The sequence below is a fragment of the Ixodes scapularis genome, unplaced genomic scaffold (assembly GCF_016920785.2).
Source record: "Ixodes scapularis isolate PalLabHiFi unplaced genomic scaffold, ASM1692078v2 PGA_scaffold3__209_contigs__length_174095766, whole genome shotgun sequence".
Classification (NCBI taxonomy): domain Eukaryota; kingdom Metazoa; phylum Arthropoda; class Arachnida; order Ixodida; family Ixodidae; genus Ixodes; species Ixodes scapularis.
Window position 1 is genome coordinate 79,535,859 of NW_024609868.1, and position 71,423 is coordinate 79,607,281.

The following is a 71,423-nucleotide window of genomic DNA, read 5'->3' on the forward strand; positions in this document are numbered from 1 at the left end:
GTGACGTCACGGGATCACGTGATGTGACGTTACTTGACAGCATGTCTTGACATCATGACGTCACGTGACAATGTGACACATGGCTAATCATAGTGCCAATAAGAAAGCGCCGCAAAAAACCAGGATTTATTATACATTGCAATTCTGTATGTGACGATTTGATCAATACGTAGAGGAATACACGTGCCAATTTTTTATTCCCCAAATAATAAATTTGTAATACTAACAAAAAAAAATACCGTGAACCGTTTTGAACCGGTTACCGTTATATTTTTTTCCGGTTCAGTTCCGGGTCAGTTACAAGATGGCGATGAAGATTTCGGTTCGGTTCAGTTCCGGTTCGACTAAAAATAACGGTTCTGTTCCGGTTTTCGGTTCGGTTCGGTTCCGGTTCGACACCCTGGTTAGGAGCAACGGTTGACATGGGAAGGGGGGGGGGGGGAGCGCATGGGTTAGCGCGGTTGGCTAGGAAATTATGTTCAGTACTATTACAGGTCCATCTTCTTTGGTCTTTACTGTAGGCTTACCTCTAACTTTGAAAGGAAGTTCCAAGAAAGAAGCCAAAACGCGGGGTTCTATTTGAATAAATACGGCAGTCAGGATACTTCCCGCTTCCCGTGCAGCAGTCAATCGAAAGGGCAGCGAACTTCGACTCAACACTGCTTCGAACATCGTTGAAGTGCAGTGCCCCTTTTAAAGGGGCGATATAGCGTTTTTTGTACTTTGAGCAAATACTTCTTAGAACGAATCCCTGACCGTTATTGACCTACGAAACACGCGTTCGTTTTTCACCACACGCAATAGAAGTCGCAGAAAATGTTAAAGAAAAACGAGCAGGGCTCACCCCCTCAACTCGCAGCAAAAACAAGTAGTCACGTGATCTGGAGCCGATTACATGCCGCCAACGTTGATCATAGCCACGCGCTGGGGTTGGCAAAGCACATGTCACGCGTTGAGTTCCAGACATTGTCATGGTTCGGCTATTGTCGTCATTGGACACGGGCCACTACCCAAATGCTTGTCGAGCTATTGATTACATCGTCTTAATTTGACCCCCAAAATCTCAAGTATCGAAATTTGTTTTTAATTTCGTGCATTAAGGCTGCAGAAAGTAATTTTCGAAGAACCGCTGAAGGCCTTCCTTCCCGGACCATGACGTTTAAAAAGGAGTTTTCGGGATCTCTTCAGCACCTATCAAAGCTATGCAGGCGCACTCTTGCTATTTCTAAGCCGGGCAAATGAAGACGTCACGACTGGTGCTGGTGCGGGGGATAAGACTTAACAATCTTGCAATTGCACGGGCGGCCCTCGAGCGACACGCGCTTGGCGGCCGAAAAGATCGTCTTATGATATAACGACTGGTCGGAGGTTTTTCGTGTTTTAGTTACATCTTCGGGGAAAACGAACGTGATATTCAGATTCACGAGATAAAACTACGCTAGAATCAACCTCTATTCATTTTTTTAAGGAGAGTTTCAGCTTCCCTTTAAAGCACAAATTTAGGTTTTCATAATATTTGTAGGTGGTTGTTTTTGCAGTTTAATATTTTAGAATCTTGAATTCGGTCTTCATAAAACGTATTCTTATCTTTCGACGTTTGGATATGCTGATTTTTTGCCGATTGTTTAGAGGAATTTACGGGCTAAATTAACTACTGGGTGTAAAAGTGGGGAGGAGAGAGAGGCTTTATCTCAATGGAAGCGTTGCTCTATACTATATTCTGCAACTATCTTTAACACCGATTGTAAATGGAGCCTACTATGACCTCAACATTATTTCTAAATAAAGGCCTGTGTGATTCTTTTGCATCTGTTCTTACTACCAAAAAAATATTAAGTAATAATCTTCGGAATCAAACAGGAATCCTCAATCATTTTCAGATATGATCTCAAGTTAGCGATGCAAACACAATTTCAAGTGACGTGCTAGCAGACGTTTGTGTCTCTGCTCCAAGACCGTCAGTAGCTGCTCGAAACCAATATTTTGCCGGCTACCAAACCTGCTACAAAAGGTCCAATGCCACTTCCATTACTGAATACGTAACTGGTGACCAATGGTTCACCGCCATTGCGCCGCGCGTCATTTATCTGCATTTTTTTCCCTCGTGACCCTGTGCACGCTGCGTTGAACTTACCGTATTCAGTTGAGGAAGTCACTGGGCTATATGTCGGGACATGAATCTCTTCGTCGTGACGACTGACGTACAAATAAAACACCAAAGGCCGCAAGCGATGTCTTTCGCCTCAAGCAAGCCTTCTTTTCTTTTCTTCCTTGGCGAGGATGACCGCAGTCGAATTGGCCCAGAACCTTCACGCAGAGGGCGCGTGCCCGAGCACGCGGCGCGCGTCGAAAAGGCGAGACCTCCCGGTGCCATTACCGGACGGCGCTCTCGAAAGTCCGACCACGAACGGTCGGGGTCGTGACGGAAACGCCGTTCGTCGGGAGGTCAGGGGAGCCTCGGCGCTCGTTGCGCCCGACCTCTGTGCTCCTCGAAGGCAGGCACGGCTGGCACGGACTTAGCCTAAACTCCTGCATAGTCAACGACACCGTGCTGAGGCGCGCGTGGTAGCTCTTACAAAGTCAAATTCGTTGCAGGGAAGTTTAGACTGCGGGAAGATAGACTGCCATTATATAGCCCTTGCGATACACCGTATCGTCTTGCGATAGACCGCAGCGGAAGCTACAAGCCGTCTCAACCAATCCACTGTTGCGCGCATTGCTCCGCCCAAACAGGAGGTCACGTGACAAACGCTGAGCTCTGCATTGGCACCCTTTGGTCGCAGCATCCGCTGATGCCCATTGTAACGTGTAACGGAGCATATAGATAAAGCTGCTCTTTCTGTCTTATCTCGATGTTTTCTAAAACAAATAGAAAGAAGTAACTTGTTTATTTTTTTTACAGCGGAGCTGTTAGGACTAGTTTCCCCAGGATCATGTCCCCCGCAATAAAATGTCGACACAAAACTCTGGTCTCTGCTGTCGCTCATAGATGGCGATAGCTGTCTAGAGTGTTGTTTGTCGGTTGTCCGCTTGCCGCCGTCGCTCATAGATGGCGCAACCTTTTTAGCCTTTCCACTCTGGCTTTCCGACTTGTGGCCGGCCATTACTTCATTCCCACCATAGTACAGCTTCGCTGGTCTTCGCTGTTCACCAAAGTGGAAAGGCTGAAAGGTTTTTTTGTTTTTATTTACGCACCGAAGTAACTTAGCGACCTTTACAGTTCTGTAAGCTCCAATGTAATTCGCAAATCAATCGATGCAAATATGCGATGCTTCGTGTACCTCTCACCTTGCTCATTTAATTTATTCCCTTTATTAACCCTTTGTAGATAAAGGACACCATGCATCCTGTAAACAAAGAAACCAATTAACTCGTTTTTGCGCGTATTGATTTTCGTTTCTTTTCTTATCAGTCATGTGAGTAAAAATTCAGAAATTAATTAAAATGAATCGTAACTTAAATCATAAAAGGCTTTTTTTCTTAGTTTAAGTCGTAGGGATTTTTTTTTTTTTAAGTAACGATTTTCAACACAAAAGGACGTGCAGCTTATTTCCTGATTTGTCTTGGAATGAGAAAATTGCAGCTTAGGGTACAAATATATGCGCAATAAAAGCGATTAATTATACGCTCTCAAAAGTACCCGCATGCACGCTTCCCCGTCTAGCACTTGAAGCACCAGTAACTGATCTTCCAACAAGTTAACCAGCCGAAAAGGGCTACAGTTATCGCGCCTCATGATCATGCTTTCTCGGTGGCAAGTATGAGTCCACCCACTTTGTAACTGAAACCTAATCACCAGTAAAACATGAAAATAAATACATTTTTATTGAATGAACTGAAACCTAATTACCAACGAAGCATGATAGTGATAGACATTCGTGTTTAATAAACCGATAACAGAAGATTAAGGATAATCGCTTTGAGTTCATTGCGTTGCATTATTCATTCGAGGACTTCCGAGAAAATGGAGCGTTTAAAGGGACACTGACACCCCCAAAAATGTATTCTTAATTTTTGCCAGGCGATTCAGTATGGCCGTCAGAAGACTACCCAATCCATATTTTGCTACAGAGTCACATCTATTTTTTATAAAGCTAAAAATGCTCAACTGTTCAGAACTGAAACTTGAGCACGGAGTAATGGCGCGAAATGTCAACTAGAGAGGAGGAAGAGAAATAGAGAGGAGTAGAGAGTTGCTGGTAGTCACGGTGGCTACACCCAACCGCCTTTCTTTTCTCTCCTCTTTGGCCGTCTGAAGCAGACGGCAGTTTTAACATTGTAATGGTCAAGCACAAGAGGGGGAACTTCCCGTTCGCAGTAATGCAGCCTGTCAACTGTAGATCACAAAGTTTGCTGCCAAATCCCCGCTGCAAAGGTAGTCCCCAGGCTCGAAGTCGGGCAGCACCACCCGTTGGCCGTAATCGCACCTAGTAAAAAAGTTGTGGGCATTCATATTTAACACCTAGTACGCACTTCGTGCTTGACATTTGCTCCTGTTTCAAGTTCTCTTTAGCCAGCAGAACGGGCGACGACGCGGCGACGTCTTCGTGCAAATCGGCTTGGTGGTCGGGCGTGTCGTATGGAATGAATAGTGATTGCTTTGATCGGTCAAAAAAAAAAAATATATCTTTCGAAGGAAGACAGATTCGCCGGTTATGCGAATCTGAAGTCGAGGTCCCACGCCCGTCGTCCGCCGCCATCGCTTTGTCCGCTTTGTCCAGCCATCCTGCCCGCGACTCCCGCGCTGCTCTCGCGCAATCCCGCAATACGACGCCGTGATGAGAATTACGCAGGGCATGTGCTTCCGGTACTCTGCAACTTATGTTTTCTTTCTTCTTTTTGATCAACGTATTTGCAGTGATTTAGAAGTCCCAAAAATAAGTTTCATCGTTTTTTTTTTATATTTTTAATGTTGAGTGTGTGCCTTCGATGACCCAAGACTTTGATTATATATGGTGGTTGTGTTTGAACGGGACTTGACTATGGAGAAGAGAGTGAGTGCGACTCAAACCGGCCAGTTCTCGATCGGGAAATTTCGGAATATATAAAAAAAAAAAAAAAAAAAAAACTAATTTTAAGCCGCAAGTTGTGTTTTGGGGGCTCTCATATGTCATGTACAAATAAAACCCTGAATCGGCGAGCATAAATATCCTGTCAGTGTTAACTCAAGAAAAGCGAAACGCCCGACGGGTCGTACGATACATCGCTAAAACGACCGGATCTCACCACGATGAATTCCGATAAATTCTGCCGTCTTTCCCACGTGTCGTACGATGAAGCAGACGTTTCGTCGTTTGTGTGAGTCTCGCGCCTAGAAAACGCAAAATTAAATCGCTCGTACGCTGCTCATCATGAAAAAAACTTTTTTTTTTTTTCTTACGCGATTTGAAGTGTGTTTAGAGGGTACACAGAAAGCAAGCAGAACGACACCGCCGACGCACGCAACACAGCCAAGAAAGTGGGACGATCATATTTACCCCCGCTGGCAGCTGCAACAACGCCACACTGCTCCACCGTTAATCCCAAGAACTCCATCCGTCTCCATTTGTCAACCTCGCGCCCCTGACGATTCGCACCCGCTGATGGAATGTCCATCAAAGCGCCCTTGAAAACAACTGCGGCGAAAAGCGACGCGCCGTTTGAAGCAGCTCGGTCACGCATTACGTCCACGAGCCGACGAGGACAGCCGCCTGTTCTTGCTTATAAGAAAAAAGCGAGAGACTCTCCTATTTGCATTCCTCGAGTTTCTCACTGAATGTGTACACGACGGCCTTGCTCGCTCGTTGTCTTTGAACAACGTTGCTTTCATTTGTTTTCATCTCACGTTGCTTCTAATGGTTAAATGATTCAGTGTTTGCAAACACGCTCGTCCGCGCGTAAGTATAACGGGTAGCGAAGTGTTGGCGCAATGCCACGTACCGCCTCGCCTTTTGGATCGCGCCCCGGGTAAGCGAGGTCTCTCTCTCGTGCTGTTAGAGCTTCTCATAATGGCGGTTCGGAAAAAGAGAAACGTACCCTCGAATTACATAGGTATACGATAACCGGGTCTGATATTGACGGATCGACCAAAGCTCGACGAGAGCGCGCGCTTTGATTACGGCGTACAATTAAATCGGCTCGCGTAAATTGGAGTGGGTAACTTTGTAAGGCGTCCGGTGTGTCAATTATGCGAACGCTTACATTTTCTTCCCTCGAATTTACCGCTACTCGAATCGCGCTCGAAATTAAATGAGCCGGCATTATTTCAGATTGATACAAATGATAGCATTGCCAAGGCTGGGGTGCGCGAGCGCGTGAGAGGCAATGGTCACGTGCTGCTCCACTCGTGCGCTTGCTTTGGGAGTTTCCCTTTTCAGACTCAGTTTATTCTGAGCTAGTTCGCACTCGTTACTTTAAAGCTTGCCTTTGCAGCCTCGTTTTCGCGATATTGTGGGTGTAGTCTCGTTTGCGTACTCCTTAGACATTCCTGTGCCGTGTAAATTCCATTTAACGCAGGCATAAGCGTGGATTTAATGTTCCCCAAATAATGTCTTGTCTTCATTATTTTACCCTCGGTTTATTCTCCACGTATCCGTCAATAATTTGTGGTGTATGAGGAAAACGCTGGTGCTAAGTTCTGCCAGTCCAATTCTCTAGATAGCTTCACAGTTTGGACGTCCGACAACGTCCACCCGATTGAAGGCGCAGACTGAAGACATTACCATAACCCTGCTTTTTTTTTTTTTAATCAGTGCGATAACTTTTATTGCAGCAAAATAATTTATTGGCTAGTTGGTTAAACATCACGAAAATAAAAAGCGCGATTTCGCTGCTCCTATTTTTGTAACTTTTATTGCGTTCGGAGCATTATTCACAAATGACGGATGTCTCTAAAATTCTATAGTGAGCAATAGTCCTCACGGCTCGTTCGGGTTCCAGGCGGACCGGGCGGGATCTACGTTAGTCAAAAACTAATTTTCGCAAACAGATAATTAGCGACGCATAACGTAACTAAAAAGTCACACGTACATGCAAAGTAATTTTTCGGACTTAATTTACGAATTTGGGGCCGCAAGTCAAATGTGAAGATATCAGATTTTGGTTGAGAACAAATGACGTGTGTAAGTCCGACTACTTATATGCAGACCACGCGGGTAGGATAGCGCACAAATGGAAAGTAAAGCAGGTTTTATCCAGACAAGGCGTTCCGGGCTTGGCTAACGAGAGGCTGAAAGTCATTCCCGGTATCCCCCATGGGTCACTCTTTGAGTTCAAATGTTTCCGCATCTCTTCTTTCCCACAGACCCTTCAAGTAATGCGGGAAAGCAGAGGCGCGAGCTTAGTTCATAAGATTCTTTATTCAAACGGAACGGGCATGTCATAAAAGCGTTCGTACATCGGGGCATGGCTACATTTATCCTGCAACTTCGGCGATGACACTTCTCGGAGCGCTTCGAGCAAACGGGCCCAGGGCCCGTTTGCTCGAAGCGCTAACCGCGGCTAAAGTTAGCCGCAGTACCTAGTAGAGGGATTTTTTAAAATCACGTGACTGATTTGGTAGGGATGCGGGGAAACATGGCGGTGCCCCAGTGAGTGAGCGCCGCTCGCTTTGGAAATAATATGTCGTTGTAGCTGCAATATCGGGCGCGTTAGTCAGCAACGAATGGTGCAGGAGGCTTTTGCTTTGCTTTACCTCACTTAAACCGCAAAGCATGGGCAATGACATCGCCGCATTTTTTAGGTAGTCTTTCGATTCTGGGCATTCCTAAGCCTAAATGAACGCGATAATTGTCGGCATGTCAACGTCTTTGGAAAGCAGATTGTTGATAGCACACAAAAGCAGACAGCGTCCCAACAGACCTTTTTTTCTAAATTATCCAAGCACCGAGGTGCATGCTACGACTGTAGTTGCACGCGTCGCACGTGCTGGCGTCTGCAGTAGTAACCGTTCTAAAGCAAAACAAAATATAACAAATTTTGCCTTGCACGCGCGTTCGTTAAGGCCTTATTATGATTTTTTACTTCGAATCTCTTATAAGAGGAAGGCCAGCGCGCGTGGACCGTAGAATTACACTTCCAGCGTTCTCCTCGCGATGCTTGGATAACTTAGAAGAAAGTCTGTTGGGACGCTGTCTGCTTTGTGTGCTCTCAATACCCGGCCGATTGAGTCAAGGCAATCCGCTTTCCAAAGACGTTGCTATGCCGACAATTATCGCGTTCATTTAGGCTTAGGAATGCCCAGAATCGAAACACTATCTAAAAAATGCGCCGATGTCATTGCCCATGCTTTGCGGTTTAATTGAGGTAAGGCAAAGCGAAAGCCTCCTGCACCATTCGTTGCTGACTACCGCGCTCGATATTGCAGCTACAGCGACATATTATTTCCAAAGCGAGCGGCGCTCACTCGCTGGGGCGCCGCCATGTTTCCCCGCATCCCTACCGAGCCAGTCACGTGATTACAAAATCCCTCTCCTAGGTACTGCGGCTAACTTTAGCCGCGGTTAGTGTTTCGAGCAAACGGGCCCTGGTGCAAGCATTAGCTGCCAGTATCTCATAATGTATATGGCGAGCGACTGATACAATTCTGCGGCACTAAAATCTGGAATAATTTATCATCGTCAGTCACACTCTCAAACAATTTTAATGCCTCATTAAACAAACACATTTTTTTTTTTTTTTTTAAGAACGCGCCTATTTTTATCTTGGGTCTAAAACCCACACAATATAGATTATCTTTGTTAGCTTGACTACCTTGTTTGAACAATTATCATTACATTAGTTACGTTGTTTGTTTGTTATAACAGATTATAGCATCTAAACTGGTCATTACTCGGTTTCCTTTTTAAGGTCTTTCTAACAGTGACTGTTTTCATGAATTATTAAAAATGGGCCCAAACTAGTCAATGGCTATGGGCCCAGATGTTTTTTTCAATAATCTATTGGGCAGGAGATCGAACTGTAGGGGGTGCTTTATCGAGCTTGTTGCCCACACAGCGCTGTGTTTACTAACACAGCAAAACAAAGAAATTGAGCTTCGCCTAGCACGGTCTGGGCACGAGCGCTTCGCTTTGACCAGTGCTTTGGACGCACGAGGAGCGGCCTTCGAATCGTCATCATCGATTTCTCTGATCAAAAACAAACAATAAAATTAGGTTTATTGTACACACAGCTGCAGCATGCCGCTAGTGGCGTGACTGTTAGATCTCCTCCCCAATAGATGGTTTCTTCAATAATCTGTACTGCTACTAATGAAACATAAACCCAATCTGCATCTGAATCTGAAGACATTCACCGCATGCAGCTTTCCCCTTGGCACGCGAAACGAAAGCGTTACCCATTTAAAGCTTATTTCTACGATATTTTTTTATTATTAATGCGTTAGCATTGGTACCTACATGATAGCGAAAAGCTGACGGTATGCGTCTTTGGACAAAACAGTGGAGAGGGAGGCGCGCCGCGTAGATGGGAGGAGAGTAGTGAAGGACAAAGGCGAGAGGGAGTCCTAGGGTGCCTTCATGTGCGCTTTGCTTAGGGTGGTGGCATCTCGCCACTTTGTCTCACACGTTTAATTTTATTTTTTGTTCAGAAGCGCGTGAAAGAGCGTGGCCCTGCACGCGTTTGCGGCGTTCACTGTATTATGGCGACATTTTGTTTTCGTTGATTTCTTTGTATTTTCCCCGTGAGCGCGTGCTGTCGGCATCGGGTACTACAAAGGGTGGCATCACCCTAAACAAAAGGACATTGAGGCACCCTAGGGAGTCCACGTCAAGGGGTGGAAGCTAATGCGCGCGCGGGAAACCGGTGAACAGCGAAAGCAGCGTCAGGGAACGGATGCCGCTGCTAAGAGTGCAAGGCGGGCGAACGAGACAGACAATCGGTAGCAGCGCCTAGCTCGGCTGGCCAAATGCGGCGCAAGAAGCGGCAAGCCGACGCGGGTCTGCGTGCGACGGACTGAGGCGAAGGGGGCTCGCCGAGCCCGCTTCGCCGGAAACAAATTAAGAGAGCATTCATTGGCACATCCGTTAGCATGACCCTTGGGAAACGCCACATACGTCACCCTTTATGAAACGCTAACACTGACCCCGTAACGAAGCCAGAGGGAGTCCGCAAAAATAGAGAAAGCAAAAGAGAAAGCCAAAACAGAAAAGTGATAAGGTCAGCGTTAGCGTTTCCCAAAAGGGGACGAGTGTGGCGTTCCCCGAGGGTCGTGCTCACGCATTCCCTATTGTATCGCTCTTGCAAGATTTTCAAAATGATAACGTAAAGCTCTATGGAGATACGTTGTTTAACTTGGGAAGAAAACTTATAAAGCAACGAAACCTTGAAGACTCGCTGCCGACACCGGAAGTCTGACGCAACAGATGTCCAAACTAAACTCGAAGGTGGTGGTAGGAAGCAGAGAAATACCTCATCAAAAGTAACGTAATCGAATTATGCGGACTTCGCACCCAAGAAACAATCTGCGTCTTCGTTATCTGAGCGTATGCGGGTGGGTCATCGGTACCGCTCGTGGCAAGGGGCTCCCTTTTGTCTCGAGACGGAAGCTTGCACGGTGAAAAGAAGTCACCGGGATGCAAAAACTTTCGGCGAACGCGTCGTTTAAAACCATTCACTTTCTGCCTCACAGCCTGTTCAAAGTATCCGTGTTACGCAGGGCAGGAACTGGGGGGGGGCTTTGTCTGTTATCGACCCAAAACCTTTCGGCGGGCGCCTTCTTCGAACCATCGCTTCACGGACCGACGGTTTTCCATTTCACTCGCCTCAGTGAACCTTAGCGAAGTCCGCTCCTTTCACGACCAAAAGAGGAGAGCTCCTGTTGTACAACAAGTCGAGACAGTCTGAAGCTGTGTAGCTTCCTGCAGGCAGCAACAGCATTGAAAAGGCGACGACACGAAGCTAGCCTTTCGTTGCTATTTTCTTTTTTTGCACTTTCTCCTCGCTTTTCGAGAGAGGAAACCAGACCGGAACATCTCTTCTTAGGAGAAACGTACGCGCAAGAAAGAGCAACAACGGAAGCGGTCGGCCTCCATTGTCACCCCTTGTAGGAACTCGCCAAGAAACAACGGCAACAAAAAAGCGTCGAGAGGAGAGACGAGTACAACGACCTCCCAAGTAGCACGCGTCTGGAAACACCCGACGCATCTGGTCAAGTGGTCACGCGCCAATGGGCAAACGAAGCGACTCGTCCGGCCCGCCCGGTGTCGAGCCAAGGCTAGGCGCAGCCACTCGAGACACCTGAACCCGTTGCTTCCAGCGCCATTGCTTTCGACTTCTGCTGATGACTGCTCGCGCTAAACGGCGGCCGCGGCAGGTTACTCTTCAGACAAGTAAACTTTCTTCTTTTCTTTTTCTAGAACATCCTCGTACGGGGTCGCTTTCGTCGATACCAGCTCCGATCGGGTCCATATCACAAGAGCGAATGACATTTTAGCGAACGGCGACGTTTGAGCGAATGGTCGTTTTAGCGAAAAACGGGGGCGCGCGTTAACCCATCCGTCGCGCTGCGCTTTACGCCGCTTCGCGGCGACAGTCTGCGGCAACTCATTACAAAAATATGAACTCACTTGGCCCACCCGAAAACGCCGCTTCGCGGCGTCCGACTATTCGCTAAAGTGTCATTCGATGAAACGTGGGCGTTCGCTAAAACGTCATTCGATCAAGTGAGTGCCTCCCGCTCCGATCAGAGACGCACTGCGGGTCCTTCGGCTCTCCCTCTCTTCGTATGTTTCTTTCCATCTTTACCTTTATTTTAAGTTTTCTGGGAGTGCTTCTGGTCACAGATCCTCTTCGCCCGGCGGCGGGAAATGCAGAGGACACGCTTTACTTCCTCGAAACCGCTGAACCGTTGCGCCGGGTTTGACCGAAGCAGACTGTTTTAAATCTTCCAACTCTCTTTATTTTATGTTTTGAACTCGTTCGGGACGGATACACGTAAAGCGCGCCAGGTCGGTTGCATCACGCATGCATACAGGAAAAGGGGGCATCTGTTTTCTGAACTGTAGTAGAAGCGATTGGAGAGAAGCAATCTCGTAAATTAAAGAAGAAACAACAACAACAAGAGGGTGTGTAGCAGGGTAAAACATAATCATTATCAAAGGACTAAAATCAGATTTAGTTTATATAAAGCATATTTATTTTATTTAACCCAGATTTATTTGATTCAAATCCCTGTGGCCATAAAATAGTGACTTTTAATCACTAGATGAACTTTTAAACATCACAGATTTATTTGTCAATCTGTCCCATCGATCAAAATTATTCGGAAGAAATAATTACTGTAAATTTAAAGTAGAGTAGAAATAACTTTTTATTGAACAAACCTCGCCATGGTAGTAAAGAAAACTAAAAACTGCTTGATATGTTTGTGGGTTAGTCAAAAAGCTTTATATCCTTTTTAAATTTCGTTCTGATTTTCATGCACCCGCACATTACTTTTCTAGTGTTATTTTCCTTCTTTCGCGTTCTTATTTGCTTGCAATAGGACGTTACGCAACTTACGAGTGAAGTGACTGGTACACAGAAATCTCGACGCTACGATTTGATATAACCCGATATAAATATTTCTCGCTCCACGACTCCTCGATCTAAATACAAAACGAATGCACATATAGGACATCAAACGATAAACAAATGGTAAACAAAAACAAAAAAAAACCGAGATTATTTTTGCTGAAACTTCTTAAATATATATATCCCGATATAAATCCCAATCGTAAATCATCTAGATGTTTATTCCCCACCATGGCAGCGTAGCTAGCACTGCCTACAATAATTACAGTTCATGCGTTGCTATTTCGACGTCGTCACAGTGATAACGGACGGGGGCACGCACTGGACTCGAGAGCTGCCTCAACTTCCGGCTAGGCCTCGTGTCCTGTCGACGCGTCGAAGGTCACTCCACGTTGTGCTCGCCAGCCCCGCTGCGAGCGGGTGTCGCCCGAGGGTGATGACGTCGCTGCAGTCGGCTTTCCGCGATCAGCCAAACCACGCGAGTAAAAGAGCATTACCAGACTTCCAACTTCGACTGCGTTGGTTTGAAGACGGGATGGTTCCTAGCTTCCACCGTGCTTCTTAAACACATCGTCGAACTTATCGTCACCACTGATGATAACTAGCCGGGATCACAGCTCGTGACGTCACGGCGAGGCAAATCGTGGATCGTGGCGGATCAAAACCGTGAAAAGGAGCAGCCGAGGTGCCACACCTGCAGAGGCTCTGCGTCGTCTCTTTTCGCCGGTTCCGGTTCCGTTTGTCTAGCCTTCTCTTCCGGTTCTTGGCTGGTTCTCGCAGCGGCTCTCGAGAGACGTGTTACGTGTGCGCACGCCACACACGCGAGGATGCGAGCGTTTCCGCGATCTTGAACAACGGCGGATGTCGTGAGCGTGCGGCCGGCGTGACGTGTTTATTTCCGGAGACGTAAGGTGCGTGCGGTAGGGCGCGCCGAATTGACGAGCTGAGGGACGCGGGTGTTATTCGTGGAACGGTTACGCGTATGTTTTACCGGGCCTTGATAGGTATTTCAATGAATTCGCCTCCATTAGTTGTGATAGATAGAGTAGAGGAAAAAAAAATAGATTGCTTCTAAATGAGGTGTAATTTGTCAGAGGCTGGAAACGCGACAGGCTTCTAATGTAATACAACAATAAGCTAATCCCTTCAATCTCAATAATGTGTTCTGCATGACGTTATGTAAAAAAAAAAAACTTAAAATTTTTTTTTGACAATCGAAATTGACGCTTTAAAGAACTTCTGGACAGCGTGCCTCTGAGCCAAGAGGTGCGAAAGTACATTACCACAAAAAAGAGACGTTTAATTTCTACGTAACACATATAAAAATGAGCTAAATCCTTAAATCATTACAGAAGTAAAATATATTGGTATACACAAAAAAAAATCTATATACCTATACATGTACTGTTGCGGACAATATGAGCTGAAACAGCCCTCCACGCTTTTACGGCTTACCCGTCCGTTTTTAAAGACTCTTTGGTGCCATGAGGTGTTGGAACTCGCGGAGCTTAGGTCTCAATGTTCTAAACCTTCTATACATTAAGAAATAGCCGAACTTGTGGGAACTGTTGGTGTACCAAGGGTCCAGATTGAGTGTTTCAGCTTATATTGTGAAGGGGCGTATACCTCATGATATTCTTAATTAAGGCAAGTTTATTTGAAATGTTCGACATGCGGTTATTTTTTTTATATATATATAAAACAGTCGAACGTTACTTTTCAGGGCACGATCGTATGATAAACCTTTTCCCAAAAGAATTCGTCCGAGGAGCGTGTTTTCTTTTTCTTATAATGTTATACAGCCAAATAATGAAGAAAAAGAAAAAAAAGATTCTACATAGTTTAAAAGGTACTTTGCATACATTCTGTGATAAGAAGTTTCAATGGACAAGTCAGTCTTGGAAGACGACGTGCGCAGCTTGCTTCTCCGTACCACGCGGATTATCCCGGGGAGAGATGCGTATCTTTTTGCAATAGATGGATTAGAGTTCCGGCACGGAAAACACGCAGCCGTTGCTTTTCCCGTGCATTTAGCCATTCTATAAGCGAGGTCGCTCACATACGGAACGGCAGAGTTCGTGTGTATGACCCCCTCGACCTGCGTACTATTTCCGCTAAGTGAAGCGTGAAATCGCCGGAGGGGCAGATTAGAGAGAAGGGCCGCATATGTTTCTTTGTTTTCTAAATACGCATGAGCTCATACGCATGCATTGAATAAAAAAAAAAAAAAGGCCACGATTTTGAAACGCAAATGTCTCCATCTGTGCCCGTTTATATTAAATGTATGTATGGGCATCGTATCGGCGTGTGTTCGTGTAGCCATTACTGCCTGATGCTAGCAGTGGTATATACTGCACTGACTTAATTATATATCTACAGCAGACGCAACATCACGCGCCCATTGGGCAAATGTGCTATCCAGAAATGTATAGACGAACGATTTTGTCAGTGCAGTTCGAGTGCGGGTTTTTAACGTGCATCTTGATGTAGACACGACCGCACCTCAGGTACACTGCTAATCCAGGTCAAAATGACCAGGGGTTCGGCCTAGGATCCCTGGGTTCTGCAGCGCGGGCTTTCGCTCCACAGAGCCACCATCCAGGAGTCTGTTTTTTTTTTTTTTTTTTTTTTGTCTGTGTGTGTGTGTGTGTTTTCTTTTTTTTGGGGGGTGGGGGGGTGGGGGGAGGGAGGGGGAGGGGGCGGGGGTGTACTATGTTGTGTACTTCGGGTAAGAAATTCCGAGGGAATGTTGGACTCAACTCGGGACTCTAATTTGGACACCTGGCAAAAACGTCGACAAGGACTGCAGTGACTGCCCGGTGCCAAAGTCAAGCGCGGCACCGGCCAATCACGGCCACCAAATCCTTCGCCGACTTTTTTCATCAAGTTTCCAGATTAGGAGTCTGGTGGTGTGTTAGATGTGTGTAAGAGGAAAGGACGAAAAGGAAAAAAGGGGGGGGGGGGGGGTGTAAGCTACTGATTGAAACTAAAGCCGGGGTCACACTCTTATACATCATATACAAAAGACAATTTGCCGGACATCAGTCACCGCAATATTCGTGGTTCGAATGCCGCGTGCCAAGTTTCCTCCTTGAACTCGTTGCCTTGCGGCGTTCGAAGCAGGGATCTCGCAGTGCCTTGCGTTGGAATCTGTTTGTAGATTTTCTGAACATACATGCAACACAATCATCTATCCCGGTGCATTCGCACTATACTACATGATTATTTGGTATTGTTTGGATACACCGAAGTAGCTGAAATACTGAGGAAAAAACAGCTATAGTCATTTTCTAGCTACTTCCAAACACGGGTCGTATCTTTATGCTGTGTGCTTGCGTGCGTGTGTGTATGTGTGTGTGTGCGCGTTTGTGTCTGTACATGCGTGTGTTTTTTTTTTTCTTTTTCTTTTTTTAATGATCAATGAATTTTGTTTCTCGGGAGAACCGTTAACAGTCTCCATATTTAGCATTGTTTCAGCGCTCCCACAAGACGTTTGAACAACGAGCCCCCCAAAAATAATAATAATAACGCTTAGCGAAGAAGACGGGTTACGCGCGGACCCGCACAAAGATGGGGGGGAGCGTGTGCGTGTATGCACTCGGTGATGCACTTCTTTTTTCTGGGGCAAACTTCCTGGAGTGGGCTCATTTCTCTTCGTCTATTTCGAGACGCTGTTTCTTGACCATTTCATGAGATGCGTAGTTCTCAGGCATGAACGTGTGTGTGTGTGTGTACGAGGGGTGCACGTCCGAACGGAGCTCGAGAACCGTACCACTTTCTGGGACGACTCACTCGTTGCCCCAAACTGCCATCATTGAAATGATGCAGATAGCCGAGCGCTCTCATGCATCTAGAGCGCGTTTCAAGTCTCTCCGAGCTCGCCTCTCTTCCAACTTCTTGAAGCGGCTTCGCTTCCTCTTTGCAAATAGTTTGTGTTTACCCTAGAAACCCAGAGGGGAAAAAATTAAAATAAACGAGTGCAGTTTCGTATATATTTAGACAACGCAAGAGCAGCGAATTATTTAGAGCTCGGTAAAGACGCCAGCGAATACATCTAAGCCCAATCTACCAGAATATTTTGGGAAAACATCTCAGAGCCGCCGTTTGGGAAACCGTAAAAAAGATAATCCTTTGGGTGAAATTGTTCCACTACAACAAAGGGTAGCTTCTCTCTTTTACTTTTAATCTGTAGGCCGAACCGCTTTCTGCTTTTGCGTAATGTTATCTCTCGTGTATCTTAACACGACTTTGACACCTTTTGGTAAACTTTTGTCAGGTAAATTCTATTTCGGTATGCTTTCGCGGGTGGTGTCATGTAGGCAAAGCAAATGTTGTCCCTACGCTGACACAAAGCAGGTCGGAAAGTGAACCCAAGACGCCTCGATAAAGTATACGGCTTAATTAATTGAAACTTCTACAGATTCGCACCAGTTTAAATGCGAACTCAAGACCTACTTGAACACACCGCTATAAAAAAGCCTTACGTCCGCAAGAAAATGAGACAATCACGTTGTAGAGCTATATATTTATTTCTCACCTCTACAGCATTTCTTCATACTACATAAAAGCTGCGATTGCGCTCAAAGACTCGGCATACGTGAATGCGTCTAGAACCACAGCCAGAGCATCGCGCTCGTAACGCGGAAGTTTCTAGAGTGGTCGCCGATAAAGCACGCCCGAGGTGTCGAATGGCTGCACGAGGCCACTTTTCCACTCCCGCAATCTTCGTAGGAATGCCGACCAGTGTCCTTGCGGCCCCGGCGCAATTCCGTCGAAATTGATCGCCCGTCGAGTTGCCTAATTTCTTTGTCGTTGCCGTCTCACGACGTCTCCTATAGACACTTTATATTCTCCCGTTCGTCATACTCGAAAGAGTCATTCTTTCCCAAAGGTTTCGCCTCCAAGCAAATTTCCTTCAGCAACGCTTAGCGCTTTCCCGTTTAATTGAAACTTGAAGGCGCCAAAGTCAGTTCCACGGTATGCCGAACCTCGTCTCCTTTCTACGAACTTTCTCAAAAACAAAACAATAAAAAGAAAAAGAAATCGACTTTGAACGACACGACGTCGATTGTTGACACAACGGTGACGGAACTTCGTGGCGCAGATTGAGCCGGCAATTTAGAACAGTTTGAGTGGCCGCGCCAGGATCAAAGACAACAGCGTTCTCCTCCAGTGGAACGGGTCAAGGTCTGACTCCTCGATGCGCGGCGTGCAGTCTCGCTAGCGCCGCCAACGTGTAGAGATAGTGTGCCTAGATCTGGGAGTGCTTCCAACTTTTCGATAGAGCTCGCGGTCATAAGGTTATGTACGCGTTGGCAACACCCGATGCGAGGAGCAAGGGTTTATCGTCCTCAAGCGTCTCCCACCTCTGCTTAGCTTCTCCCCGCTATCCTCCTCGCCACGTGGCGACGCGTGGATGCGCGCTTGTAACCACCAATTTGCGAAGGAAGGGTCCGCCATTTTATTGCAAACGCATCATTTGAATTGCTTTCTCTCTCTCAAATCTAGGCTCTCTATGCAGAGGCGAGCGCGGCGCGGGTACACCTCCCGAGCACGGCATTCTCGGGGTGAAGCGTTTCGGTTAGAGCCATGGCCGCGCCGACGACAGGGTGTCTTCATTCGGTTGCGAAATGCTACACGAGGAAATGGGCGGATGGGAAAATTACCGCTTGTTCGGTTCGCGTTTGTGAATCACGCTGGTGGTTTGGGTTCCCTTCGCTGCTCGTCGTGCCTTCTCTCTGTGAGATGTGGATTCTCGATCGTGTTTCTCTTTGTTCAAAGACGGGTTGCAGTATAAAGAGTTTTGGTTTTTGGCGTGCGCGTGCGTGCGAGACACGCTTCGAATGAGAGCCAGCCGATCTTCTTTGACGTTCGGGTTTGTAATAGTGAAGAGCCGCTTTACCGTTTATTTTTTTGTTGCCGTATTCTTTTTTTTTACGTGATCAGCACAGCATTTGTTAGTTTGACCCATGAACTGTGAAGGCAAGTATAGCAAATGTGTATGTTGTGCATAGCTGTTCACCTTTGATATGGACACACCATTCCATGAGGGGCTCCTTCAACTTTCATCCGCGCAGCGCCTGCGTTGCTTGCTTTCTGAAGCCAGCAAAATTGTATGGGCTGAGCAAAAAGATTATATTATTCAGGGGTGGGCAAGATACTTCGAAATTGTATCTTCGATACCGATACTCGATACCCTCGAAAATTGTATTTGAGATACCGGTACAAGATACAGATGCAAAACTAATCTCCGATACAGATACTGAATACTGTATTTTAGATACCTCGATACATCGCTAAAACCTCATCCGAAGTACTTTAAAATGGGTGTATCTTATAGCTTTAGATTAATTAACAAAGGTATTAGTTGAATTCTTGTGTTTGTTATATTGCGTCTTTTTTTCAAACGTTTACACAAACGTACGAACCTCCGTAAAAATATTGGAGCCAAGAGAGCAGCGAGGTATAAAGTACACGCTATTTCAAATCCACAGAATCTACCAAACCAAAACGTTCTATCTATAATTGAGTTTTAGTCTCCGCAAGTTTTTTTCAGAAACACGGACTATGTGGTGTTAACGAGTTATAGTAGATCGTGTTTTCAGGGAAAGATATTTGTATTGGGAGCTCGCGCTGCCACATCGAAGCATGCTCTGAAGCGCGCGCATGGAGTGGTATCGATCTAATGAAAACGATATACTGAAACTCCCTACTGTCGCTGTCGGGGGCTGAAGCTCGAAAAACAAATACAGGCATTGAAAGAATCAGGAGAGCGTGTTGGTTAAACATTCATGAGGAGGATTCAGAACGCAAGTAAGAAGAAGGGACACACAGAAATATGAGACAGACATGGCAGTCGGTGTCTGTCTCGTTTTCATATTAGTGCCTTGAGTTTACTTGCGTTCTGAATCCTCAAGAAATGACAGACACTTTTAGATAGACGTACAAGTAGGCAGCAATTTAGCACCATGTTTTGCTTCTTTTCGTTCTGGTCGCTTTATTGTAATATTGTCGCGCAAGAGCTTGCTGCCGTTTTTGCCGCCCTGGCGGTTGAAAAGCCCTTCGGTCACGATGGCACCCGTGGGACCGCAGCCTTAAGCAGAAGCATTTGCTCAAAACGCCGGTCTGAAAGTCCGCCACGATGCGGGCGTAAGATTAGCGACGCGAAGGAGAACAGCCGTTCTACAGGAGCCGAGGAGCACGTTGAGGTGTTGTATCTAATGAAGGCGCTTCTCAGAGAAGGGTAGGAGCGGAGCATATCAAATTCAACTCGAGGATCTTGCAGGTAGCCCAGGAACTCAAGTTTGACTTGATCTTCCTGACAACTGGGGCTCGTGCCGCAGTGGGCTTCAAAAGAAAAGAATGCATCAGCCGATACGTCAGAGGCTGCAGAGGTTGATGGCGCGCACGCCAAAGGACGCGTGGTATGCTTGGTTGCATTTACAAAGTCAATTACAGCTTTTTCTGTGAGTTGCTGGCCATGCTCGCGGACATCTTGAGGTTCTCGTGACAACCACCATAACTTAAAGTAAGGGTGAAGAACAGCAGCAACAGTCGCTTCATTTGCACTTGGTTTCATTCGCAGAAGCTCGTCAAATCTGCGAATGAACCCAGATGTAACCGCATCCAAAAGTGGTCTGCAGTAGACGAAGTCCATACCAGCCTTCTCCTGAAGCTTTGATTTTACGGTAAAATGCGTTGGCAGCAGCTCCCCGAAGAAGCAATCGGACTGCGCTTGGAGTCGCGTCAGAGCGGAGGCGATGGGCTGCAGGATCTCACAGTACTCGGCAATAAATGCTAAGTCTCTTTCTTGAAATGTCTGCAGATTTAGTCCATCGCAGACATCTCGCAGTTTATCCTTCGAGCGAAGGAGGTCTTTCATGCTGTCATACAATGAATTCCAGCGTGTTACGCATGGCGTCTTCAGAGAATGCCCTAGGATGTCCACAATAACTTCAGACGACTTGGGTCTTCGAACGCAGTTCCATAGAGCCGAACACTTTGACATGACCGATGTGTTAGCACGTTCAAAGGACGGTGTCGACAAGACTGCCTTCGCATCTGAAGTTGCCACAAGACTCAGCGTGTGACATGCGCATCGAAGGTGACGAGGCAAGTTGATTTCAGCATCGTCCAGGTTGTCGGGTTCGACCATAATTTCAAAGGACAAATCGGCGGCGACATCATCTGCCAGTTAAAAAAGGAACACATTTAGCCGAAATACTTAAAACAGCACTCAAGATTACATGTTTGGAAACATTTTACGGTGAATAACACATATTCATAGAAACTAAAAGAAAAACAGTTGTGCAATAATCAAAAACACTCTCGTTTTCATTAGCTCCAGTGGCTTCATCTTCAATTATTTGTATTGCGTATCAAAAGAAGAATTATATATATCAAAAAAATTAACCAAGTCAGCTGCACCAGACAAGAGGAAAATTAGAATCGGTGCATAACATGACGGATATTTTTCACACTTCTTGCATTTGTAATCGCACGTTACCCACTTGGGTTTAGGTTATTGAGACAGACGTAAATCAGTCCTTAAAAAATCTGAAAAATTGTTTGATAATAAGTACAGCATTACCCTTACCCTGGTCAGTAATCTCAGAACAAAAGTCGAACTCCCTGAAGGCTTTGGCGAAGTTGCTGGCGTTGTCCGTGACCGTGGCTACGACCTTCTCCCGCGAGATGTCGAAGGACTGCCTAATGTCTTCCAGCATTTCAGCTATCCTGTCGTACGTGTGGCTTCCAGGAAACCTCCTGCAGGCCAGTGCGAGCAACCTCCGAGAAAGGGTGTCAGCATCGATCTAAATATATATACAGATATTATCATTCAGTAGTTACTTAATCATGATTTTCCACAATTTCTACTTTTTAATACAGAATATGTTATAGGAATGGCCTCAGGCACTTCCGGCGACGCCTTCTAGGTAACGAAGGTGCGGAACACGAAAATTGAAATATAAAAGACACCGGCAGCGCTCCAATACGAACCAGCGTCCCTCAGATTATGAATCCGATGTCTTAAACACTGAACTACTAGGGACTTTTTTACGAATCTCTGACCCTCATACTGTGAATCCGATATCCTAACCACTGTACTACCGCTCTATGAGGAAACCATATGCTTCGATTCACCTTATACGTGGGCGAAGCATAAAATCTACGTGACCTACGCGTTCCACTCCCGCTCGAGCGCTACTTTTGGCAGGGCTTTCTTCCGGAGACGCTGTTTCCAGCAAGCTGATGGAAACTCCCCAAAATAATGCGTACACATTCTGTGTTACCACTGCCTTTGCCACGGTAGTGAAGGAAAGGGACACATTTTGTTTTATTCAAAACACAAAGCGCTTACCCAATGAACCGTGACACCCATGAAGCTACGATGGTGAGTGGACCAGATGTCAGCTGTGGTTGCAACATAGCTTTGACCAGACAACTTCTCTCGCGCGTCATCCAGAAACTTTTCCCATTCCTCATCAATTCGCCGACCGAGGGAGCGTCGCGACATCACACTAGTCCCTGGGTGCAAGCCTAAAATAGAAAAAGAGACAATGTACAATTATAATGCAGTCTGATTTCGCATAGAATTGAAAGCTCACCTGTTACAAGCTGTATGAAGCCTGGCTCTTCGAATGTCGATAATGAATGCAACCCATCCACAACGAACTTGACGATCAGATTGTCTACTTTAGGCTGAGTCAGTTGACTCCCGGGAGGGCAAAACAGTTTCGTTTGGCGCATTTTGTCAGCAGGGGCGTCAGCCTTTCTCTTGACTGCTTGTTTTCTCCACCCTTCTTTGTACTCATCGAACCTTCTTAGCTCTTGTGGATGCACGCGCTGAAACAAAATAAGTATCGATTAATTATATAGCCGCCACACAAGTAATATCACACAAAGCGTACTTCCGTAAGCTATGCAAATGCACCGTTTTGATACATAAGACAGCACTGAAAAATTAGATACATATAGATACACTCTCTTCGACTCAATGCATTTCTTGGCACGTTACAAGCAAACAAAAAATCTAATTTATGTTGATTCTGCACCTACCTTTAAGTGAAGCTTGAAATTCGAGGTTGACGAGTAGGCGCCACAGATGGTCGCTTTACAAAACGAACAGGCAGCCTTTGCTCTGTCGTGCCTAGATGAAATCACGGTAAAATACTTCCCGTCCAAGATGGCACAGCGAGGAGTATTGTCGTTGTCTGCCATTGCTAGCCCGTCGACACGGCGGAACAAATAACTTACAACTCCAAGACTGGGACTGCGAAGTGCGCACCATACAGTCGGAAATATCAAGTGAAGTTCCGCGGAAGAGAAAACCAGGGACAGAGCTCAGCCTGGCCGCCTAGCGTTTTGCAGACGGCGCCCTCCTGCCTGGCTCCTGTAGTGCTCTGGGCGGCCGTGCAACCCGGGTTTGCTATAGACACACAAAAAAAAGGACAATGCCCGTGCACAGATTGCGAAACCGCTCGACTTTCTTTCGATCATGTTTCTTTGTTTGTTGTTCTAGCCGCGGACACAAGATTTGTTTACTTGATGTTGTCTTTTCGGAGGCCTTCTATGCTCTAGCTTCCCCTGAACAACAGTGAAAGAAAACGCAGCCTCGATTTAGAAGCGCACTTTTGCAAGTATCGGGTATTTTTACAATACACGATACTTTCAAAAAGTATCTTCGATACCGATACTTCGATACATGTTTTTCTGGCAAGCGATACCAGATACAAGATACTCAACTGTATCGAAAGATAGTATCGAAGATGCATGTATCTTCGATACTGCCCAGCTCTGATATTATTGCTATTGAAGAGAAAATTCATTCAATAATTATCATTTTTATTTACCTTGGGAATCAGCAGGAAACCAAATAATTCGATGCCAATTTTTTTCTGTTTCCTTTCAAATAGCACATGTTTGCATTCGGACGTAAGCATACATATAAAAGTTTTACATGGCAATACAGCCCATATAATTTATTACGTTCAAGCTAAAAGAAGGAAGCTGGCTGGTTAAGGTTCATTGTGGTGACCTAAGACAAAGGAGACCTAAACTAATAGGACGGTCAAGATATCCCCAAAGGTTTATACACAAATATACGGATGCAATAAAATATATATCAAGTTAAAAATAAAGAACCAGTAAAGGCACATACAGCACCGAACAGTCGAAGGCTTTCCTGTTGTATGCAGGTGTCAAATTTATAAATTTCTCATAAGGCTTTTGGATCAATGTGGTATCAACAGAAGCTAGAGAGTCGAATGTTTTTTTGTGTCCCAATAAAGGCCACAAACATCTTTGCTTGTGGCCTGTTTGTCACGTTCAAACGTGAGGACGAATATGTTTACGAGCTCTGCTTGTTGTTGTTGTTGTTTCAGCAGTAGTTTTGTGAGGTTCGTGCAGCGCAACTGCTATTAAGCGGGCAGTTTGGGCGAGGCAGCCATGCCCAGTTCAAGGGCGCAGCGCACTCAGCAACACCCGAAGCGGATCATTTTTCAGCTCACGGCTCTCCCCCTATACCTCGGCCACCCACGCACTTCCGAGACCTCGGTCGGCCATCTGGACAAACACCGAGAGACACACAGAACGCGCCGCTCAGCTTTGAACGGGGCATTCCAACAATAATTCCCCGACTTCAAGACAGAAATTCAATCAACACCCAAGAAAAAAAAAAAAAAAAAAAAAAAGGTTAACCAACATTTAAGAAGACTCAACATTACGGTGCCTTTTTGGGCATCGCGTAAGAGAAGAGAGACCTAGAGCTGCCACACGCAATAAGACAAGGAAGAAGCTTCTTTTTTGTTCTGCTCGCAGCACGGCCCACGGTGCCAGCATCGTCCGCGGCAGTGCTCGAGGTCGACAATACTCCGCCCACCTGGAAGAAGCGGAGAAGAATACAGGACTCCGAAGAGAGAGCAGCGAGCGAGCAAGTTCACCGACGCGATTGCAAGAAGGCGAGGGTCTTCCTGGAGCCACGGAAACGACAGCCCGACGCTGCTTGGAGTAGGCAGATACACGAGCTAGGTGTTCCTGGAAGAACCCACGCAACCCGCACGCGTGGCGACAGGGTGTTGTTCCCTTTGGTGCCACGGTTCTCTCCGATCACTTCGCGTGCGGGTTTTAAACGAGTGGAGGCGATGACGACGTTCCTTGTGGTAGGCGAGTGCTGATAATCGGCATCGACCTTCTGGCAGCAGCTGTTTCACTATTCGTTCGTTAGAGCACTCGAGAGATTATTTCGAGCTGAGAGCTTCTTTTTGTCATTCCTGTGAGGGAGAGATGAAAAGGTTGTTTACGTCGGGGTCGATCTGTTCAGGTCTTGCGCAACTTTCCGAGCTAATTAGTGCATGCGAAGATCTTACGCAATAAACTAAAAATAATAAAAATGCTGACTTCTTTCTTGCGTGTGGCACGCGAAGGTAGATGCAGATGATCACGTCATGATGTATGTTTTCATGGGTAATTAAAAGTATAATTTATAAAAAATAAAAAATGGGTCAAACTATTATTTGATTCGATATTTCACAACGCGCATGCACAGTCTTTTTTTTTTTCAGCTGTTTCAAGCCTTTGTCTATAAATAAAACACGGGGCTACAAAATCTTATAATAAAACCCATCTGACTATCGTGACAGACCTCGATTAGGGGCGGAACAAAAAGAGAAAGCGATATTTTAATTGGCTGACAGACCCGATCTAAAGCATTGTTCTCCTGTGCAGGCCGGATAATGAATCGTTCGGTTAATCGAGTTAAATTAGAAGGCTGGGCATACCGTTGTTCCCAACCAACTGTCAGTATGTTTTGCTCTGTTCGTTCCAAGCAAGCCGACCTTGGATTTACGTATACTCCTTACAAAGACACAGCACATGACCCATATAATTTTCACTCGTTCTAGAAAGAAATATAAATCTAGACGGTTTCATGTTGTCAAAAAATTACGTGATACTTACGTGGGCACAGTTTTCTTTCTTTAATAAAAAGAAATAGGAAAAGTAATACCTAATTTGCACTCTGGTAACATGCCATCCAACCATTACAATTTCATTAAGTCCTGCTAGTTTATACCATGCTTGAAAAAAAGAAAAAAAAGCCAAACACTACAAAACGTTAAGAAAATTCGTGTAATAATAATATTCAAAACGAAAAACGTAAAAAAAAAGAGAAAATAATACACGAAGCGTATACATTGCTTATAAGTGGTCAAACCGATCAGACTGTCTCCAAACACAAATTTATTTGTATCTCGGTAAAAACCAACGTTACTAAAACACTCAGTTGGGAAACTCGCCGTCAAAACCTGGGCCGCTGGCGTCCGCCGAGACCAAGCTAAATGCGACAACAGCGCCACTCTTTATCGTTTGTCTGTACTGTGGTCACCTTGAGCTTTTGAAAGCCTGTTTTTTCGTAAAAACAAACGGAAAGACTCTTTTTGTATGAAATTTATTGGAGATTAGTACAAAAAGAGAGGCGCGTTATGTTTTTAAAATCTTTAGTTTGCAGGTTTTTGCGGCACAATTAATATTGTTTTTATACAACCATGCCTCAGCGGTCCTTTCAGGTAGCGCGTCCCGACCTAGGTGCATTTTAACTCCGGTAGTTCGACGCGGCACGTCCGCCGGGGAGACGGGGGTGGCACCCCTGTACCCTCTTCCGCTGTATCTGTTCTTAAAGCCAAAATTGAAGTAATGTACAGTTCCTCGAGTGGCCGCTGCGGGAGAAATGGTGGCGTTGTGTTCGTCATTAGCTCGGTGCTCGGAGACAGATTGGGGCCACTTTTTCAGAGCTGTTTCTATGGGAGTTTCCCAACTGAGTGCTTAAGTAACGTTATTAAAAACTGACGAAGATGGCAGATGGCTGATAAAAAGATACAAAAGTTAAGGTTGGGTTGGGGCCGTCTTCTTTTAACGTAGCACGTCTCAGACTGTAAAAATTACGTTTGTTTTTGCTAGAAATACTAATTTTTTTTATTCGGACAAATTTCAGGACTTTTAATTTTTTTTTTTCTGCAGCCTACTAGGAAACTAACCGTATCAAATACTTTGCTTCTTTGAAAAGCGCCTGACACTGAGGAACCTAAAAACAAATTCGTCAGAGCTTAAGAGTGCATACGTGTAGGAATGCGAAAGCAATCCTACACGCAGCGCATTCCTACAAGCAGCGCGCCACGTCTTCCTTTTTCACACAGCACTAGGCGGGGACATCACGCTCCCCCACTGCGCAGGCGCGGCGAACATTGCCGGCCTCCCGACAGCTTCCGTGACGAAGCATTGCGTTGCTGTGCTTTTCCTTGTGTTTTATTTCTGAGGCGCGTTCGCTTTGACCTTGAGCGACCCATGAGGCTTCCGTGACGATGCCTCTGCCCTGCTCCGCTTTTCTTTGTGTTTTATTTCTGAGGCGCGTTCGCTTTGACCTTGAGCGACCCATGAGGCTTCCGTGACGATGCCTCTGCCCTGCTCCGCTTTTCCTTGTGTTTTATTTCTGAGGCGCGTTCGCTTTGACCTTGAGCGACCCATGAGGCTTCCGTGACGATGCCTCTGCCCTGCTCCGCTTTTCTTTGTGTTTTATTTCTGAGGCGCGTTCGCTTTGACCTTGAGCGACCCATGAGGCTTCCGTGACGATGCCTCTGCCCTGCTCCGCTTTTCCTTGTGTTTTATTTCTGAGGCGCGTTCGCTTTGACCTTGAGCGACCCATGAGGCTTCCGTGACGATGCCTCTGCCCTGCTCCGCTTTTCTTTGTGTTTTATTTCTGAGGCGCGTTCGCTTTGACCTTGAGCGACCCATGAGGCTTCCGTGACGATGCCTCTGCCCTGCTCCGCTTTTCTTTGTGTTTTATTTCTGAGGCGCGTGCTCGATGATGTAATGGTGTGACCATCTCTCGGACACAACGCCGCCACTTTTTTTGCGTACTGGGACAAGTAAGGTAAAAAAGAACCTAAGATGTACGCGCTATGCCGTCGCCAGCTCGCTTGTCACTGATATTATTTCAGTACACTTCTTACGAAGTACAACGAACGTCCCAAATACCCGGTTGCAAGGCGTTGTGTGTGTGTGTGCGTGTGTGTGTGTAAAGGGGGGGGGGGAGGGGGGCGGGTGTGTCTTAGTGCCCGAGTGTGTCTCGGGGACAAGTTTTGTTGGCAATGCAGCTAAAAGTACCGGCACGCGTGCCCTCTCTCATTTTGAGTGCAGATTAAAGCTGTTTTTCGCGTCCTTAAACATGGTCCCTCGATTTCCGTCTGATGACGTCGTATAGAAATGGCATGCGGTGGTCGCCTGTCACGATCCTGGTGGTGAGACAGCTGCGGAGGCGGACGTGTCGGAAGCTTGTTCTGCTGCAGGTCACTTCGCAGTCAGACACTCGACGGCCAATCGTAGAGCATGGATCTGTCTTCTGGGACCATTATTAAAAAAATAATAACATAAATAAAAGCGATGCTATTTGCTTGATTTTGTTCAAGATAAGCAGTCTCAGATTTATTTTTAAGAGGCGCCACGGACGTTCCTTCCACCGCCATGACTTCTCTGGGGCTCGAGTCATTTTCCTTCCGGCGCCCCATACAGCGGTTAAAAATGTCTCGTAGAATTGCCAATGAGGACCGTGGCATTAAGCGTTCCATACATTTCCTTCTCCGCTATTTCACTCGCTGGGCGATTTTATAATTTAAATAAATGTGCCAATTTAAGTACGTAACGAGCGTGTTGGTAACAGTAATTAAACATGAGGAAGATACATAGAAATATTTCCATGTCCCCCCCCCCCCCCGCCCCTCTTCCTCATGTTTAATTAGTGTCATTTTACTTTCACAATATATATATATATTAAATATTCCGTTTTACAGCTGTGGAACAACGTCAACAGGTCAATACGCATGCACGCATGCATACATGAACGACTATCAATCATTCTTTGTCTTAATGTGAGGTTTTGAATTGTTATTTTCTAGTGTGTTTTTTATATTTTGTTCATTATTGTTGTGAGGCGTTTTAACCCTACTTCTACAGTGACCACAAATAAGGTCGCAGTATGTAATAATAATAATAATGGTAATAATTAATTATAATAATCCAAAGCCAACACGAGATCGGACCTCGCGATGACAGCGACGCTTACGTGCGCTTGCAGTTTTCGCCAGCGGAAACAGCCCAACGCCAGGAATGCCAGGATGTTTAGACAGCCAACCTTTCGGATCGCGACATCCGGGCACCTTTCAATGCGTGGGTGATTAATAAGCACACCAGTCGAAGACGCATTTCGCGCAACGCAGTGGTACTGCACTGGCTATAGATTGCTCTTCTACCGCAGAGACACTATAGAAGCCAACTTGGGCTGACCAACTTCCGGCTGTCTAAACATACACACAATTACACCTACAATTACAGTTATTGGCATTTTCGCTGGCACTGCGCGGACGAGTGCCTCGGTGCGTATGGCCTTGCCGGCTTGATTCGGCGGCAGCGCTATGCGTCCGAGCTGAGATCAAACCTTCGGCGGCGGACCTTTGACACGCGCCCGTTCCCAGCGCCTCGCATCATGCACGCTTCCGTTTATCCCGCCTGTCCGGACGCGTCCGTCCGCCAATCGCGGCGCGGCGCATTTGACGGCCTAATCCGTCCATTGTTCTCCCTCAACGGTTCCTGGTCCGTCGGCGGCGTTGGTCGACCTCTCGAACGCTACACGCTTCGAACCGATCCTTTATACGAGGAATTGTTGCCGGTATACGCTCCGTTCAACCCTAAGCTGGCAGTGCGGTGAGAGCCACACGCACTCGCCGCGGATCAATCGACCACCTCGCTTTCATCAACTGACCCTGCTCTCTGCGTGACCACGTGGCGAAAGATAGACATACGACTGGTCCAACGTACACGTAGATTCCATCGCACTGTCATCGTAGCGATGAATGGAGTATAGAGTCGCTGGCATTTCGGCTTTTACTTTCTATCTTCGCGGGCCGCGTTTTGCAATGGGTGCCGCCTCTTTTTGCTTTCTCTTGCTGCGCAATCTGCGTTATCTAACTGAAAGAGGTCCCGGAGGAAAACGCTTGGTTCATCCGGGTTAACACGTATCGATAGCGAGCAAAACACGAGAAACCGATTTGAAGCAACGAGGTTGATATCGATAATGCGCGTGATGATGTTGGTGACAGTGTGTAACTTCATTTCGGTGATTACGGGATGAATAAAAAATTCGTCTCTTAATCTGGGAGTATTTATTTCAGACCAGAAAGTGAACGGCGATGAATGAAATACAAAATGTACAGTTTCGAGATTGAGTGAGGCATTGAACTATTAACTTAGTTAACAAGCACACGATGTCTTCAGTCTTAGATAATAAGAAATACGACTGCATGATAAATGCATAATTATGCGAGAAAGAATGTTAAAAACACGAAAGGTTCGAAGCACGACAAATTGTTGATTTGGAACAGATTTCAGGAACGGCACCGAAAAACGTTGCATTAATCTCAGAAATTATATGAACTACGCTGTTTTTTTTTTTTTTTTTATAAAAACATTTTTGAATGTCTGTCCGGATGTTTCCAGTACAGAATTGTTACGCCGAAATATCTTAACTCAGTAAGCTTATTTGTAACCTTACTGAACGGTCGTACTTAACGTTTTCTAGGGCCCTGGATACAAAGATTCCCCGTTTCGAAATTTGAAGTTTTAGAACTCACGTTTCTTCAGTCAGTGTACCGGCCCCACGGCAAGGCGCGAATACTAATGGGAACAGGAACAGGCACCAATGGTACTAAACATGAGCGGCTTAATCACAAGCCTATTCGCCTCGAGATCGAACCGTGTCGCCACCGTGCGGCCGAAATTGGAAACGCGCGAAAGCGGGGATACCGCCGTGCGTCGTCTGCTACGGGTGCACGCTCAGAAGCATGGATCTCGACGACGCAAGCCCGTTTCCGGCTGAGCTTGACATTCCTTATTAAATGTTTTCTGTTTTTCTTGCCGTTTCTTCTTACTAAAGGTTGTGTTCTATCGTTTCCCATGCGTAGAAATTCAGCAAAGCGATTATTATTAAGTCGGAAGCTTCCATAATCTTAGTGTGTTGGTTTATATACAATCGCTGGTCCCACGTATTTTTGTTATCTCGCACAAACCGTGGTTTTCATAAAGCATTGAATGTTGAATGGGTCTCTGGTTTGATTAGAAAATTAACCCGACTGATCGCTATACTTTAATAGACTAATCAATCAATAAATAAATCCGTATGTTGATTTTTCGCCGGTCATATTGCGTGAAAGACGTTAAAACTACACATTTTTTACTGGTTTTACTATGTCATAAATGGCATATTGCATTCCCATTCTAAACTTCACGTTGTGAGTCCTACGTAAACATGAACACGGGAAGCCTTTTAAATGAAGTATTTTTTAAAGTTATTATTTAAACAGCATAATCACCCTCGGTGAAATGACAAGCACGCTGAAGTGGTTTACCGTGCAAGCCAGTGTCACAAAAAAAATATAAAGATGTCAAAAATAATAAAGCAGGCATTTTTTACTCCTTGTTGACTTTCTCCAGCACAATACTCCAATTAACCGGCAAAACAATATTGCAATTAAAGCATCACTTGAATAATCTGAAAGTTAATCGATGAACTGCCCAGTCCCGATATACGTTAGGTGAGGGCGGAGGGTGATCGAAAAGTCTCGTGAAGGTCGCTAGCCCTCATCAGTAAAAGAGTATCACTGCGGCCGATTCTCTCTGTGTCTGGGTGCGCGTCGTTTGTTGGGGTTGCAGAGTCTACTGTGTCTGAATACAAGATTATTTAGCCAGAAAATTATAGTATTAGCCTCTTGACATCAGCGGCCCTCACCAAGAAAATTGAAGCGGGTGAACCCACATTACCGAGAAGAGCATTTAATAACAGGAACATTGCTGCGTTGCTCGGTTACACTGGTTTATTACAGTCACGGCAGATATATTAGAACAGTTTGTTTCACTTGTTTCCGTTATCCTGCCAACCGTGCAATTTGCTGATCTTAACTAGAAGAGACACTCTCTCCTCGTCGCAACGCAGTAGATTTGTTCCGACTCCAAAAAACTTACCCACACTATGGCACAGTAAGAGGGCAGAGGAATTCAATAGCGTAGTAATTTCCAATACAGCGCTAACTTATCTTCATTACAAATATTTATATTACTGAAAAAGCTAGAAGTTTAAATAAAAGCATAGAAGCTGCTATTTCACAGCCCGCAGTACCAGTATTATGTTATCTGGGTTGGAATTTATGTTTTTTTCTTTTAATTCCCGCGTTGATAATAGAAACAAGTGTTTAACATAAATATTCCAGCTCAGCCGGAAACTGTCATCAGTCGTGGTGATCCATGCTTTCTAACGTCTGCATAGAGCAGACGGCGCTCCCACAGAAGCGATTATATAAATTAAGGCCGCACGCTGGCAACACCATTCGATCTTCACTGAAGCACCAAACAGTACCGCATCCTCTACCGCTATAATAGATTTCTCACCGATAGTATGTGACAAACTCGCGAACGTGGAGAGCCTATGGGGCGGCCGTTCTCCTATCCCCGCTTTGATGATGATGATGGCGCGACCGTAGCGTCACCTCTAGGTCGATCTCGAGGCCAATATATCAGGGGTGGCCAAGCTGCGGCTCGCAACTCACCCTCCTAGCCCCCCCCCCCCCCCCCAACTTTCCCGCCTCCTCTTAAAAAGAGAAATGGAACGCGTTTTAAATCGAAACACAGGTTGCGGTTTGGTAGTCTTGTGCTACTTCTACCTTACATACAGTTAGACTGCTCTTGACTCGGACAGATGGAAAGAAGTTTAAGTTTCGTTTATTGCTCTAAAAAAATGTTTGCCCCCCCCCCCCCCCCCCCCCCGGCCCCCCGCGGCTCTTGGAAGTTTCGTGGTTTTGTTTGCGGCTCTTAGGCCGCGTCAGCCTGACCACCCCTACTATATGTCCTGCAGGGAGCGAGTAATAAATAGCTGTAAGGTGTAACCGGTAAAGCGCTGTTTTACCTCTAAATCTTGCCTTCTCAAACACAATCGCACGGCCGAGCGTAAAATATACCCTACGGGAAAAAAAGACACGTCTGACTATGACGCCGAGTAAAGCAACGGCTAATGTTTACACAATGCACCATAGCATAATCGGCAAAAACCTCAACTTTTTTTAGAGCGCAGCTCTTAGGCGCCCGTTTCCGGCTCAAGCGGCGTCGGCGTCGGTGTAACTGCGCGGTGCATTATAGGTAAATTTCCCCGCTAAATTTAGGGAAAAATTTTCCCCACCAAATTTAGCGGAAAATATTTTCCCGCTAAACTTGGCGGAAAAAATTCCCCGCTAAATTTAGCCGAAAAATTTCCCCGCTAAATTTAGCGGGAAAAACTTTCCCACTAAATTTAGTGGAAAAAAATTTCCACGCTAAATTTAGCGGAAGAAATTCTCCGCCAAAAATAGCGGAAAAAATTCCCCGCTATATTTAGCGGGGAAATTTCCCCGCTAAATTCAGCGGAGAGATCTCCCCGCTAAATTTAGCGGAGAAATTTTCCCGCTAAGTTTAGCGGAAAGTTTTCCCCTACATGGGAGGAGAGGAGGAGGGGCACAGCCACCTGTCCGTACATTCCCTCCTCCTCCTCAAGAGCTGCGCTCTAATTCGGCATTACAGAGGATTGTAAACGTCTTTCATTTTTTCTTTTTTTAGTTTGGTAACGGAGGTGTAATTTTGCTCTTTTGTAGATGCGTACCAGCTTGACCAATTAGCCATTCCTTCTTGCCGTTTCTGTCTGATTCCACAGCGGTGGTGTTGTATCTCTTCATTGTTTAGATGACTACCGACTCTAACCCCTCTCTCATTTCTGTCTAATCCGACAGCGGAGTGAGGCGGCGGGGACGCCGGCAGTCCCCCAATGGGTGTGTCCGGTGTCGAGGACCACCGCAATGGCGGCGGCCTAGGCAACGGCAGTGGCGGCGGCAGCGGAGGCGGCAGCGGAGGTGGCAACGGGGGCGGCAGCGGGGGCAACGGAAGCCACGGCGGCTACAGCGGCCGGGGTGGCCACTGCAGCAACGGCCTGGCCAACGGCCACGGCCCGCCGCCCGGGTACTCGTACCTGAAGCGGATCTGCAGGGACCGCGGCCTGCTCTTCGAGGACCCCGAATTCCCGCCCTCGCACCGCGCCTTGTCCTCCAAGAACAAGTACGCGAGTGCGCAGATCACCTGGATGAGGCCCTTCGTAAGTATACCCTTCCCTTTCGTCTTCGGTGGAGAAAGGAACGTGGCTTTACAGCGAAGCTGTTTATGGATAGGGTTCGGTGGATTTTTCATGTGCACCAACAAAAACTCGCACCGCCCTCTCTTTGTCGTCGTTCCAAGCGCTTGCGTGCCTAGTTTCCTTCCGCTTTCCTGGGATGGCGGATCCCGTCACGCGTGTCTACTTTCCGTCGGGTGGCGGTCCCTTCGCGCGTGTCTAGTTTCCTCCGGCTCCTCGGGGCGGAGATAGTTCGTGCCTTTGTTCAAAATTCTGGGTCACGTCTGTGTCGTGTGATAAACAGCTTCGGTGGTCATTCACTTTCAAAAAGTGGAATGGCTCATGCTTTTTTTTTTAGCTTTCGAATTTCGAAGTAGCATCGGCTACATCAAATTAGGGCTGAGAAGCCACGTACCCCTTTTCACCTTCAAAGCTTGGGGAAAAAGCACTTTACTCTGCAGTGCACTGTCAAATATTCCACGCGCCTACTTTCCCACAAAGCAGTTGAGAAAGTCAATTGCTGCTGAAGATATGTCTCGACCGAAGAAGGCCGTCTGCGTTTTGACAGTGACCATAGTGTTTCCCGTGTTTACGTTGTTTTCAGTTTCACAACGCGGAGTATTTTTTGCAGGTAAGAATATTTGCAGCCTTACAGATTTGCCGAGCTCTCTCCGTAAAACGCAGCGATTGACTCTTTCGATTTTTCCCCCTCTGTCACTCACTTGTGTAATGTCTCCGCGTTTAAGGGCAAACGAAAGAGATACAAGAAAATGATGCATACATTACATTTACATTTTATTCTATCCACCTTTTTGCAGGAAATCTGCGCGAGACCCAAGTTCATCTCGGAGGGATCCTCGCGTTTCGACGTCGAGCAAGGAGAACTCGGTACCGTACAACATTTTTTTTTTTTTTTTTTTGCCAGAGATACATTTAATGGTCTTGAGTAGCAGACTTCAAGAAATACCTCGGCCATATTTGTTTTCTGTATTTCTCACTTCCCCTGGCTCCCGTGCAAACAATACGGAATATTTCTTTTTCTCCGTTTGATTGTTTTACGCGTTTACGACGTTTTCAACGCGCACAAGGCAATACACTTATTACACACGAAATTTCGACGATATTTCTTGTATTGATTACCGAATGTACGGAGCTTAGCGAAAATGTCCGAGCCAGCCTTGTGCATAGATGCGCTAATAACATTCGTAAGCCTCGCGCTTATACTCGTTTTCACCTCGAGTGAAAAGGAAGTTTTGCGCAGTGTTCATACGCTGCGCGAAGTAGTTCCTACAGGATTCGGTTGTCGGAAGGAGAAGTGATGCTCTTTGCGTCTGAAACGCGTACGTCTTGATAAGATAAAATATGTGTTAAATTTAAGATGTCCCTACATATATCTTAATTCTTAATATAAAGGCAGAAATTAGTAATGCTCCGCTGGGAGCCGGACTTTTTTTACTACCGCTCTTGAGGTGAAAACGAGTATAGAAAAAATGTCTATGAACCTTTCGGCTTCGAAACACTCCAAAAAGCAGCAAAAAAAATGAGATAATTAGAGTTATTTAATAGGTTAGGGACCGGAGTAAAGACACTTGAGCCATCTTGGTACTTCCGATGATGATTGCCAGTTCTCGTAAGCTTTAGCTGAAATCGCAGGAAACAGTTTTCGATCCTTCAGAAATGTTAGAACTGGCCTCGACGGAGCAGTACGATATTGCCTCGGCTCCCTGACACCACGTATATGCGGAGCGCAGGTTCGTCTGCATCTTGCACAGGGGTTACGATGATGTCAGAACGCAGAGCTCTTATTGGTTGATTAAAAAAAAAAAATAGTGGGTAGACCTCAAGGCATCTAGCATTGAGGTCCAAACACTATCAATTACGCAGGAGCTGCGGTCTGCAAAAAGCAGACGTCATGCTCTCCGCATAAAGCTGAAGTAGTCGTTTTTTCGAATCGTAGCGATCGCTCCCGCTCTGCACTAATTAAGCATTAAAATTGCGACGCCCACAAGAAAATTAGGGACTGGAATGACGGTACTCTACCCGCTCATTCACACTGGAAGTGGATACGCGTTCGCAAAGCGGTTGCGAACGCGGTTGTATAAAGATCCAGTGCAATTGCACGTGCACTCGATGACATCAAGTGCGCGTGCGGTTGTACTGGATCTTTATACAACCGCGTTCGCAACCGCTTTGCGAACGCGGATCCGCTTCCAGTGTGAATGAGCGGTAAGTGTAGATTATTATGGCTCTATATAATAAACACTATAATTTTAAGGCGTTTCCTTTCGACGATAATGATGGCGTCAACATGGAAACAGTGTGCAAATTTCCAATTACGAGATTGTGTTCAGTTGAGGAGCAAGTTAGCTTTGAGGAGAAGGAGCTATGCGTCAAACAAAACGAATGAAGGCCGGGATTATTTGTTCCGTGCAATTCCTCTTGACCGGGAGATGAGGTCAAAGTTGCGGAACGCGTTCGTGAGAACGATGCAAGAGTTGAGTGACGCAACAGGTTCGCGTGTACGGATTGTTGTATCGGCGAAGGAGGCGTGGACACCATGGTTGTTCGGGTGAGGAGGTTCGCGAGGTCGCACCGCCGCACCGTGTGGACGCCGTACGAGGTACACGTACTCAACTCATCGGTGAAAGGAAATCAAATTTAGAGATTCAATGCACCGAGAGAATAACGACGTCCGACAGGCGATCGGTCACTGTGTGTCATTGACGCCTCCGCGGTACGTCGAGGAGATGACAAGATCGCTGTTATTCCCGAGATGGGTGGGCAACTTGTCTCCTTGCCAGTGGCTGATAAATGCTTATTTATGATTTTTTTACGATTTCCCGCTTGAAGTAGAAAGAAAAGTAACACACATGTGACCTTCGATTTAATTTAAAAAATAAATAACCTGACATAGAAATTTTATGATCTCCGCAGAGATATTTTTATTGCGGAGCATGATTTGAGCTTGCAGTTACAGGAGTACGAGTAGTCAAGATCGAGACGATCATGAGTCAATGTAATAAGGAAGTCACATGTTCTTGTCACTTCCGCATATGATTCTTCCACCTGACGTCACTTCCGGTTAGCATCGAAATCGAAACCAACATTGTCGTCTGCCGTCAGTGCATTGGGGCCATGTTGGAGGCACTCAGCGTCTTATTATACGGCAGCTATAGTGCCGCAGAGCCCTGGTGTCCGCCTAGCTCGCGGTTTACTTAATTGCTAAAGCAAATGGTGGCGAGCAGTTGATGAAACACAGGTCAGAATAAGCGTGACTTGTGTTTAACATCCTCGGACTCCACTTCAATGCGCACGTGGAGTGCCGTAGCTCAGCACTTGAATGCCTCGCAAGAGTGCCGTCGGACGGCGAAAAATGCGTCGCCTGCTAATCATTTGCGGTGACGGACAAGAAAATGAGCGCCGTTACCTATACGTGAAATTATCGGGGGTTATTGTGCAGAATTTATTATCACTGCAGCCGGTCTTTGACATTTTTTACTGGCTACACATATATAGACTGGAGCTGCCGCACAACTAATTTCGTTTGCTTTACTTGTCCTACAGTCCAGGGGTCTCAAACTCATTTCAGTGTGGGGGCCAGGTAGCCCCCCACAAAATGTCGAGGACCGACATAGGGCGGGGGACTACATATATATTAGAAAAAAAAATAAGAGAGATGATATTCCACGTTGCAAAGCAGCCGAGTCTTTCAGAGACACCCAGGGACTTCCTAAAGAAGGGATCTTGTGCCATTTGGTATTTGTAAAATACCGTTTCGCCAGTGCTGTCTTCGACCTATTCGTACAACTACTTCGGGTTTGTACCTAGTGTCATTACATTATTTAAAATATTATCATCCAGCCAACGCGCTGGAATTTTTTAATGCAATTAGAAACCAAGCACAGTATCATTACTATGTTGCTTAAAACGCCCCTGACATGCCAAAACTTTTTTTTTCATGCTAAGCGTTGAAATGGCATGTCAGAACATTACAAAAAAAATGTTTCACTTAGAGGTGCGTAGTTTTTTTTTTATAAAAAATAGAAATAGGAGGCCCAATTCAAAGTTCCCGCCAGTGCACTGTGCCGTAACAGTATACCGCAAGCTGTCGGGGCGGTCAGAAGGGAGGCACCGACATACGTCACTAAAAGTGGGTTCGCAGGAAGTCACGTGAGTTTCACTCCTCGTGCTCTCCGCGACCGTGCCTACGACTTTTTTATTTTCTGCTCTTTGTACGAGCGATCGGAAAAAACGAAGTTTCAGTTTCACTGAAACTTCGTTTCAGCTTCGGTCCAGACGCAGCCGATGCTACGAGCGCGAGCATGTGCCCCAGAACAGTGCTTGCACTGCACGAGCGCGCGTGCTTGGCAGGGATGCTGAAAGCCCGGAGCTCGCGCTTGTAGCTTTGACTGCGTCTGGAGCGAAGCTGAAACGAAGTATAGCTCTTTATCGCTGGACCGTTGGTTAGTTTGCGTGGTGTAAAAGTTGAGGACGAAGAGTCAGTGGGTCGACGTGATGGAGGTCAATGATGAAAGCGTTGCAAGTACAACCCAGTGTACGAGTGCGTGCCGTCACTCCGATGATACAGAGCTATAGGCCTTTCCAATGTTTACAAAATCAGTCCAGCGTGCGATCTTCACAGCCCAGCACGTGCGTCTTCGTCGCTTCGGAAAGCGAGCAAAGCACGCGCCATACGCACGAACACTCAAAATGGCTCCGGCCACACGCTCTTTTTTTTGGAAATGTCTATACTGGGCACAAAAAAAAGCTATCAAGCTTTGAAAAAAAAATTTTAGAACGCTCGCAGAAATTAGGATTGCTTGCGTACGACTCGTCCAATTGCATTGATGAAGCTTCGGACACCGAGGTCGTCGAATCATCGTATACTCTCCCGGCTGAGGATGCCTACCGTCTCTCGGAAATGCATGCAGTGTCATCTCTTCTTCAGTTGCTGAAATACCGGGACAGTCTCTCACACAGCACCTTCTAGGCATTGTATACTTGATCACGTCAATTCACTGACTCCTCTTCTTCTACCTTTACAGCAACATTAAGCGATGAAAAGCAAATAAAAGAAACCTTGTCTGTTTGGATATCGCTCGTGGAGGTGCGGAGAATAACAAAAATATTTTAAAAATATTACACGCGCTCGCGGTAAGCACGAGGAGGGATACAACTCACGTGACTTCCGGCGATGCCTCCCTTCTGACCGCCCCGACACCTTGCGGCACATTGTTACGTCTTTTGCTTTTGTTTCATGATTTATTGTTTTCTTTTCACTAGTCGTTGCTCTTACGCAGTAGCTGCGTCCACAATTTTTCATCAGTTGTTTTCCCGCTTCCTTGCGAATGCATCTGCGGCGACGCTGGAGAGTCGTTCTTCTGACTCGCTCGAAGGGACGGCAGTGCGTAGTGCATCAAGAAGAGCTGGTGAATCTGGGATTCCCCTCTCTCTTTTGTTGTCTCTGCTTCTAAAGCTCCAAGTTGACAATCGGTTCTGTGCCTTCCCGTGTTGGCAGCTCCCAGGTTTACATACGGTCAATACGCGATCCTAGAAGGTTGAACCATCAAACTTTATTGTGTTCGCCGAGTGAAGGACATTCCCAGCTCTAGAGTTGATGACGTGTTCAGCGATAAACGTTGCTATACCTGTCATACTGCTTAGATGTTTTTCGGGTCGCCCATCTGCCTTTGTCGCAATAGGCGCATGCTCGGTTTAGAATTAAAACGAGACTGTTTAAACGGTGTTGTACACGTGTACTCCTCAAAAGTAAGGAAATACCGTTACTAGTTGTTTGGCCCTAAAAGTAACGAAGTACGTTACTCGTTCCCTTTTTAAAAAGGTAACTAAATGCGTTACTCGCTACCAAAAAAAATAACTAGGTAGAAGTAACCAGTTAATAGTAACGCGTTTCGTACATGTCGGACTCGCAGCCACGGGAGACTCACGGGCCACGCCCAAGAGAGCCGCGGGACGCGTGTTTGAGACCCCTGTGACCTCAATCACAAAACGGTTTCTCACCTGACACGAAGTGCAGTCCACAAACCCCCTTAAGACGGCGTCACACTCCTTATACATCATACGAAAAACAGTCTGCAAACACGATTCACCGCACTATCAGCTGGTTCGAATGCCGCGTGCCAAGTTTTCTCCCTCATCTCATTGCCATGCGGCCTTCGAAGCACGGATCTCGCGGTGTCTCGCGTTCCAATCTGTATGCAGACTGTCTTTTGTAGGACGTATAAGCAGTGGGACTCCAGCTTTAGTTGGTGCGAAGATTTTCTGTTGGGATTGTTCCGGCGTATTATTCGGAGCCATTCATGACACCGGCAAACCGATTGCTTGAGCGTCGCCTTGTCCTGATTCTTAAGAATGGCCGAAATAATAATAATAATAATAAAAAAAAAAAATTCGTAGTTTTTTTTTTTTTTTTTTTTTTTTTTTTTTCTTGCCGCTTTTTACGGCTGGAACAATTATTCGCGGCCAACTAACCATTTTAAACCTCGGGTGCGCGGACAAACTACAGCGCGAACGCAACCCCAAAGTACACGAAACATTGGATAACAGCGACGAACACCTCCACCATGGATCCCGGTGGTTTCCGGCGTGATTTCCGAACCAGTAATAACGTTGCATTATGGTCTCGTGCAAAACCCTATTAAACTTTTATCATAATCACAGCCCAATAGTAGAAGAAACAAAAAAGAAAACAAGTCATTTTTTAGTTGTTGTTTTTTAGATTAAAGAGAGGAAAAAGGGAAAAGTCACATTTATACATAAACGCCGGAGAATCAGACGTATGTTTTAAGAATATTCTCAATGCTATGCTGCGTCCAGTTCTGCGTCAATCGTAAAATTTCTGCAGCAATGAATAGATTACACAGCTAGCCTACGTGTGTACGCTGAATATATTTAACGGTAGTTACCATTTCCTACCCTGATTTAATCCCATCGGCAAATTACACGACGCTTCAATGTCTGTTGATGTCTCTCTCGAAGTGTACGTCTTTAAGAAGCGAATTCAGAAGTGGCGGGGAGTCTGACACCTTTCTGCAATGTATACGGCTCGATCGAACACAGGACTCAAATATATATATATATATATATATATATATATGACGAGTACTTTTTTTCTCTCGTAGATATATGATCAGATAAATAATGCTGTGCTCTTGTTTCCTGTCGATGTTTTGTTTTTTCTTGCTTTTTAATACTTGCGTTTTCCATTGCCTGCTGATGCAATGTACCCATGTCATAGACAGCTTAAGCAACGCAGGGTGTGGCTTCTTATGTTAATGCTTATCTTGCTTCGTGGTTGGCTCGTCGGCAATCTTATCGGCTGATGCTGCAATCTGATTGGCCCGGAGCGATAATTAGACGCTCGGGACTCAACAAGCCCCACGTTTCTTTAGCGGTCAGTGACTGGGCCTCATCGGGCAAAGTGTATCTGTCTTGTGCCCAATCTCTCGAAACGTTGTGTCTAAACAAAAAACACACCAAAAAATGCAAAAAGACACCCCGAACATTTTCTGCGTTTTTTGTGGCGGCAGGTGACCGGTGGCTTCTGTCGGCCATCTCGTGTCTGACGGGCACGCCCCGGTTCCTGGACCGCGTGGTGCCGTCGGACCAGGGCTTCGCGCAAGGCTACTGCGGCCTCTTCCGGTTTCGCTTCTGGCGATTCGGCGAGTGGCACGAGCTCGTGGTCGACGACCGCCTACCGACGCAGCGCGGCCGCCTCATCTACATGCACTCGGCGGATCCGAGCGAGTTCTGGGCCGCCCTGCTGGAGAAGGCGTACGCCAAGTAAGGGCCACTCTTTCCCTGTCTATGGAGTGTATATACTATAAGCGTTGCGCATGCGTGGTACGGCGAGTGTGTGACTGACTCCTTCATATGCTTGCGTTTGGTCAGGTTTGCACTCTGTCTCGGTCGCGTTTACACAACCTGGAGCTGGAAAGCAACCTTGCTATAGTAGCTACAATATCAAAGGCCAACACTATTTAAAAAAAAAAAGAACCTCTAAGAAAACACGGGAACATATCTATGGTAATTGAGATGAGTTGCACCGAGGGCGATCGCGCGGTCTTTAGAGGACCTTTTATGCGCAAGTGTTCGTGCGAACAAAACGCAATCTAGACATACTATATTATATTAATCAGGCTCCAGGAGTGCTGACAGATTGGGCGAGGGAACGTCCACGTCTGAAATAAGAGTACACGAGGAGGCGATCGAGCTGCATAATAATACATAATTTAAAAAAAAAAAAAGTCACGGGGGAAAAAACGTTCCTCCCCCTTTTCTCGCGCTTCTGGTTTTTTTAATTCCTTTTTTGCGTTACTAATTAAGAACTAATTTAGGGCAAAAGGTACACTTTATACGCTTTCTTCGCCACCAGAACGGGATCATTCCACCATGATGGAAAGCCTTGTCTTCCTTGTGACTCGAGTTTCTGTTACAGCATGAGCATGTCATCTATAGAGGCTATGGCACCTTGGTGCCAAAGAAACCATTGTATTTTTTTTTACATGTAATTTTTGCGCATTTTACTTGGACTGCAGGTTTTACGGTGGCTATGACCAGCTGCAGACGGGCCACACGGGTCGTGCGTTGCAAGACCTGACGGGCGGAGTGGCCCAGACGTTCCAGATGGCCAACGTCGATCCTCCGATGGCCTTCTCGATGGTCTCCAGTGCAGTGCCAAGGTCCACCCTCATGGCGGCCTGCATCATTCCGGTAGGAGTACCACGAAGGCTGTTTCATCCAATTCGATACTGAAAAGCGATCCATGGATTGTCTTAGATTGCGACAGTATTGCGTCATTCTCAGCATTGATCACCACTTGCGTCCATCTGACGCTTTGTTCAGGAACGTCGACTCAACCCTGGGGCGGATCTATGGGTCAGGCCTGGGTGGGGGCGGTAGGCACTCGGCTGGCGGACCGGGGGGGAGGGGGAGGTAGTTCGCTGAGAAATGACATTACGGTCGAAACGTTGCCCAGATTTATTTTGTTGCCCCTGTATTCGATATGTCACCGAAAACTGAACTTTTGGCTGGTGTATATTAATGATTTTATTCAAACAAAGTTGACCTTCGAGAGCTTAAAAAAAGGGAGGGGGGCGGTCGCCCCCCCTCCTCGAATTCTGTCCCTGACTCAACCAAAGCGGGGCAGCTAATTGCCTAAGAGGATGCCCTTTGGCAGTAGTATAATCCACTATGATAGAAAAACAATATAACAGCCAACCAAAATTACGTGGCTTTATAAGGTTAGACCTATACGGCGGGCGTGCCGGAAATGTGAACACAACGACACATGCAATCGGCTTAGAATATGTCACGAAGGAAAGATTGTTTAAAAGAACTTAGTTAAGAAAGTGAGTGTCTTTTCGTGATGTGTTAAATAAAGCTTCAATGAATAAATAGTATTCTTGTTCGTTTGTTTGCCTTCTCTTGCAGGATCATCACAAAGGTCCCGCACGTCTCAACAACGGGCTTTACACGCAGCATGCGTATAGCGTGACAGGAATAGCAAAGGTACGCTTTCAGGTCGTTACTGAAGGGACATATCTCACCAAATTACGCCATTTTTATGCAATTGTATAACCAATAAAGAATGTAAACGCAGCACTACGAGAAGGATAATCGTCACACAGATTGTAAGCAGACTAATAAGTTTTAGGAGAGCAAGCGTTTTTCAGCACATTGATGAGAGTTCCCATTTGCGAAGAGCTCATTCACTGGCTTCTTACTGCTCCATATATATATATATTGTTAGGGAGAAGACGACGAAGCTGAAAGAGGAGGTCCAAGCTGCGCGCGCTCTTCAGCTGCACAACGATCTTGTCGCTTGAACACCTCTATCCAGTTCTCATTAAATCACCTTCTTAACATCCTCACAATTGGTGGAGGTCAGTACGTTTTCCAACCTCTCGGCTGACCGCTGTTCTGGAGTTACGTAGCGGGCGCACCGTTAACACCATGTCTCAAGGAGCAAGTACTTCAAACGGCCTGGCACCCCCCGGTTCCACTCCATCGCCACCGACCGTCAAGAACCGGCAACGGGACCCTCCTCTTTTCTCTGGCTCTCCTGACACTGACGTTCACGACTGGATGAAAAGTTATGACCGCGCAAGTCACCACAACCGATGGGACGACAGCTTTAAGTTGGCCAATGTAGTGTTCTTTTTGAAAGACACTGCATTGCAATGGTTTGACAACCATGGGGATGAAATCAGTTCGTGGGACGCCTTTACAGTCGCATTTTCGGAGGCGTTCGGAAAACCAGAACGACGCAAACAGCAAGCGAAAGACAAGCTGGCTCGCCGATTTCAAGCCACCACCGAATCTTCCACTAGCTACATTGAGGATGTCCTTCGTCTCTGCACCAGAGTGGATGCCGACATGACCGAAGAAGATCGTATCCGTCATTTGTTTAAGGGGCTATCCCAAGACCTCTTCGCTGTTGTCGCACCCAAGTCACCCACGACCGTCCAACAACTAATCGGTGAGTGCAAAAAGTACGAAGAACTGCAGAGTGCACGGATCTCAAAAGCACCTTTCGAACGCCTTCCAGAGGTATCCGTTGCATCTGTTGCCGGTGTTGACTTGCCGGCATTGATTCGCAGCATCATTCGGGAAGAGCTGCGTTCTTTTCTTGATCACCTCCGTCCACCTTCCGAGACTACCCAAACCCACCCTCAGGCACAGAGCGTCCAGAAAGTCGTCCAGAACGAACTTCATGCTGCGCTTGCATCACTGACGCCATCGACGTCGGCATATGCTTCACCACCTCCCGCACCGCCGCTCTTCTGTACCATGCCACATGATGCGCCGCACTTCTACCCAGGCTCCCGTTTCAATCAGGCCTCCCCAGCGTCGCGAACCTACGCACCGCGCCGAAGAAGTGACATTTGGAGAACGGAAGACCAGCGACCCATCTGTTTTAATTGTTGTTTACCCGGCCACGTCGCGCGCTACTGCCGCCGTCGCATGAACCCTGACGAGTATCGCCGTTTCCCTCAACCTTATCCACGTTACTCCCCCGATGACGATAGCCGTCCCGTTGACCGCCAGACCCCAGCTCCATTTTCACAGCGTGACAATCGCAGAGGCCGATCACCGTCTCCTTACCCTCGACGCCAGCGCTCCGTGTCGCCCCTCAATGTCGCCGCCGTCGCAAATACAACGTCAAACTAAAGCCCGCAGCCTGCGTTGCCACAGGAGGTCAGGCTGCACCACGAAACTGCAATATAAATCCTCCTGGAGATGGCCCAACGACTGTTGCTATTGAAATTGACGGACAAAAACTTATAGCCCTCGTAGACACCGGTGCCGCCAAATCCTGTATCTCTGACACTTTCCGACGGCGTTTGCACAAAGTATTGACGCCAGCACCTGGACGATTTTTACGTATGGGAAATGGAGATTTAATACGTCCTCTCGGCTGTTCCACACTCTCAGTGACTCTGGGCTCCAATCGCTACGTTGTTGTCTTCACAGTCCTCTCGAACTGCGTGGCTGACGTGATACTGGGGTGGGATTTCCTGTCGTCAACCGATGCCATCATTGACTGTGGGGAACGTCAGCTGCATTTAAACACTTCTGACACAGACGAATTTACCGGTTGTGATCCTGTTGTCCTTCGAACGACAGCCGATCTATGTATCTCACCATTGACTGCTGTCGAAGTAACACTGGAGCCTGAGTTCAGTTTCCAAGGAGATTACGGTCTTGTCGAGCGACTGCTTACCACATTCGTGCAAAGGGGCTTGCTTCTGCCTTACTGTACCGTCGCCGTAATAGCAAGCCAAATTAATCTATACGTTACAAACGCTTCTGCACAGCCGCTCATATTACCTCGAGGAGCTGGTATTGCAACCATCCGGACGTTCGACCATGATAGCCTCGCCGTTTTGGCTCAAGACACGTGCCATCTCCACTCGCAGCCAATTCCTCAAACCCAGTGCTCCACCAAACATACAACGCTGATGATCGACAGCTGCTTAACAACCGACCAAAGGCAAGCTCTTTCCAGTCTTCTGGACGCATATAGCGACTTATTTGACTTCAACCGCTCGGCACTCCCACAGACATCTGTGGTGCACCACCAGATTGAAACGGGAAACACAAGTCCCCTTAGGAGCCGCCCGTATCGTATTTCACCTGCGGAACGTAAAGTGATTCAAGACCATGTGACTGATATGCTGAAAAACAATGTTATACAGCCGTCATCCAGCCCTTGGTCCTCCCCCGTGGTTCTCGTTAAGAAAAAAGACGGTTCATGGCGCTTTTGTGTTGATTACCGGCGTCTAAACAGGGTAACTAAAAAAGACGTATATCCGCTCCCTCGTATCGATGACATGCTCGACGCACTTCAAGGGTCTTCGTTCTTTTCATCTGTTGACCTCCGTAGCGGCTACTGGCAAATCCCGGTTGCCAACGCGGACAAACCAAAAACCGCGTTTGTCACTCCGGACGGTCTCTTCCAATTTAATGTCATGCCTTTTGGCCTGTGCAACGCTCCCGCGACGTTTGAGCGGATGATGGACAGTGTTCTACGCGGTTTAACATGGAACATATGTCTCTGCTACCTCGACGATGTTATTGTATTCTCCTCTACCTTTGAAGATCATCTACATCGACTCCAGCAAGTTATGGACTGCTTTCGCTCCGCTAATTTGCAGTTGAACTCAAAAAAGTGTACGTTCGGGGCTCGGGAAATTCGGATTCTGGGTCACTTAGTCAGCTCGGAAGGCATCCGCCCAGACCCCACCAAAGTCCAAGCTGTCTCTGACTTTCCAAATCCCAGAGCCACAAAAGACATCCGGGCTTTTCTTGGACTCTGTACATACTTCCGAAAATTCATCCCTCGTTTCTCGGATCTCGCCGAACCCCTGAATGAACTACTTCGAAATAACACTACATTCCAATGGGGACCCTCCCAGGCCCAGGCATTCCTATCTCTTAAACGTGCACTCATTTCCGTCCCAATACTTGGCCACTTCGTACAGGGAGCTGACACGGAAATCCGAATGGATGCCAGTGGACATGGCATCGGGGCTGTACTGGCGCAAAATGTAAATAGTCGCCCACGCGTCATAGCATACGCTAGTCGAACTCTAACAAAGTGTGAGAGAAATCACAGTATTACGGAGCGTGAATGTCTAGCGCTAATATGGGCGATATCGAAATTCAGACCATATCTTTACGGCACCCATTTTAAAATTGTTACAGACCACCACGCCCTATGCTGGCTTGCCAGCCTTAAAAATCCATCTGGCCGCCTTGGGCGTTGGTCGCTGAAAATTCAAGACTACGACTTTAGCGTTGTTTTCAAGTCAGGAAAACGTCATCTGGATGCCGATGCGCTGTCCCGATGTCCTCTCCCCACTGACATTTCACATCATCCTCCAAGCGACCACGATTCTTCCATCGCTCTGTTGGATACCGTTGACATCGCAGCTGCTCAAGCGTCCGATCAGAATATCCGGCCACTAATACAATGCTTGATGGGGATTCCTGGATCTCTCACGCGGCACACCCAACAGCGCGCTCGTCTCTTCACCCTTCGTGATGGTGTCCTCTATAGACGAAACTACGAGCCACATGGACGACCCTGGCTGCTCGTTGTTCCTCGGACCCTCCAAAAAGACATCATCCAAGCACACCACGATGACCCTACCGCTGGACATCTCGGTTTCGCAAAGACATACTTCCGCGTGCGTTCGAACTACTTCTGGAATGGCATGTATCGCACCATCAACAAGTACATTCGCACGTGTCACCAATGTCAGCTTCACAAGACTCGAACCATTCAGTCATCCGGCCCTTTGCATTCCATAACACCGCCTCATCGACCCTTCCAAACAATCGGAATCGATTTTCTCGGCCCATTTCCTTCGTCTACAAACAACAACCGGTGGATAATTGTCGCTGTAGACTATCTCACCAGATACGCCGAAACAGCCTGTGTTCCAACCGCCACAGCCCAAGAAGTGGCAACTTTCTTTCTGCACAACATTCTCCTCCGGCATGGTGCACCCCAGGTTATAATAAGCGATCGGGGCACTCCTTTTATAGCTAAGCTCCTCGATGATCTTTTGCGCCTGGCTAACACAACTCATAGATTAACCAGCGCTTATCATCCCCAAACCAATGGGCTAACAGAACGCCTTAACCGCACGTTATCAGAGATGATGTCGATGTACGTCGCGGAAAATCATACAAACTGGGACGCTATTGTCCCATATGTGACCTTCGCTTATAATACCGCGCGTCAGTCAACGACAGGCTTCTCACCGTATTACTTGCTATTCGCCCGTGAACCACTTACAACTCTTGATACTATCTTACCCTCCGTCTATGAACCTCACACGTCGTATCCTTCAGAGGTCATCTGCCGCGCGGAGGATGCTCGACAACTCGCGCGTTTTCAAACGCTACGATCGCAGCAGCAACAACAGCTTCGTTACGCACAGACGCATGGCGAAGCATCCTACAACGTTGGTGACGAAGTCCTTCTCGCCACCCCACTCCGCAAGCCAGGTAAATGTGAAAAATTGCTCCAGAAATACACTGGGCCGTTTCGCATTCTCCGCCGTCTGTCTCCTACAAACTACGAAGTGGAACCAGTGGCACCACCTAGAGATCACCGCACGAAGTCACGTGACATTGTCCATGTTTCCCGCATGAAACCTTTCCACCCACCCTACGACTGAACACACCAAGGCCGGTGGACCGGCCCTTTACCCGCCCGGGGGAAGTGTTAGGGAGAAGACGACGAAGCTGAAAGAGGAGGTCCAAGCTGCGCGCGCTCTTCAGCTGCACAACGATCTTGTCGCTTGAACACCTCTATCCAGTTCTCATTAAATCACCTTCTTAACATCCTCACAATATATATATTGATACTGTTACTATTGTGGCACAGCAACTTGAAGGCGAGCCGCAATGAGATGAGGATTACGTCTGTCGAAGAGTATAAGTCGGAAAGACACGAATAGTGGTCACCAATTGGGTACCGGAGAGGACACAGCGCCCCACCAACTCCCATATCTCGCATATTAAACGCGCCGGAGGCTGCCTCCCATTTCAAAAAGATGGAAACCTAGCTGGTCTAATTTGGTCAAATTGGCATGTGTGCTGTCCTCTACGATACGGTGTCCAAACGTACTTGCTTATAATCGCAATTAGTCATAATCAAAAGTACTGGATTTTAATATTCAGTTACCTGATATTCGAAATAATCAAACGATCAGTTCTCAAGTGGTCACATAATTGACGGTGAATCATTATATTTTTTGTGTATATTTGAACACATGTTACATCCAGTATGCCAATAGTTTTAGTTTCTCCATTTTTGATCCTGTCGCGATATTTTTCCCGTTCATATTAATTGTATAAGGAAAAGAAAATGCTACAATTTACAGCAATAACTTATCCCATATCGTGGGGATGTAAAAAGTGATATATATATGACTCCGGAAAGTAAATGATTCCTCATTTTGTTACTAGTAATCGTTAAGGATCACGTAAAATGGTTACACTACAAATATTCTTGTCTAAGCCCAGCATAAAACCAAGGTCCGCCCAGGCAGTCCAGAATTGATCGAGTTCAACGGTGCCTTAATCTGGAAGGATATATCGTGAAAGTGAAAACTAAGCTTTTGGCATCTTTAAAAATGTTATGAATAATTTGCAAATGAATAAGTTTTGTCATCTCGCGTTTACAATTAGTAACATATATAAATATTTATTGTGTTGTTCGTTATCTTATATTGCATTTTTTTTAAATTTGTGGTGTTCTTACTTTGTCTTCCGTGTACCAAATTTTTTTTGTCACTGGACCCAAGATTATTGGCGTATCGATCTGAAGTTTTATAATAAAACTAAATAAAATAAATGAAGGAATGAATGCCGCGAGCTTTTCTCGTGAAATGCCCAACGGCGCGTTCTTTCCCAGGTTCGTGTGAAACAGGGCGAGGTGACCTTGATTCGACTGCGCAACCCGTGGGGACGGGGGGAATGGAACGGACCCTGGAGCGACCGGTCCTGGGAGTGGGACGGTCTCTCCGAAAGGGACCGCCAGCTGCTGGGAGTCCGGCAGCCACCTTCGGAAGGAGAGTTCTGGTACGGGACCTCGCATGAGGATCACAGTGTTCAAACGCGCTGTCACACATCGCCGGAAGCGTGTACGATACGTGTATTATGAAATCTTACTGGTAGGTTTGGAGCTGATGGACGTTTTTGTTGTAGTTTGGTGTTCGGGATGCGCGGGCGCAGAGTGCTTGAAAAATGTCTCAAATCCATCTCTCGACCTTGCAATAGTCATCACCTCCTTTCAGATTGAGTAGATGTTAGAAGAGCGCATTGGAAAATGAGGATTGAGAGAAGTATTGATGACGGCACAGGAACGTTCTACTTCCCATACATGACTCTTGACGTACGCGTCAGAAGGTTCGAGAAAATTAAGCTGTTTGCACGCATACATCAGATTGCACGAGCTTATCTAAGGTACTCGTCCGCAATAGCACATCGTTTTCAGCTTGGTCGCAAGAAACAATTATTATCGTGTGATTCATTCACTAAGAACAAACAAAAAAAGGAGTATGTAAAAAAATGAATCCAAATTTATTAAAGGGGGAGGAACCGGTATCTTCTTAGAATTAATTTTAGCGCAAAAATTGTCTTTGTTTCTGCTATTCCTGCGAGAGACAATCGGCTAGACTGCGACGAAGTTCTGCCCAAAAATTACCTTGCACCCAACACGGTCCATTCTTTGTGCCCAAGGAAAAGTCGCATCGAGGCAGCGAAGGCAAGCTGTACTGCGTGGCCTTTCTGTTCACAGGATGTCTTTCGACGACTTCACGCTCAACTTCACGCACCTCGATCTGGTTCACATCGGCCCCGACGACTGGATGCAGGAGTCCGCATTGCACAGCAAGAAACCCTGGAGGGCGGTTCTGGCCAGGAGGCGGTGGAGGGCGGGATACAACGCCGGCGGTGGACCTTCTTACTCCGGTATACCGTCTAATGACCTCACATCTTCAACCCTATTTTTAGAGTGTTTAGCCTCAGCCTCACGGGCCGCAGACTGGAAAATATCGTTTACAGAACAATTTTCTACAAATATTTAGTGAGGTCCAAATCATAAGACAATTACCACTGGAGTGTCATCAACAGGTACATGGATAACTGTCTTGTTATATGTTTGGTTTGCATTCGCAGAGACCACAGGCTGCAACCCCCAGTTTCACGTTCAAATCCCAAAGACTAGCGCGAGCAAGTGTCACATGGTGGTGTCCGTGACGCAGCAGTACACAACGGACGTCATTCGTGAAGGCGGCAAGAAGCACACCCTCCACCCGGTTGGCTTCGCCATTTACGAGGTATCCCGGCCTTTGACATTAATTAGACTCGTCAGTTCCTTTGTTTAAGCAACTTAGATCACAACAGCGATGGTGGTTCAACCGTGGCTAATCATTTCGATATAATAAGAGACATGACAAGGCAAAAAGGCGCTGCAAATTATCCGTACGCATTTGCAAGTGAATATGCGTGTCATTTTTATGTGAGATATGATCGCGGACAATGTGTTTTATCTACGACGCGCAACAGACCTGTTGCGAAAAGTGCAGCGCAGTGGCACCGAAAGAAATGACGGGAACGAGTTGTACGGAACCGGTTGTAGCAAACGACAGTAAATGGCAGGCGAGCGGACAAGGGGAGGAGGGCTTCTTTTATTTGCGAGATGGTCTACGAGGCCTGAGCACGATGTTGGCGTGAGCCAGGAAACCAACTTGCAACTGCTGCCCTATGTCTAATCAAAATTTCATAGCTGCTTGATTTTCTTTTTATTGTTGCTTATTATCCAGGTGAACACAAAAGGTCACACGCCATATAAATTTCCACTAAAAAAAAATTAAATGGAGGTGAAGACACGCACAAATAAAGGGAAGAGGTACCTCGTTCCAGTCGACTGAGTTCAGCCTGTTGAAGAGGGCATCAGTGTAATGTTTCGTGGGAACTTCGAAGTTGAGGGACTAACCTGGTTTTCTGCTTTCAAACGTTTTTATTTAACGAGCCAATCTGGTCCGAGTAAGAACTGGAGCTAAGTAGTCATGGCCCATGAACCTTTGCTGAGACTGCGCTAAGGTAAAGCCATATACGCAAGGCGGCAACTGATTATGTTTTTTTTTTTTTTTTGTTTTTTGCGATACAATGAAATGCAATGCGGTGACCGATTATGCGGGCTTTGTGGTTGCAGATTCCTCCGAACCTGACGCGGCTCACGACGCAGTTCGTCGGAGCCCACCGCCCCTTGGACGTGACAGTGCACACAACGACCCGGGAGACAGTCACCTTCTTTACGCTCCCTGCTGGCGACTACATCGTCCTGCCCTGCACCAGCACGCCCAACTGCGAAACCAAGTTCCTCCTGCGCATCTTCACCGACGAACATAGCAACGTCTGGTGAGAAAATGACTCGGGCCATTTGTATAGAACTACAAAGGTTTACAGCTATTTACTTCAACAACGGATGAATGAAGAAGTGTTTTTGTGGTGAGATGGTGATATTCTATTATTGCATGTGCACTGACTTCAAAAACGGAATATGCAATGCGGAATGCGCGATAGGGGTATCCTAAACACCGCTCTTCATTTCAACTCAAATTGGAGCGGAGTTAAGAAAGATTGCAGCACGAGTGGCTTGTGTAAGGCGTTCCAGCCGTAATTCCACCGCTAGTTTCAGAAGAAACAAAACGTTTATCGCCAAGTATTACCAAAAAGATGTTTTTTTTTTTTTTTAAGCTGTGGTAATTTTCCATGCTATCCAGATGTTCTGGCTATAAATAGAAACTATTTTCACAATTCGTGGTTCTTCAGCTTGAGTTCAGATTTAGGTTTCCATCCAAGCATTTGAGTTTGTTTTTGGTTAATGTCTCGTGATTCTTCGGGACACCGGAAAAGGGCGGGCGGGGGGGGGGGGGGGGGGGGGGGGCGGGGGCGGGCGGAGGCTCATTTGTGTGTTGTAGCCGATGTTCATATCAAGATTACTCTCGGTCTGATCAAGGTAACATTAAACAGGCATTTTGTGGCTTAAGCGAACTTAACGAGAACTGCGTTGGCTGTCCTTATAGCGAATGCACACAGCGCACTTCAATTATTATTTGCATGAAATAACACGTTTGTGGTGCGTTGTTGGGGAGATGGAAAATGGGAAGTTAAAACATACACTCATGTGAACATGTTAAGACTGAAGCTTGGCTAGAATTGGTGGATCATGACTAAGACGGTGCGTACAACCCACACAAAAGAGAGCACGGAAAAAGCCAAGCATTATCTTGCCATTAAAGTATCTATTGCTAATATATAATTTCGTTGCACGTTAGCGCTATATGCATCCTACTTTCTTCCGTGTTTTCTTTTGTGTGCGCTATACTGACCATTTTAAACTCATAAAATCGCTGACTTTTTTTTTCGTTTTTTTTTAACTGTGTGCATTGGTGATTGCAGGGAAGTCAACGATGATAACCTCATCTACCGAAGTTTGAGCTTCACCAAAAACGGCATAGTGAACTCCGCTCACGTAAGTGGGCATATCCTACGTTTCTTTGATGTTAGCGTAACTAATCCAGGCGGTTTCATTTTGCGTTCACCTGTCCCACCTTACCTTTATTTTTTTTTTCATATGCACATGAAGAATGGGCCTGCCGTGTTTTCCAAACTCGCGCACAAGGTAAGTCATCACACACACCTAAGGCTTGACCGAGACCAACCCCTGCGAATTACACTTTGGGATAATTCACTCTTGTAAACGAAATTTGGCGCCACCGTATGTGTACGAGCCGGCTGTACAGATAACAATGTCGAAACCCGCATTAAAAGCGGCCTTGTAAATTTAGAAAGTAGCAATAGTGTAAAAAGATGAGTTTAACGTGGCAGTTGGCATCTTACAATGCATCGCACCCACAAAACTTTAGAGAGAGTAAGCAAGGCCAGACAGAACCGTGTAGTAACAACTCCTTCCTGTTTCACGCGCTGGTCCCTTTGCCTTGTTACAAGGTCCCAAATGTCTTTATACAGTTGCCGTGAAGCGTAGCAGCACTTTCCGGTGCGCCAACTTTGTGTAGGGTTCTGATTTTTTTTGCGTGTCTTTGTTTGTTTTCTCCGCTAACCTGCGCGCGTGGTGGGTCTTAGAACAATCCCTCCCGTTGCTTTTTGCAGCTCCCGTGCGAGCTGGATGCCTACATGCTGCTCAAGATTCTACGCGTCATCTCCAGGAGTAAGTCCAGTTCAAAACACTAGCTGATTATTGTGTGCGTTACCCGAATATGCAGTTTCACGTATTTCCATTGTTTCTTCTATCTTATCTTTAGATTTTTTTCCGTAATGTACACACTCATTAGCGGATTGGGAATGGTAATGTTTGTTTACAATTACATGAGTTTTTAAAGGGAGGGGGTGCAACGATTTCCGGACTTGGGTCAAAAAATTGTGGAAGTTGCCTTCTGACACTTCTGAAGCAACGAACAGAAAACCGATTTTGCCTCCGTGTCCTAGTTGTTGTGTAAAAAAAAGATAGATATTGGCATTTTTGACACCTCTCTGCTCACTCCCTGTCTTCAGGGTCACACCTGGTCGCACCCTTTGTGACGTAATCCGTGGTGCCATGTAGGTTCCCGTGTGCTCTCTCGTAAGACGCTTCCTCTCCTTCTCTCGGCTGACAATAGCGGGCGTTATGCTGTAGCTTAGAGCCGAGCGAGGTCACGTGAGCTTGTCGCCGTAGCTCCTTCGGCTGCCACTCGCGGCTGCAAGGGGGGAAGAAGGTCGACTTTTGCCTTGTAATTATGCAGCGGAATCGCGACATTTCTTAATGAAGGAGATGCTTTCTCTATCCTCCGGGACACAATAAACAACGTAAAAATCACGAGATGTAAATTCTTTTAATCTTAAAATCGTTGCACATCACCCCCTCTTAAAAAACATTCAAATACGTAAATTTATTGAGACTCTATGAATATTATTGCAAAATAATTCGAATAAATTAAAAAAGTGAAAATGTGAGCTAGTCAGTTTCACATGACGATTGTCGTAAGAAGAAAAAAAAAACGCGTGAAGTGTGTGCAAAGTTTGTAGTGTTTTTATTGTAATTTATTACAATAAGAAAAAAATGTATACAGCATTTTTCCCCGCTTAATCTTCTCAGTTTTTTTTTGTTTTTTATTGATATCACGAAGCACTATGTGTAACAAACAGTTTTTAAGTCAATGTTTCGGTAGTGTATTTTTATCTCAGTTTACAAAAACAAAAAAAAGGAAAATTTATACAGTAATGTTATCCTCACCTGATCATCTGGGCTTTTTTTTCTATTAATATTACGAAGCGCTAGTGTATCAAAACAGTTTTTCAGTAAATGCTTTTACTAGCGTGCACGCAGCATGCCACGAAGATTCGTAGTCTGGGGAAATATGTTGGCTTTTCGCTGGATACCTTGGGTATGCACGCAGATATCCGTAATCCTGGCTATGCCTGTTATTATCACTCCAAATATAGCACCAAACCGAATAACGCGTAGGTCTTTTGTCACTTCTCCGTTCCTCTCCGGAGTTGGGAGACTGATTCTGCGCAGAAACTCTGTGTCTCGCAGATACGCAGCTTCTCCTGGAGAAGCCAACCCTGGAGTTGTGTCGACATCTCGTCATGCTCAAGGACGTATCCTTCGATTCGAGGCACGATGGAGCGTGAAACGGAGACGGCGATTTGTTCGAGCGGGACCAATGATATTCCCAAGGCAGGAGCGAAGCGGCGCCTGTTCTTCGCCCGCCTATTTCCTAGAATTTCAGTCGAAGACTACGGAGGTAAACAAGTGAAGAGGCGCATGAAGAGAGGAACTCGATAAGACATATCGAGTTTAGCATAAGATGTGCTAAAATTTATACCGTGTCACGTTTTATTTATACTCCGGTTTTACAAACTAATCATGTTTCGTGTGAGATTTTCTTTTTTTTAAATTTTGTTTTAAAGGAAAACAAAGAAAGAAAACCCATAATAATTACTTTGCTTGGAAATGTATTATTTGGCAAGAAATTCTTTGATTTGATTATCAGGAATGATTTTCACTTGTGACCTAGAATTGAAAAAAAAGGAGTATCGAAAGTCTACTTTCCCGTAGAGCACTTGGCAGAGCCAATCGCTGCACGGTGAAGGTCGTCAAACGACGAGGCTGTTTAATATTGTAACGGACAGAAATAAAATATGAATATGAAACTGAAAATAGACATTTGATCAGGCGAACTTGTGCCTACAAATTACCACAGAAGGCGTCTTGCATCCTGGTCAGGAATGTTTCGAAGCAGAACATTTGATGGCATTCAAACATGAGCTGGAACTTTCTAGAAGAGTACAAATAACTAAAAGAAGGATCTGGGGCCAAGTAGGGTTCATTTTTACAGCTTTTCTTTTTAATAGTATTACGTTATACAAACTATAGTGGGTTTGTGCTCGTCTTGCTGAATCTACAGAGGGATATTTTTTTATTCGCAAAGATGTTTAAAAGAGACGTCTTTACTGCTACGCGAATGCTGTCTTCACTCCATGTTTTTACAGCGGAGCTGTTAAGGGCTAAGTTCCCCAGGATCGTGTCCGTGTATGTCGACACAAGCCTACCTGAACAGCTACCGCCATCAATAAGCGACGGCGGCAAGCACACAACCAGTATGGTTACCACAGTCGCTGGTAGATGGCGGCAACCTTTCCAGCTACAATAGAAGAATGGATAGTTGGGCGCGTTGGTGGGAATTCGTCGTAGGAAACAGCGCGAAAAACAGACGACGACAAAGAAGAAGCACAAAGTGTATTGAGTACAGCTCCGCTGGTCTTCTTTCTTCACAAGAGTGGAAAGGCTGAACGATTTTTTGAGCTTGGCGAATATTCGAGGGGCGAAGAACCGTCACAGTCGGTCGAGTCATCAACTAAAATTCGTTAATTAGCTTTTAATTTATTGGTTTTATGGGCCATGTTGCAAATGTAATTTTGAAGACAGCCACCCTCAAAAGCTAGACCAACTTACACAATAATAATAGTAATAATAATAGTAATAAAAAAAAAAAGAGCGACTGGTTTGAATATTTTTGCTGACAATTTCTCCACTTTCTATTTCCCGATTCCAAAACTGAAATATCCAAGTTTGCCGAAAGCGCTGACCACGTGACGCTTGTAGAAGTGCCGGCTTCGTGACGTACAAATCGTCATGACCTCATACCTCCCCGCCGACGAATGATCGTGAGTGAAGCTCCGAGGGCAATGACACATCAAAAGCGAAAGCGCTAAGGACTGTACGTCCCAGCAAGTTTGCACACCACACTCTAAGAAATGTCTGCGCGTCTACTTATCCGCAAAACCCTCAAAGAGCCAATCTCTGCGATCTACGAGATCAGCTAAGCGAATGATGAGGCGGAACATCCGTTTAGATATAAAAATGAAGTCTGCGCTATGGCGTTATGCAATGCAAAGCGTCATGCTTGCACTGCGTAATGCCACAGCGCAGACTTCATTTTGAGGTCTGAACGGATGTTCTGCCTCATCATTCGCTCAGCTGATTTCGTATATCGCAGAGATTGGCTCTTCGAGTGTTTTGCTCGAAGAATCGGCGAATTAGCTCGCGATCTCGCGCTTACCGGTGTGTCTCGCCGACCCTTTAAATGAGTTAGTTCTGAAGGCCTTTAACGTGCCCTTCTGACATATTAGATGTGCCAAATATTTAGAGCTCCCTAAAACGCTGAGATTTAATACGTCTTTTTACACAATCAGGTCAGTCTGTTTCAAAGTATGGTATTGGCAAATTTGTTTCGCCGCTTTAGAAAGGTAATACGGCCCGTGGACTATATGGCTGTTAACCGGATGTATCTAGCAACGATAACAGAAGGGACGATAGGTTGCTTCTGTCGGAATTATGACTGTTTGTTTCCTGCTTCATGTAATGGTATAGTTTCTTGACCCAAGGTCAGCCCGTCATCAACGGCAAGATCAGCATCAAGGACGTCCCCTTGATCCTGGGAATGCTTCACTTTTGGCGGGTATGCTTCCTCCACCAAGACATATGCAGGGATTCGGTCATGAAAACGCACAATATTGACGCGGCTGACAAAAAACGTTGGTCGTTGATGCAATCTTTTATGTTCCTTTTCAAGACGTTCCAAAATGTGTTTTTTAGTCCGTACTGCTAAGCGAAAGTAACAAGATAAACTTAGAGGGTGAAGACAGGATTTAGTGAACATTTCTATTCCTGTCCTTTATATAAGTTTATACGACCTCGTTAAAAGTACTCTGTCGACACGTTCTTGTAATTACTGTACAAATATAACTCTTCGTAATTTCTACCTCGCGTTCTTGCCGTGGACGGACTGACTTCGTTTTGTATTTGCGCTGTGTGGTGAAATACTTCATTAAAATTTACGAATGTAATGCTAAACGAACTTTTCGTCGAATTACATGTTGCAACGTGCACAATAACAAATTGAGGAAACACACTGGTTTCACAATTCGATTTTACCAAGCAGCCCTAAATGTGTTTTCATGACCGGCGATACGTAGTACAACCTCAATTAGCACGCGCCCAACCTTTGTTCTAGCTTTGGCTATATTCTTCTTTCTCGTTCAATACAGAATGTCTTCGTCAAGTTTGACCACCCTCACAAGGGTCGGACGAGTAGCTTCAACCTGAGACCTCTTCTGTGGGAAGCAGGTAAGCACGATGTAAAAACACGAACACTTGGAAGGATAAAACGTCTAGGACGGGGACGGAACTTAGGACTTCTTTCAAAATAAGTGAAAGAAGTCCTGTTTCCGTCCCCGTCCTAGATGTTTTATCATTCCAAGTATTCGTATGTATTCACCAACACGCTAGTTTTCAATTATTAGTGATGTATAACATTTTCCGTTTCATCTCCTGACGTACAGTCCCCCAGTTCGCCAGAACTCTGATTTTTGACTCCTCAGTGGGCATAAAATTGGTTGTGTTTCGTGCCAGCAGGATGAGGCAATTACTGACAGCTCATGCAATAAAATCTTAAGGAATAATAATCGCGTCCTGCGCGTTAGTATTTCTGTCCACTGGGTTATGGAACTCGTTCCAAGCATGTGCAAAGGCTCTTTTCTGCAGAATATTAGACGCAGCGCATCCGTCCACAGCCCAGATTTTGTATTTTTTGACTAGGCGAGTAAGTCCTGAAAATGTGTGTAGAATAGGATCTCAGTAGTGGCGTAGCCAGGAGAGAGGCTTATGGGACTTCAACCCCCCCCCCCTCCCCTCCCCCAAAATCCACCAGATTTTACAATATACGTAAGCATTTTGGCACCCCCCCCCCTCCCCCCTCTCCGCATCCCAAGTTATGGATATCCCAATCACCTCAGCTCCCCCCCCCCCCCCCCCCCCCCCCCCTCCGTTCCAAAAAAAAAATTCCTGGCTATACGCCACTGCTTCTCAGTGAGGGGACTGTACGTAAGATCGAATCTCGCCTTGAGTCACAAAATTAGAGGACACTAGCGTTATCGGGCCCCGTACGTTCGCATCGCCTTCTTATTTGCCGTGTGCCCTGCGTAATCTAAATAAATAAAAAAAAAAACAACCTTGCGTGGCCTATTCAGTAGCGTGTCTGGCTCGCAACCGAAGGGTCGTGGTTCAAAATCCGGTTTAAAATTTTTGAAATTTTTCTTTAAGGTAAATTAATTACTTTAAAAAGTGAAATCATTTGAGACATGCGGCTACCTTTAATTCGCTTTACATGACGTGTTTTTTAATCACTTTCATTCTACGCGTTACGTCACGTTTCACGTGAGTGTTCTGCGTTGTTTGAAATTCCCGCGCGAGGTCATGTGGCTGTTACGTCATGAACCTATCTATACAATCAAGATTTTCGCGTCACGCCACCGACGCCGGCTTTTCTGCCACGCCACCGAGGCCAGCCTTTCTTCCACATGAGCTCCTTAATGCTATCGCGTTAAAATATCCTTCAAAGAGACGCTTCTAGACCAGAGCATGACTCACTCAGGCAGGATGACAAGCATTCCGTAGAATGCGGGTATCGGCCCTGTGCAGTATGTATGGCGAGCAAATGGTCCAAAAACGCGTATTTGGCGGAACGAAACCCACGCCAATCAGAGAGCCAGATAAAGAGCACGGAGGCAATGTGCGATTGCAAGCCAGCCAAACGCGCGCCGTCGTCGATTGATGTCGGAGGGAAACAAAAGCAAGTGTGCGTAGATGGCGAATAAACAAACGCACGAGGTGCGCAATGAGATGGGCGAACACATCTTCCCGGAGAGACGAGACCCCCAGCAACGAACGCCCCGTTTCCTTCGCAGGCATCACGGTGAGCAACAAGGTCCTGGAATGCCTCGTCATCCGCTACGCCAAAGACTGCACCATCACAGCGGAGGCCTTCATCGGAGCTCTAGTCAAACTGTACCTCGCCCACGGTACGTTGCCCGGCGCCGCGGCGATATCCTTCCGACGCTATAAGAGCCTTACTCCCCACAGACAGGTACGGCCAGGTGGAAAAGAAACTCAAAGAGAACACCATATCTTTAGAAGAGGTAAGGCGCCGCCGACGTCAAACCTGTCCCGCGTCCTTTGTTTCTGTTCGTTGGTTTCTCTTCTGCTTCGCGGAGTTCGTGAGCGATCTCCGGAGACGGATTCCGACTGAACGTACGCATGTTTTACTCGTTGGCTGCTTGCAGATGATCCTGATGACTGTATATTCCTGAGACGAGTCCACGCCCTCGAAACACTCGATGGTGCTCAGGAACGAGGAACGAGCGTCTCTTCTGCGCATGCGATGTTTCCCGACCTCCCTCCCCGCGGCGGTCAAGATAGGGTCGGTGCGACCCTAGAGTGTAATATATGCTAATTTATTACACATCATAAATATATGTTTGATTGTTTTTTTTTTCGTATTTTCTTTGCGCGATCGAAGAAGACGAATAAAGTTCCATTTTCGGAAACGAACTTTTGGTTCATGTTCTGTGTGGCTCAGACCTTTTTCTTTATCTCCTCGCGTGGATTGGGTAACACGAAGAAAAAAAAAAGGTAAGGGTTATAATTAGGGGTTCGGAGTTTTCGGTTTAAACCCGATAAAAACCGATAAAAGTACGCCGAATTCAATTTCGGAAATTCGGTTTTAACCGAAAAAGGTCAGTTTTTTAGGTTCGGCATTTTCGATTTGAATCGATAAAAACCGATAAAAGTACGTCGAATCCATTTTGTGAAAATCAGTTTTAACCGGAAACGGTCATTTTAACCTTCCAGTCGTACCGCAGAGCCGTGGCGAAAAAGTGGAACGACAGTGTCTATCGAAACGTTTCCGAATGTATGGGATACACGGATGCCATCACGACGTTTTGGTTTGTTTGGCGCATCATCGATCGGAACGTAAAGTTCGAAATGCCCCATGACTTCGCCATGTACGGGCGTGTTTTCAAACTCGTTGTAAGGAAGACTTACCTCATGTAAGCTCTGCATGCGTTGTGTTGTGCTTCAAAACGTCGCACCGTGTCTCTTTGGTGGTCACAATTGGTTGATGAGCCGATTTTGACTCAGGCAGCGCTTCATCTCCTCAGCCTGCCAGTGTCCAGTGCTAGCGTTGGGAGGGCATTCTCGAAGCTCAGTGTCATATTAACAGGAAAGAAAGAGTGCGGATCAACGAGGAGAACTTAGCAAAGTACATGTGCGTTTAATGTAATAATATCACGTAATCCTGATATACAGAAGGTGAAGTTCCATGTTTTTTTGGGGGCATAGGCTTTATATCTGATTTGTTTTTACTTCTGTTTTTTTTTTTTATTGATTCTTTACAGCTGCACACATTTGCCAAACAAAGTGTCTATTTCTTTTTCAATATATCTGTGCCGTTATTATTTGAGTGATCAAAAATATCAGAGCTACAAGGATCATCTGATCCGGTGTCCGGTGGTGTTTATTTTTATATAGACCGAAAAAAGCCGATAAATTTTGGTGGGCATAAATATACGCCGAAAAAAACCCGAAAATTTAATTTTAAAATAAACACCGATAAAAGTACGCCGAATTTTGAAAAAATAGAAACCGAAAACGAGGAACCCTAGTTATAATCAGGTGGGTAATGCATTTGGATCGAGATTGTCGATGCCACCACCTCCCTTTGCTTGATGTTTCCTCCTTGTTGCACTAAATAAGGCTGTAATAATCATAAAAGCGTTCGAAATCTATATTTTAACATATGGAGGCACAGATATCCCCGATAAATTTGCACAAATCCAGAAAGGCAGCGCGCCAAAACGCGCGAGGAATTATGAGAACGCTCAGAAGGCCGAGAGAGAAGAACGGTGGCTGTTCGAGGCGGGGTTTAGGCCGCACGTCCGGAAGCTTCCTGGCTCGAGACGACGTCCATTCCCCGAAGTGAAGAACCCAGGGGTTCAGTGGAGGTGGGAGACTTGGTAACGTAACGAACGGTTTAATTACATGGTAGCGATACAGTCGTCAAATCCGAGAGAACAACGGAGCAGCCTCGCGCTCCGCCTTATATAGGGTCCGTTTCTCCCTCACTCCCCGCCAGGGCAGCAGGTGCGATGCAGCAACCCGCCGTCAAGTGCGACGCAGCAAAGTCCGCCGTCCAGTGCGACGTAGCCAAAGTTCTCCGCAGTTAGGCCAGGCTCCCGAAGCAAGCGGCGTTCATTGAAAGCTCGTCGAGGGCGCTCTTCAAAAGTTACGTCACGGTGACGTCAATATGATAATCACCCACCGCCGTGTTTACAACTGGCGCTAATATCGCTCAGCGGCTCCGCGCGCGGTTATCAACGGTCATCGGTGCGCCGGGCGCGCGTGAACGCTTGCGCGTCTCCGAGTTCGATTTCTCCTAGTGTTCTGCGGAAGGTGGTTTGCTTGGATCGGCGTACGTAGAGCATAAACTTGAGCTTGAACACTCGTGTGTTCTCTCAAGGGGATGCCTTGACGGTACTGTGCTGCGAAATGGTGCGGGAACTCCAACAAATCTAACAACTTGGCGTTCTTCCTATTGAGGAGTTTCAGCGACGGTGTCACCGCCCTGGCGGCCGGTCGCCGAAAGAGAACGAGGGGGATAGGTTCGCTGGGCGGTCAGGGCGGTGGCTTTGTGTATATGCGTTGGGCGCGAACGTAGGCTTATAAACTTCGGCAGCAAGAATATTACGCGGCTCTAGTGTTCCGGTACGAGCAACAGAGATGACACGAACTGCTACGACGAGCTACGACCCTACGACCACCCGCCGCAGCGATGCAGGCGTCGAAAGAGCGCCGGAGCGCAACCTGTGTACTACGCAGTCAGTCGCCGTCGCCCGACGCAGGTCGTTTGGCATTCAGGACTTTCCGTCCCGGGTTCTTCGCTTGCACTTGGAACCGAGTATTATTCCCTGTGCTTCTGTATGTGCTCAGTGGCTGGATGTGGACCTCATAGAGCAGAGTTCTTCAGACTCGACAGCGACTCAAAGTTGACGGCGGAGGGGCTTGCAGCAACGCTTTCGGTTGGTGCACGGGTGCGACGACTACACGGATAAATTTTAAGATTGCTGCTAGCAAGGTGGGTTATAGTCGCTTTATGTTGACACGATTTTGAGTGTAAGTACTCCGTGCAAAGGCGAATCTATCGCGTTTCAAATCCACCTTTGTTTTTGTTGTTGTTTTTTGCGCTCGCACGACCGATTGAAAATGCTTCTGTACCAATCACGGAGTGAATGTCTTCGGCCTACATTGCGGAACGCCCAATAAAAAGTCATATTCGTTCAGCGAGCAAACTTCCCTTTCGAGTGACCTTCTTTGATTGATGATTTCGCCCGTACTTGAGTGCTTTAATCAACACGATCGATGAAGTTTGCTTCCCTAGTTAGGACATTTCTTGTGCCACATGCGGCACTAATGCTTGGCACGATGTATTCTATTGGTGGTATTGTGAATTGGTTTACTTCCAAAGCTAACAGTATGACAGGTGGGACCATTCAATTTGCTAAAAATGTGATATGGGAATGTCGTTGCATAACTAGCGTTTACGTTTAAGATTGATAAGAAACATGCTCATGTGATGACGCACGTCTACAGCATAAGCTTTGCAGATCCAGAATGGATGTGCTACAGGCTCAAGACTTTTAATGGACCAAATTGGTGATTACATGGCAATAAACATTGTGGAAAACTGCCCATTGACTCGGTGAGTTTTTGATCGTGACCATTGGCGAGCTGTTGGCAAATTAAAATGACATTGCATCTAGATGTGCTTAAATATCTTTATTCCAAGGTTCAGTGGACCCCTCTGCATCATTACAGGAAGGCACTCTCAAGCCACAACAAACAGCAGTGAATATACAATGCATAATAACGGGCACCAGTGTCCAGGCGTATAGTCCACAGAAGCCAATTTGAGCCTAAAAATGTTTTTGTTTTGTTTAGATAGTTTGCATTTGGTGTATGATTTGCAGGGCACGATTTCCGCGCTCAGCGCATAGTCTGCCAAGCGTCTTCGCTTAGCGTTGCGTCTTCGTGCTTTTTTTCCTGGGTGGCATTTTCTTCAGAAGTTCTTCGACGAACGCTATTGAGCCTGAAGAACTGCTCTTGAGGCCCATATCTAGCCACTCGGCACACACACAAGCACAGGAAATAACACTCGCTGCCAAGTACAAACGAAGCACCTGGGCGGAAAGCCGTGAATGCCAAACGAGCAGCGTCCGGTGACGGCGACTGACTGCGTTGCGCCCCTTCGGTGCCTGCATCGCTGCGGTGGGTGGTCGTAGCTAGTCGTAGCGAGATGATCTTCACTTCAAGCAAGAAATCTTGCCATACCATGTGTGCAAGTGTTCGACGACGTGGGCTCTCTCACGTTGGTGCAGTTGTCATCAAGAAAGGTACATAACAATGTTGAGTGTTTGAGGCTGAAACTATGACGCATACTTATCTAAACCTAAATTTATCGGTCTGTGGCTACAAACATTTTCGTTGACGTTGCTTAGATCATATAACCATTCAGGCCTCAAATTAAATGGTGTTTCGAACTCTTCCGTTGTGTATGAAAACCTATTTGCTCTAATAAAAGACATTTTTTGAAAAGGACACATGTCTTCTGCTGATACATATCTTTCAATTTACAATGCAGAAGCAAACGGAAAATCAACTGCATACATCTACCACTTGGCATAAGCACCTTTTGCAATTCATTCTTGAGCACACTCAAATATCAGCTAAGGTTGCTCTTGTTTTAGAAGCTTTGCCCTGTTCTGTAAAAAGAAAACAGTTAAAAAAGCTTTACCTTCGTTCTCCTCCTCGCATTTAATACTGACTTGTTTGTCAGCAGATATCACTGTGGCACATACAACTCGAATGACCGATGAGACTATTGCTATTACAATAAAGCTTTCCACAAGAGCCAAAATGAGGCTTGTAGGGGTGCACAAGCACATGGAAATGAGATTGGCGCTTCCGGGGCTTGTTTACATTATGCGTAAAAACGGGACGATCGGCGACCAGCTGATCGCAATATAACACCAGGGATACCGATGTTTCGATACATAGAACGCAGGATAAAGACCTCAATCGTCCCTTGTATGCTGTAGTTGTCATACTTTCCATCCAACCGCTTTTTAGCACAATTAACTAGAACAACCGAAAAGTTCGCAACACCTTCTAATGCGAGGCCTGAATGGTTACATCATCTAAGCCACGTTAACGAAAATGTTCGTAGCCGCAGACCGATAAGTTTAGTTTGAGATAAAGTACGCGTCATAGTTTGAACGCGCGAACATTGTTGATATGTACCTTTCTTTGGACCCGCGTACATTCGGTTCAACTTGATGACAGCTGCACCAGCGTGAGAGCTCACGTCGAACACTTGCACACATATCTTGACTATGGCAAGATTTCTTGCCTTCGACTGGCTTGAACACTTCACCTGTAGCATCACGGTAGGTCTTGGTTGAAATGATGATCGTCTCGCACACGGCAACAAACAGAGAACGACACGCTTTGTTCTATTTATACGCTACCGGTCTACGGGCGTCGCAAATCTATCCCCCTCTTGTCCGCCATGTTGGATCTATCGGAGCGCCCCCTATATTCGCTGAAACTCCTCAATTCCCGAAAGATTTCCAAAGCGAGAGGTAGGTTTGGTTTCGGTTCTATTTGCTCCAACTCTATCCGGGAATGGAACTTCCGCGCTTTGCTCTTTCAGTGGCGCAAGATGCGAGTAATATCCCTGTCAGACGGCGTCCTGAAGATCCTTTTCACTAAGCTACTTTATAAAATCGGCACACCAGCGCACGCCGTAGAGCACGTGCGCACTCCACATCCCGAGACACGGACAGCGTTGCGCTGTCCGTGTCTGGCGTGTTTTTGTGTGTCCCTTGCCTCCTTTTGCGTTCGGATATCAAGAGATATACTAAGAGATTTTGCTATTTCAGGTACAAGAAGTGGGCCTCCTATGCTAACTTAGCGCCTGACCATGCACAGAAAAAGCGGTTTCTCTGCGCGGATCACTTTGCAAGGCCTGCATTTTCAAATGCAGACCCAAAAAAGAAAAATCGCCTGAAATGTGATGCCGTGCCTTCGGTTTGTGAATCGGATCCCCGACTCCAGCTTTTTGTACCACCAGGCAAGTTTCGATCGTTAATGTGCACTTGTTGAGGAAGGCACAAAAGTTGTGAGGTGCATGCATGATGCACATAATAAATAGAAAACCTTTTTTTTTTTTTTTTTTTTCAGGTATATAGAGTATCTTTGATTGTATTTCGTGCTGATAGGGTTTTGCAAATATATTTTTATCTCTCGTGTTTTGCATTGCCCACTATATCTTCCTGCATTTTGTTGTGTTTACATAAGATGTGAAGTGCTGTTCTAGATTTTTTGTACAAATGTGTGAAAATAATAAATCATGAATGAAATGTACATGCGTTCATCCTTGTCTCCGCCTCACGGCAGAAGCAGCTATATGAAGCTGTCTTGCTGTGATAAGCAACCAATCTAAATCAATGCTCCAGTGCATGTTGGAGCGGGAAGAGAAACGAAAAAAAAAGGGGGGGGGGGGGGGGGGGGGGGCAAGCGGAGCGCGCGCGCGCCGTAAAGGACAACTTGCGCCATCTATGGGAACGTGTATCGACTGAAGATAGCGTACGGACTCCCTTACCACCCTCTCCATCTATTACTTTCGTTCTCCTCTTCGTTCGCTCTTTTTCTTTTCTCCTCGCGCCTTCGCTCGTTCAGCCGTCGGGGAGCGCGTTACAATAGCCAAAGCTACGGCTGCGCAGGCCTGGTTAGGCCATGCCTCTCTCCTTTTCCCGAGCGCACCAACCACCACGCACACACACACGTCCCGCTAACGTCACGGGCGCGTTGAGACTTGTTGCTGCAGGCCCCGTCACGCAGGCGACGGTCCCGGACTCGTCGGGACTCGTTTCGCGCAGGCCCCGACAAGCGGGCGACGGTCCCGGACTCGTCTTGACTCGTTTCCGCAGCGTTGAAACTCGGAAGAAGGTCGCCGAAGGTTCCATTCTTAACATGGCGCAATCGCGTATTTCCACGCCGTGTTACCTCCGTCGCCTCCGCGAACTCTATACAGCTGGTTCCCAGAATTCCTTTCGGCGCTGCGTAGGGCGCTGCACGTTTTGCGAGATATCTATATATTTTTTTCTCCTTTTGAGTTTGCATTAAAACAAAATAGGTTACCTACGAGGCAAGTCCAGCATATCACGATTTTCAGAGGGGAAAAAGAAACATGATTGCCGTACTCAATGACAGCCTAATAAATTAACGTGGAGCGTGGCTTATTATTCTCACGCTTCTTCCTTCGCTTCGGAGATATTATCGCCCAGAGTTATGCACGCTCCTCAAAAAGAGGAACGGAAGCTCGTTCCTCGTTCCTCTTGATTTTTGGAACGCGTTCCGTTAAAAGTTCCACCTGCGAAAAAGGAACTCGTTCCCGTTACAGTTTAAAAATGGAACGTATCGTTATATATACGTTACATATTCAACTTACATTTGTATCTTACAAATTAACACATTTACTTAGATTAAAACAAGTTTTTTATCTATATTATCAAATAGCAACATACGAATTTGAATACCGCGATGGAAGGACACCAGGAGAAGAAAAACACGCGAAAGCAAGGTTTCATTTGTTGATATATTCACTTTTAGAAATCTCAGCGTTTTTCCAAATTCCTGTTTGTGGTGGGCTATGCAGACGAGCCAAATGCACTGTTGCCCCACATTGCACGAGCGTTTTACAACAACCTCCCACATTTCAATCGGACAAGCCTCGGTGTTCGAACTTAAAGGGGTCATGAAACGATTTTCCTACTTCTTCCTCCTTAGCTTTAATCCTCAACTCAAATGCAAAGTGTGAAATCACGTGGTCGTGACATTCCTTCGGCACGGGTGCGATGACTCCTAGCTTCCACCGTGCTTTTTATGCACACCGTAGAACTTGTCATTCCCCAGTGACGATAAGTTCCGTCAGGGCACTCATTGGCCACGAACGCGAATCCAAATATTCGTCGACGGATTGATTGTTGACGAGCGCATACGTCCGAGTGACGCAGTTTTCGTGTCCAATGCGTGAGCTGGGCTCGTCTGACGTCAGTTTGGCGTCGGTGACGCGCTTTTGGAACCGCGGATGTATCATAGTGAAAAGGCGGAGAGCTTTCGAAGGCAAGAAGGTACAAAATAGTCCGCTATATTTTCAAATCTTCGTACCGAAAAGCTGGCTTTTGACTTTCTAGCCTCTTTCTTTTGGCCAACTAAACGATATGCGATCAGTAAAGTCCCAATTTAAAATCATTCATCCCAACCCAAAATTCGTTTCATGGCCCCTTTAACAGCATTTTCTTCTCGGTTTTGCTGTCCGCATGACGAGCAAATGGAAAAGAGAGTAGGGCTTTCAGAAGGTCGGTCTTGAGAACCATCAGTCCCTCTTCGTGAAGGTGGAATTCGTTGACCAGATTGAAGGTAGGAGAAGAGGAGAGGAAATGAAGGTTAATCCTTTTGCATCTGGCCAATCTTTGGTGTACAAGGGTGCGTTTGATGTCTGGTAACCTGATCTTTTGGTGTAACTGTAGGTTTCTTTGTAGAAGTTCAGTGATGGCTGCAGTCGGCCTGAGATTTATGGGTGTATGAGGATTCGTGGAAGCAAAGAAAGTAACTGAGTTTGAGACGTCCCTTTTTTTTTTTTTTTTCCTTCGACTAAATGTTTTGATTTCTGTACCGTAGTCTCGGGCACTAAAAAGAGAATCAATGCTCACTAGTTCTTCTGCAACCTACTGTTACCGAGCGAGGATCCCACAAAAATAAACCCTAAATAACAAAAAAACTTAATAAAATCCTGTTCTTCGTAAAGATATTGTTTTAACACTTTTTTAGATTTCCCCTTTTAAAAATAAAATAAAAATGACCCCACTGGATGAAGAAAAAGGAACGCCGTTCCTTCTTCCGTTCCCGTAAAAATGTAACGAGTTCCCGTTCCCGTTCCACCAATGCAAAATGGAACGGCGGCGTTCCTTCGTTCCTCCTAAAGGGACCGCTTTCCAGGAACGCCGTTCCTTGGAACGCCGTTCCGTGCAACACTGTTATCGCCTGATGTCGCAGTCTGATTGGCCGCAAAGCGATCGTATAGGATCGTATACAATGTTCACAAGGAACGAAAACCCTATTAAATATTTTTTTCTTCTTATATTCTCACCTCACAAAGAAAAAAGTAGTAATATTGAGTGGAGGATAAAACCCGAAATTTTGAGTGCGTTGAATGAATCGACTGTATTTTGAATCTGCGTTCTTTTAAGCTGCGGTCCCACTGCTAATACATCCTACATACGACAGTCTGCGGACACTGCCTGAGGCATGGCTCTCACAGTGGGGGGTGCAAGGCATGTGTATTGCCCCCCCTCCGAAACAGCCGCCACTGGGCAGGGCCAAGTCCAACACTGGCCGGCGGCGCTCAGGGGATATCGAGGGCCCTGGGGGGGGGGGGGGGGGGGGGGGGGGGGGGGGTTTGGTTTGCCCACTTCACCCAAAAACAAGATGGTACGCCACTGGTGTGAGGCGTGTCTCATATCGTTGTATGACTGTCACATTGGTCACGCAGAAACTGACTGCAGGCATGTTTGAAGCGTGCATATGTATGCGTGAAGCAGACTGGCTGGCGTGGCCTGCGAATCTTGCCGTCGCTAGGCACTTCCAAGACACCTGTTTTTTTTATTGAGAAAAAAATTTAATGTCCTTGCTTGCTGGCGAGATCTCGACAGCGCTGAATTTGTGGCAGTATTGACAATATATGAGTGGCCCAGAATGGCGCGAGGCACAAATGGTGAGTGGATCCACGTCCGTTATGCCGAGAGAAGAGCGCTGTCCCTATAGCCCGAGTGTTGTGACCCGTGCATATTGCTTGTTGCATTAAATAAGGCTGTAATAATCATGTTTCACAGCGGTCACTTACTTGACGAGCCTGTCGGTCGTCTGGGACTTTTTTTCCTGCATAGTCAAGTGCTCAGAGACCGGATTGTACGAATAATAGTAGTTTTTAAAAAAATGCTACAGTGCTTATGGAAGCGATCGCTTAATTAAACGTCATCATGGCTTCAGCCCAATGCTAAAGCTCTAGCGAAGCCAGCTGAACCAACAGTGGAGCCCAAATAAGCCCCTACAGAAAACAGTCCGCTATGTCAATTGCACTAAATAGGGGGGGATCGGTGGCCGAGTGGGCTAGCGCACACCAGCTCGGAGCACGTGGAGCGAAAGCTCGCGCTGCAGAACCCAGGGATCCTGGGTTCGAGCCCCACCCCTGCCCGTTTCGATCTGGATGAGCATCGTACCGGCGTGCGGTCGTGTATCACTACTGCGTGATGCACGTTAAAGACCCCAGCTGTACCGCACTGGCTAAATTTCTCATCTACAGCTGGGAGACTCGTCGCCCCTGTGAGGCAGACCAAGTTCTAGGCTGTATAAACACACACACAACCCAATTAATTAATTGCACTAAATATTCCGGAAACCGTTCATGAATTTCGTAACTTAGGTTATCATATTACCAGTTTTCCAGTGATGTACTGAAGTATCGACCTACAGTATCGAGTATAGGTATCAAAATCAATTTCGGTTTTGAATCCTGTATCGGAATCGGAAATAAAAATGTTTGAGGCCATCGGATATAGTATCGAAGATACTTTTTTTATTATTATTTTTTTTTTTTGAGTACCGTGCCCAGCTCCGATCACCATGGAAACCCAGAGCGTAATTAAGGTACCTTGTTTTGCTTTGACCGTGAGGGAAGCCTCTGATCTTCCTTCGTTCAAAGTAAACTGGTTCGTAATTGTTCATGCCTCGCATAAAATATGTCAAACATCGAGCGTTTGTTACTTTGACCACATAACACAGCTATGCGTTCATCAAAACACGGGCCAAAGTCGCTCCTGGAAAACATGTACGAGTCGCACCGAAAATACCTTGATGTCCTTTCTAGCAAAGGTCCTATTTAGGTGTATAATGGCGTTCGGTATAATTAGGTTCTTAGTGGGGTTTGAGTAATTACCTCATTAATATTACTTTAAAGGTATGGTTTCAATTTCAAACTGTCTAGGAATCATCGGAAACCACTAAATCGGTGCACTTAACAAAAATACATGACATGCGAAACATTGTACAACGTTCCGAGAAAGCGCTCAGTTTGGT

At 46.2% G+C, this 71,423-nt stretch overlaps 2 protein-coding genes across 2 annotated transcripts; one reads left to right on the top strand and one right to left on the bottom strand.

Moving 5' to 3' along the window:
• Window positions 1-19,555: 19,555 nt before the first annotated feature.
• LOC115326869 lies at window positions 19,556-22,239 on the bottom strand. The gene is made up of 4 exons (XM_029987798.2): window positions 22,098-22,239; window positions 21,851-22,029; window positions 21,086-21,302; window positions 19,556-20,676 (listed from the first exon to the last, which is right to left on the bottom strand). Exons 1-4 carry the CDS (start codon window positions 22,237-22,239, stop codon window positions 19,556-19,558), a joined length of 1,659 nt encoding a protein of 552 aa, XP_029843658.2.
• Window positions 22,240-33,344: 11,105 nt separating this feature from the next.
• On the top strand, window positions 33,345-60,719 carry LOC8050840 (calpain-9). Its single transcript, XM_029994099.4, has 18 exons — window positions 33,345-33,703; window positions 34,537-34,606; window positions 41,269-41,521; window positions 42,277-42,451; window positions 43,172-43,249; window positions 49,674-49,840; window positions 50,559-50,731; window positions 50,939-51,099; window positions 51,978-52,183; window positions 53,228-53,300; window positions 53,415-53,450; window positions 53,939-53,996; window positions 55,344-55,426; window positions 57,721-57,789; window positions 58,379-58,457; window positions 60,077-60,190; window positions 60,252-60,307; window positions 60,452-60,719. Exons 1-18 carry the CDS (start codon window positions 33,380-33,382, stop codon window positions 60,476-60,478), a joined length of 2,202 nt encoding a protein of 733 aa, XP_029849959.1. The 5' UTR covers window positions 33,345-33,379; the 3' UTR covers window positions 60,479-60,719.
• The last annotated feature ends 10,704 nt before the right edge of the window (window positions 60,720-71,423 follow it).

Excerpts from the sequence above, each read along its gene's own strand:
- LOC115326869 (XM_029987798.2), bottom strand. The coding sequence starts at position 22,239 with ATGCGCCAAACGAAACTGTTTTGCCCTCCCGGGAGTCAACTGACTCAG. Across the intron at positions 21,303-21,850 it reads TGGGTGTCACGGTTCATTGG|ATCGATGCTGACACCCTTTC; the intron begins GTAAGCGCTTTG and ends ATATATATTTAG. Across the intron at positions 20,677-21,085 it reads TTCTGAGATTACTGACCAGG|ATGATGTCGCCGCCGATTTG; the intron begins GTAAGGGTAATG and ends TTTAACTGGCAG.
- LOC8050840 (XM_029994099.4), top strand. The coding sequence starts at position 33,380 with ATGGGTGTGTCCGGTGTCGAGGACCACCGCAATGGCGGCGGCCTAGGC. Across the intron at positions 34,607-41,268 it reads CGTCGAGCAAGGAGAACTCG|GTGACCGGTGGCTTCTGTCG; the intron begins GTACCGTACAAC and ends TTGTGGCGGCAG. Across the intron at positions 42,452-43,171 it reads TGGCGGCCTGCATCATTCCG|GATCATCACAAAGGTCCCGC; the intron begins GTAGGAGTACCA and ends CTTCTCTTGCAG.